This window comes from Glycine max, chromosome 9 (genome assembly GCF_000004515.6).
Source record: "Glycine max cultivar Williams 82 chromosome 9, Glycine_max_v4.0, whole genome shotgun sequence".
NCBI lineage: Eukaryota > Viridiplantae > Streptophyta > Magnoliopsida > Fabales > Fabaceae > Glycine > Glycine max.
Genome location: NC_038245.2, coordinates 32725561 through 32797649, shown reverse-complemented (window position 1 = coordinate 32797649; position 72089 = coordinate 32725561). Strand labels below are relative to the sequence as shown.

At 41.4% G+C, this 72089-nt stretch overlaps 1 protein-coding gene and 1 long non-coding RNA gene across 3 annotated transcripts; both read left to right on the top strand.

The window, feature by feature from the left end:
• Nucleotides 1-45355: 45355 nt before the first annotated feature.
• On the top strand, nt 45356-48788 carry LOC121172742 (uncharacterized). Its single transcript, XR_005886272.1, has 3 exons — nt 45356-46661; nt 46759-47529; nt 47617-48788. It is a non-coding gene; the product is annotated as an uncharacterized lncRNA (long non-coding RNA).
• A 1539-nt stretch (nt 48789-50327) lies between these two features.
• On the top strand, nt 50328-54356 carry LOC100780728 (adenine phosphoribosyltransferase 1, chloroplastic). Of its 2 annotated transcripts, XR_005886271.1 has the most exons (6): nt 50328-50537; nt 51542-51654; nt 52408-52544; nt 52710-52768; nt 53043-53115; nt 54083-54356. XR_005886271.1 is itself a non-coding variant. In XM_014762114.3 (4 exons), exons 1-4 carry the CDS (start codon nt 52392-52394, stop codon nt 54116-54118), a joined length of 321 nt encoding a protein of 106 aa, XP_014617600.1. In that variant the 5' UTR covers nt 52288-52391; the 3' UTR covers nt 54119-54356. The 2 variants fall into 2 exon arrangements, 1 of the variants encoding a protein (XP_014617600.1); XM_014762114.3 differs by lacking the exons at nt 50328-50537; nt 51542-51654 and having other exon boundaries at nt 52288-52544.
• The last annotated feature ends 17733 nt before the right edge of the window (nt 54357-72089 follow it).

Below are 72089 nucleotides of genomic sequence, written 5' to 3'. Positions count from 1 at the left end.
CCTTAGGGTAGATCAGGCATCCAATATTTACTTTAAAGATACAACAATAATAACTACTGGGAATTTAAAGGATACTAGGCTGCCTCCCAGCGGCGCTTTCCGTTTGTCCAGAGATGGGCAAGGGACGAAGATCTATCAGTCGTGACCCTAGCCTCTACTCGCGTCCGTCCCTAAGTACCTGAAAGTAGGAAACAACATCGCGCAGCAAACTGTGGCTGCGTTACCGTTTTACCTTGATCGGTTTCTGCCTTTAGCCCCATCCCGACATTTGACCACTGCCTAGGACGATTCTGCTCCTGTCATAAGATAACAAAATATGCATGTGTATGCGTATGCATGAACTTTTTTCAAATGCAACAATCTTTTTAGTGAATGCTGGTCAGGTTCAGTTTTAATTAAGCGCTAGGGGCACCCCATGAACTGAGCGAAAAGGCTCAGGTTATCAGAAACTGCACATGGTTTAAAACACAAAGTGAGGACTAAAGCCTCAATCCCATGTTCTCTTCTTTTAAAGAACTGTGACGAGAAAATTACAGCGGACAGGAATCCCTAGGGGAAACAAAAATGAACACACAAAAATAAAAGAACATGCAGCGATTTCCTTAATTGCCCCAGATCCTAAGCGTAGTATCGCTTGACAACATCGGAGTTCACGGGTGAGGGTAGCTCCTTGCCATCCATGTTGGTGAGCACCAGAGCCCCTCCGGAAAAAGCCCTTTTCACAACGAAAGGCCCTTCGTAGTTCGGGGCCCACTTCCCTCGATTATCTTTAACAGCGTGGGATATCTTTTTCAGCACAAGGTCCCCCTCGTTGAACTTGCGCGGGCGCACCTTCTTGTCAAACGCGTTCTTTATCCTTTGTTGATACAAGCGCCCATGGCTCATGGCCGTCAAACGCTTACCTTCAATAAGGTTGAGTTGGTCGTAGCGTGTTTGAGCCCACTCTGATTCTGTTAGGCCCAATTCTGCTAGTATCCTCTGGGAAGGGACCTCTACCTCAAATGGGAGGATTGCTTCCATCCCATAAACCAAGGAGTATGGTGTTGCCTCAGTAGAAGTTTGTACCGAGGTTCGGTACCCATGCAAGGCAAAAGGCAACATCTCATGCTAATCTTTGTACGACACTGTCATTTTCTGAATAATTTTCTTAATATTTTTGTTTGCAGCCTCCACAGCCCCGTTCATCTTCAGCCGATAGGGGGTGGAGTTATGATGTTGGATTTTGAAATCCTCGCACATTTCCTGTATCATTTTGTTATTCAGATTGGTGCCATTGTCAGTAATGATCTTCCTAGGGAGTCCATACCGACAAACCAGCTCCCTCTTTATGAATCTGACCACCACGCTCCTCGTGACATTGGTGTAGGACGCCGCTTCGACCCATTTGGTGAAATAATCTATCGCAACGAGAATAAAGCGATGACTGTTCGAAGCCTTGGGTTCGATGGCCCCTATGACATCTATCCCCCACATGGAAAAAGGCCAAGGGGTGGACATGACATTCAGAGGATGTGGCGGAGCATTGACATTGTCTGCAAACGCTTGACACTTATGGCATTTCCTTACATAGGTGCAGCAATCGCTTTCCATGGTGAGCCAGTAATAACCTGCTCTAAGGATCTTCTTGGCCATAGCATGCCCATTGGCATGTGATGCAATCCTACTCCCCAAGGGTATTGGATAGAAGACTCCAAGAGGCTTGGGCTAGAGCTACTAAAGAAGGCCCTAGGGTTCTCATGAACCTTAGGGTAGATTTTTGAGCCCATGGGTCAAGGTTGGATCCACTCTTCTTTGTAAATATTAGAATAGGTTTTTCCTTCTTTTGGGCCTTGTATTTTGGCCATTCTAGTAGTATAGGGTTTTAGCCTTGTATTTCAGGACATTTTGAGTAGTCTTTGTAGTAGGGACTTTTTTTTTGTATTTTCATGTATTTTGTCAAGGAGGTGAGGTTAGTTTTTAGATGGCTGTGTGTAGCTAAGCTCTAGCTTCTCAAGGAACTTTTCTCAAAGAAGCTTCTCAAGGAAGTTTTCTTAAGAAAGCTTCTCAAGGAAGTTTTCTTAAGAAAGCTTCTCAAGGAAGCTACCTAGTCTATAAATAGAAGCATGTGTAACACTTGTTGTAACTTTGATGAATGAGAGTCTTGTGAGACACAACTCAAAGTTCAACTTCTCTCTCTTTTTCTTCCTTCAATTTCATGCTCCCTCCTCTCTCTTTCTCTCTCTCATTCTTTTCCTCCATTGAAGCATCATCTCCAAGCTTCTTATCCAAGGCTCATCTTGGGGGTGAAGCTCCTTCTTCCATGGCTTATTCCTTAATGGATGACGCCTCCTCTCACCTCTTTTCCTTTGTCTTCCGCTGCATCTCCATGATGGAAAATCACCATTAAAGGACCCCATTGAAGCTCAAAAATCCAGCCTCCATAGAAGCCCCACAAGCAAGCTTCCATCAAGTGGTAATCAGAGCACAAGAGCTTCAAGTAGGTGCTCCTTAAACCTCCATTAATTTTTTGTTTTACCTTCTCTTCCATTGTTGTTTCTTCATTTTTTCTCCATGTACCTCCTCAAATGTCTTGTGCTAAATGTTTTTAACATGATTCTTTAGAGTTTCCACCGATTAAACTTGCTATAGAAGCTAGATTTGATCTTCTATGGTTCAAATTTCTTGTTCTTGTTCTTGAACCATGAATTGTGTTGAGTTTAGGTTCCTTTGAGTTTTGTCTTGTTATTTTTTGTGGCTGAAAAATAAATCATAAAATTCTTACAAAAATATTAAAGTAGAAGAAAACCTCAAAAATCTAGAGTGACTTGTTCACTTATTGTAGTTTTGTCATAGAAGTCATGTCTAGTCATGAAACTTGTCACATAAGATTTCTTATGTTGTGCTGAATTTTATTTTCTTGTTTCTTTGTCTAACTCATTTGTTCATGAGTGTATGAAATTCTTTTAGCCTATTATTTGATTTGAGTCAAATCTTTCATGTTAATTAGTCCTTAACATGTTCATGCAAAATTCTTAGAGAGTCTTTGATTGTGAACCTTTTCTTGAACTTTTAGGTTTCCTTATGATTGTGTCTATTGTGAATTTGAGTTTTGGTGATTGAATTGCTGGCTGAAATGTTGATCCTAAGTGAATATTGAACTCCTAAAACTGTGGTAAACAATACTAGTGAGTTCAACATACATAGGAAGGTTGAAAGTAAGCCCAAGGCAATCAATATACCATGCTTAAAAAAAAATCGCTGGTGCTGGCAGCTTAGACATACAAACTTGTAAAAATTACTGAGAATTGGTTACTTCGAATTTGGAGCTGAAATTTTTAATGAATTTTCTAGACATCTGGAAAAAAGTTAGAAAAAAAGAAACAAGTGATTTGGATAAAAGGAAAAAATACGAAAAATCACACAAGTTGGCAGGAAAATCAGTATCCAGAAAAAAAAGGTGAAAGGGAAGTGTGCTTGTTGTTTTGGCTCAAAATTTATTCTATAATTGGAAATTTCAATTGAAAATTAGTGTGAAGACAAGTGCCAAAGCTAGAGGTTTGTTGAGTCTTTTTTTTATAGTTTTTTTACTCTACTCTAGAGTCATTCTAAGTTTCTCTTTGAGTCCTAGCTTGCTTCTATGTCCTTTTCATTGCTTTAATTGTTGAGTAATCCTTGAAAAATTATCTTGTTAAAATTCCATTGGTTTAGCTTTCATTTCATTTTTTTTGGTCTTTGGTTATTGCTTGTCTCTTTGTTTCCTTGTTTGTGGGTTGCCATATAGGGAATTGGAAGGAGGATTGGTGCCATCCCTTGAAGAATTTGAGTCAAGAAGAAAGGGGCCAACCACCTTAAGAGCTATTGGACTAAGAAGCACTCCAAATTGAGTGAATCACCAAAGAGAGAACAACCACCAAAATTGAGGACCGTTTTGTAATTTTGTAATTTGCAATTTACTTACCTTCATTGCTTTCAAGTTTTGTAACAAAAAGGCCTTTCATTGGAAGTGTGCTGGGAGCCTCCAATAGGTTACCAAACTTCCATTTGTGTGTAATAATTTTAGGCAATTTTTCCTTAGGATAGTGAGTGTTTTGTTGGGAACCTTGAATGTGGTCATCCAAACACTCTTAGGATTAACCTAGTTTACTTTTCTTGCTTGCTTTCATAGCTTATTTCCTTTACCTTCCATTGTCAAACCACCTAGATAGCTTGCATTTTACCAATTAGTTTTTTCCCTTATCTTTCACACCTCTTTTAGTGTTTATTTTGGCTAGTTTCAGCCATAGTTTCTTATACCTTTTTTTTTTCAAACCTCTAACAAAGAAAGAACCACAACTTAGGAACCAACATGAGTCATCATTCATCTAGTGTTAATAGCGAGGGTACTAGTCATAAAGACCCTTTATCTAGAATCTTAGATGAGTTGAGTTCCCTCAAGTTAAGGAAAGAAAAACAAGAGAGAAAAGAAAAAGGAAGAAAAAGAGTGGAAGAAATAAGTCAAGATGAAAGAAAGAAAATAAGAGAGGAAGAAAGAAGAAAAATAATGAAAGAAATGAAAAGAGAAAAACATGCCTCCTATAGTAGTCATAACTCTTGCAAGAGCCTAAGTGAAGAACTTCGTGACTATTATGAAGGAAGGCATAGGTCACATCTTAGACCTCACTCCCATAGAATAGAAAAGGAAAGAAAGCCTCAAGAGGCTAACATTAACCTCCCATACTTCCATGGGAAGGACAATGTAGAGGCTAACTTAGTTTGGGAAATACGGGTAGAGCAACAACTTAAAAAGAAGTCTACACCAAAATTTTATGGCTCCCACTCTTATCCAAAGAAAGACCAAGGTCAAGGAATCTTAGGGGTGACACCTTCTAAGCCCAAAGATGATAAGGGGAAGACAATAGAAAAGCAAGCCCCTAAGGCTAGTATGCAAGAGAAGACTAGCTCTATAAAGTGCTTTAAATGTCTTGGAAGAGGACACATTAATTCTCAATGCCCCACCACAAAAACCATGATTATGAGGAGCCAAGACATTTATAGTAGCCAAGATGAGGCTACTACGTCACCTTCCTCTAGTGAAAGTGAAGAAGCAAAAGGGGAAGAATCTAGTGAAGAAATCTATCCCCAAGAAGAAGGACAACCTTTAATGGTTAAGGAAGAGTGTAAGGAGGTAAGTGTCTCCTCCAAGAGGTTAGTTAAGAAGGAAAATCATTTCGAAATAAAGACAAATATTAAAGAAACTTCCCCTCTTAGACAACCTCCACATCTTCTCCTTTGTAAAAAGACACTTGTTAGCACTGCCACACCTCTTGGGCTTGAGGTTATTCCTCAAGTAAAGGAGTTGTTGGATGAGGGTTTGGTTCGTAAGAGCTTAAATCCTTGTGCTTTGTTGGTGCCCAAAATAGGTATTATTAGGCACCAAATCCCTACAATAAGTGATATGATGAATTTGTTGAGTGTTGCAACCCTCTTTTGTAAAATCAGTTATGCACCCAACGTCTTCATGATTCATGTACATAGGGACTCATTAGGCAGGTTTGTTCTTATTTTTGGTTTTAATACAAACTTTGGTGCTCACATGGGACACCTTAGGTTTGTCGTATTTTTTTATAGGAATAATCAACATAAAAATACAGAAAAAGGTACGCTTTATTGCATTACATTCCTTAATTTTTTAAATAGTGATCAAGGGGTTCCCACGGACCCTAAGAGAATAAAGGTCATTCCTGATTGGCCCACTCCACCAAGTATAAGGGAAATCTGGGGCTGCCATGACTTAACAAACTTTTACAAAAGGTTTGTCCCATATTTTTCTATACTTGTCGCACCACTCATTGAGTTGGTGAGGAACCATGTTCCCTCATGGGAAGATGTACATGAAAGGAGTTTTCAGACCTTACCCTACTCTAACATACCCAACACCACTAATACATATGTTTTTATTCTTTTTAGGGGTGTCGAGGGAAGGAGACTAGAGTATGAAGAACCTCGGGATTTGAGGTCAAATCCTTTCCAAGGTGGAGGGGATGATGCAATCCTACCCCCCAAGGGTATTGGATAGAAGACTCCAAGAGGCTTGGGCTAGAGCTACTAAAGAAGGCCCTAGGGTTCTCATGAACCTTAGGGTAGATTTTTGAGCCCATGGTTCAAGGTTGGATCTGCTCTTCTTTGTAAATATTAGAATAGGATTTTCCTTCTTTTGGGCCTTGTATTTTGGCCATTCTAGTAGTATAGGGTTTTAGCCTTGTATTTCAGGGCATTTTGAGTAGTCTTTGTAGTAGGGACTTTTTTTTTTGTATTTTCATGTATTTTGTCAAGGAGGTGAGCTTAGTTTTTATATGGGTGTGTGTAGCTAAGCTCTAGCTTCTCAAGGAAGTTTTCTCAAAGAAGCTTCTCAAGGAAGTTTTCTTAAGAAAGCTTCTCAAGGAAGCTACCTAGTCTATAAATAGAAGCATGTGTAACACTTGTTGTAATTTTGATGAATGAGAGTCTTGTGAGACACAATTCAAAGTTCAACTTCTCTCTCTCTTTCTTCCTTCAATTTCGTGCTCCCCCCTCTCTCTTTCTCTCTCTCATTCTTTTCCTCCATTGAAGCATCCTCTCCAAGCTTCTTATCCAAGGCTCATCTTGGTGGTGAAGCTCCTTCTTCCATGGCTTATTCCTTAATGGATGGCGCCTCCTCTCACCTCTTTTCCTTTGTCTTCCGTTGCATCTCCATGGTGGAAAATCACCATTAAAGGACTCCATTGAAGCTCAAAAATCCAGCCTCCATAGAAGCCCCACAAGCAAGCTTCCATCAACATGTGTCCCAAACGAACCCTCATGGACTTCCTCGATCATGTGGTTTGCCTCTTTGGCATCTACGCATCACATGAGGGTCATGTCATGGTTTCATTTGCACAGGGCGGTACCACTCACAAAGAAACCAGTAGCCAATCTCCTTAACATTCTCTTGTCATTGTCGGAAATCCCTGGTGGATATTCTTTGTTCTCGACATACTGTTTGATGTCAAAATACCACAGTTTCCCATCTTGCTCTTCCTCTATCGCACAACAATGTGCCGGCTTGCCCCGAGATCTGAATTCAATTTACGGCAGATCCCCATGTGGGGCAAGTTGAAACATGGATGCCAAGGTGGCCAATGCATCGGCCATTTGGTTCTCTTCCCAAGGTATGTGGTGGAAAGAAATGTCGTCAAAGAATTTGGCTAACTTTAAGATATAAGTTTGATAGAGTATCAATTTTTGATCCCTAGTTTCCCATTCCCCTCTCAACTGACGTATTACCAAAGCCGAGTCTCCATACACTTTGAGTAGCTTCACGTCAAAATCAATGGCAGCTTGAATCCCAAGGGCGCACGCTTCATATTCGGCCATATTGTTGGTACAATCGAAACCCAGCCTGGCCGTGAAAGGGATACATTGATCATCTGGGGATACAAGGACTGCCCCTATTCCATGGCCCAAAGCATTAGATGCCCCATCAAAACAAACAATCCATTTGTCTATATCCTTGTGCGTCCGCTTCTCTTCGAATAGAGCCATGATGTCTTCATCCGGGAACTCAGGGTGCATTGGCCGATAATTTTAGAGAGGTTGTTGGGCCAAATAATCTGCGAAGGCGCTTCCCTTTATCGCCTTTTGGGTGACATACACAATATCGAATTCAGATAGTAGTACCTGCCACCTAGCAATTCGTCCCATGAGGGCTGGTTTCTCAAAGATGTATTTCACAGGATCCATTTTGGAAATAAGCCAGGTGGTATGACTGAGCATGTACTACCTAAGATGATGTGATGCCCATACCAAGGCGCAACACGTCCTTTCTAACATTGAGTAATTCATCTCACAGGCGGTAAACTTCTTGCTTAAACAGTAAATTGCTTGTTCCCTCTTCCCAGAGTCATCGTGCTGACCCAACATGCACCCCATAGACTCATCTAACATAGTCATGTACAGGAAAAGAGGTCTTCCTGTAACAGGCGGCATGACCACCGGGGGATTCGCGAGGCTTTGTTTGATTTTTTACGCAAGAGTTTGAAGATGGGCTCGCAGGTAGGGGTGAGTTGCGAGATAAATCTTGCGATGTAATTCAACCTGCCCAGGAAACCTCGAACTTGCTTCTCCGTGCGAGGCTCTGGCATTTCAAGAATGACCTTCACTTTCTCGGGATCTATCTCTATCCCTTTCTGGCTCACGATAAAACCCAATAACTTCCCCGACTTTACCCCGAAGGTGCACTTGGCAGGGTTTAGTTTCAGTTGGTATTTCCGCAGCCTTCCAAACAGCTTACACAGATTGATGAGGTGTTCGTCCTCGGTCCGAGATTTGGCAATCATGTCATCTATATAGACTTCTATCTCTTTATGCATCATGTCGTGGAATAAAGCTACCATGGCACGTTGATAGGTTGCCCCAGCATTTTTTGGCCCGAAGGCCATCACTTTGTAGCAGAATGTTCCCCATAGGGTGACGAAAGTGGTCTTCTCCACATCTTCGGGTGCCATTTTTATCTGGTTATACCCTGAGAAACCACCCATAAATGAGAAAAGGGCGAACTTAGCTGTATTATCTACTAGTATATCAATGTGTGGTAAAGGGAAATTGTCTTTAGGACTGGCTCGGTTTAAATCCCGATAGTCTATGCACATTCACACTTTGCCATCCTTTTTTGGGACGGGGACAATGTTGGCTACCCATTCAGGGTATCGAGCCACAACCAAGAAACCCACATCAAACTACTTTCTCACTTCTTCTTTAATTTTCAAAGACATTTCGGGTCTCATCCTTCGTAATTTTTGCTTAACCGGGGAACACCCAGGATTCAATGGCAACCTATGCTGCACAATGTCGAGGTCCAGACCTGGCATGTCTTGGTACGACCATGCAAAGATGTCTTGATATTCTTCAAGAAGGGTTATCAAACCTTGGTGGATAGGTGTCGGTCCCTACTTTCACTTCTTTCTTTCCCTCTCCGGTCTCTAAGTCTATCAGTTCGGTTTCCTCTTGGTGAGGCTTCATTTCACGTTCTTCCTGAGCGATCAACCTCTCCAACTCCGGTGAAAAGACACCCTCTCCCTCTTCTTCGTTTATTGTTTGACTTACTTCTCGGTCAAAATCGATTATCAAGCCCTCGTTGTTAGGATCCTCCAAGGATCGACCCTCACATCTATACCATTCAAGACAAAACAAAAACATGAAAAATGACATGAGAAAAGGTGGAATCACAAGAACAGATGAAACAAGATCTCTTTGTTATTTAATAAGGTAGGTTTCACAAAACAAAAGAGAAAGGAAACTATAGCCTCCAATTACATTGAATAAGCGGTATAGACTTTCGACTGGCTCGTCACATGCCAATTCCCCAGTTGGAAATTGGGATGGCACGGTCGCACGAAACTCAGCGGATCATGTGGAGCTTCTCCTCCTATTGCCGCCACCTCTTCCTCGAACATTATCCCGGCACTTGTGAAACACTGGCTAACATGACCGGGCCATGCCCTATCAGCCTGGAGTCTTGATGGTGTATTCTTTCTCCCAGGTTTCCCGGGCTTATACCCCAACCCATATTTGTGCGGGTTACCCCTAATGTCAACCACATCGGCATTCCCGTGGCTGTCCTTGCCCAGACCCATTCCGGGCTCATAACCATGCCTGAGCATTACTCGCGCCACCATTAATGCCGCATTAGAGAAACAAGGTAGCAATGGACTTGTTTCCACAGAGGCACAACTTACCACCTCGAAGGATTGGAAAGTTGTTTCCAATGATTCCTCCGCTGCCTCTACATATGGTGCTGAGGAGGGGCAGCTTACTAACATATCCTCTTCGCCCGACACTATCACCAAGAGTCCACCAACTGCGAATTTCAGTTTCTGGTGAAGCGTCGAGGGGACCACTCCTAGCGCGTGGATCCATGGCCTCCCCAAAAGGCAGCTGTAGGCGGGATTTATGTCCATCACTTGGAAAACCACATTGCAAGTGTGGGGGCCTATCTGAATGGGGATGTCAATTTCCCCCATTACCTCTCGCCGACTACCGTCGAAAGCTCGTACTACCATCGAACTCGGTTTTAGATGTGACGCATTAAAAGGAAGCTTCTCCAAGGTGGTCTTTGGCATCACATTTAAACTTGAACCATTATTGATGAGTACCTTAGCGATGACATGGTCCTTGCATTTGACAGACACGTGTAGAGCTTTGTTGTGCCCTCTCCCCTCAACTGGAATCTCCTCTTCCGTGAATGCGAGGTAGTTATTGGTAGTTATGTGATTAACAATGTCTTCAAAACCCTCGACTGAGATGTCGTGTGCTACGTGGGCTTCGTTGAGGACCTTTATTAATAGTGCACGATGAGGCTCGGAGCTTATGAGCAGTTCGAGCAAGGAGATCCTTGCTGGAGTTTTATTCAATTGCTCAACCACTTTAAAATCACTTTGTTGGATGAGACGAAGGAACTCATGAGCCTCTTCCAAGGTCACCGCCCTTCCTTGGAGATCTTCTTTCTTTTCAGCTACCTTTACTACCGGGGGATCCACTTCTTTTGAGGGGGTGGCCGCGCCTGCGGACTCTTGGGTCATGGGTGTTTTCCCCTTGGAGGGCAATTCCGCCGAGTGAGGGGGAGCAAACACCCGGCCACTGCGGGTTACGCCACTAAGGCCGGTAATGTTGGTCACCTTGGCTGATAAGGAGTCAACCTCGGTTGCAGCCCCTTCTCCAAAAGCGGGAGGGGTATATTTCCATGGGACGACCTTATTGCTTTGATAGGAAAATGGCGTCGGCTTGGGCACTGCCGGGAGGTACTCGGGCCTGTGGCTGGTCACATTCCTAGTGAAACATATCACTAGAGCTTTGGGGGTTGGGGGAGCCTTCCTTTTTGTCGATTGCGTACAAATCTACGGCTCTTCCCTACCTCTCTCAGACACTTCGAGCTGCCCCCAGTCCATGAGCCGTTGAAGTAGCTCTTCCACTGCGGGGCATGTTTCCATGTCGTTTAATTCCCCGAGATGAAACAGACATTCGTCGCTTTTTGCCTCCGCCACGAGAGACTATGCATGCTGCCTGCAACGACTGGTAGATGAATCTTCTGGATGTGGCCACATCTTTTAATCTCTTTGACCCTGACGGCCTATCCTTTTCGATGGCATTTATGCTAGCTCCTCCATGACTGGCTAGCGGATTGGTCTTAACATTGGGGCCCTCTTCTTGAAATGATAGGCAGTCGGCATTTATTAGGTGTTGCACCTTATACTTGAATGGCAGGCAAGAATCAATGTTGTGTCCGGGGGCTCCACTATGGTATGCGCATGTGGCATTTGAGTTCTACCACTTGGGGTATGGTGGCTGGAAGACCTTTCCCGGTATGGCCACCACCAAATGGTTTTCCAACAATGAGGGCCATAACTCAGAATACGCCATGGGAATAGGAGAGAACGGGTCTCTCGGGGGGCATCGCGGATTGTCATAGCTCGTGCCAGGAGTCGTATTATTGGCTGGTCGGGGTGTGGCTGGAGCCGCGTGTTATGCAAGTGCTTTTTCTGTCGTGGCAGACCCTTCTACTTGAGTTAGGAGGGAACTTCCGGCTCGGATCAAGAAGTTCGGGTGGTTGTGTTGGTATGAGTTTTGAGCATTTTGGGGCATTTTCATCCACGTTGGGGCGGTGGTGACCACGTGGGTATCCCCTTCCTTTTTTCGTGTGCCCACCATTGGGGCTCTTCTATTGCTGTTGGGGCCAGCGTTGGAGGCGTATTCAAACTTGCCTTTCCTCAGTCCGGACTCGATTCTTTCTCCGGCGAAGACAAGGTCTGCAAAGTTGGCCAGCATATATCCTATCAGCTTCTCGTAGTATAACATAGGCATCGTATCTACCACGATCGTGATCATCTCCCTCTCAGTCATAGGTGGGATGACTTGGGCTGCTAGGTCTCACCACTTTTGAGCATATTCCTTGATGGACTCATGTTCCCGTTTGCTTATGCTCTGAAGTTGGTTCTGATCGGGAGCCATATCTGTGTTGTATTAGTACTGCCTAATGAAGGCAGTTGCCAAGTCTTTCCACGACCGGACCTGAGAGGCTTCCAGATTTATGTACCACGCCACTGCTGCTCTGGCTAAGCTGTCTTGAAAGAAGTGCATTAAAAGCTTTTCATCCATGGAATACACCCCCATCCTTCGGCAATACATCCGAAGATGACTCTTTGGAGATGTCGTCCCTCTGTACTTGTTGAAATCTGGTACCTTAAACTTGGGAGGAATGATGATGTTAGGTACCAGACAGAAATCGGCTAAATCCGAGAAATGACAGTTGCCGAGGCCTTCCACCGCTCTCAACCTATCTTCAAGCAGATCGATCTTTCCCTTGTCTTTTGAAATGGGAACGGGTTCCTTAACGGGTGCGGATTGAGACGAGGCATGGCAGATTATGTTTGGCTGGGGTAACTCATGGGGGGCCGGTTCCCTTGGGGGAAGTAGAGGGCCTAAATGGGCATCTCCTTCATCATCTTCCTGCAGAGGATAGTCGGCATGAGGAGGGAGTTGCCGCTCGAAGGTAGGGGCTTAGCTTAAATCGTCTGGAGCGGTACGGGGAGTGAAGTCTAGAGGCAAGCCATAAGGGTAGGCTTGAGGACTATACCTCTGATTGAAACCCGTCGTGCTTCTGTCCCGGCCCGAGTTCATTGCGGGTTATAGCACCGGTTTCGCTTCCCTAGTTGTGTTGGAAGCGGCCGTCGTAGCATTGTCTTCTATTGATTTTTGAATTTTTAGCATGGCTTCCGTCATAGAAGCCATCTGATCTTTTAAAGCCGACATGTCGGCCTTCATCTGTTCATGCACTCCCTCTTCGTTACCCATCTTACTTTTGGATCAGGTGTTATAGGGGTGCCTTTGCGCATTTTTAGTTATGATGAGTTTCCTAAAGAAACAAACAGTGGTGAGCATGCCACCAAATCATGAATATGTTATGCTAATGAATGATCAGAGCACTTAGATCCACCTCAAGACCTTTTTAGACAACGTGATGAGTTTCAGAACTTCTCTTTTTATAAAAATGGAACAAAAGCTTTCATCTAGCCAAGATTTCACAAGAGTGTTACAACAGACCCTAACGGTTTCTAATTATATGGCCCATCAAATCTATCATGTGTTGACAGTAATTGATTAGCTCGTGAATTTCCTCTGGGGCTGAACACACTTCGGCCATGGCCCTTGCTTTGGCTAGTAGTCGCGGGAGGTCTTGACTTCCATTTAAGGTCAAGGCAAACCTATCCATCCACATGGTCGCTTCTTGATGCAATGCATCAATCACCCTCCCTCTTGCCTCCTTCTCGGGCCCTTTTGGTTTCTTGTTCAAGGGCTTTTGCAGTGGCCGCGTTTTCCTTTTGTAACTCGGTGCATTCCTTCCGGATGTGTGTAGCAGCTGACTTGAACTTCTCCTTGGCGAGTCTTGCCTTCCCTAACTCTAGTTTTAGAGCTCAGACTTCTTCATCTTCCCCCGGAGCTTTGAAGTCCTCCTCATCGATAACTTTCAACTTGGAGAGCCAATCTAACCCCCGCGTGTGAATTCTTAGCCATCCATGATAACCTCTGATGACGCCATTACGGATACCCCTAAGCTCCTTGTCTTTCCTCAACGGACTTCTCCACGCCTTGTGGACTCTTTGTATCGCCTTGAGACTTTGTGCGCCTAGATTCCTCACAAGGAAAGGCAAGAGACTTTCTTCGGTTGGCGCTCCCCTCATGGGGTACCCTAGTTGTCTTATGGCGAGTGCGGGATTATAATTAATACACCCCCTAGTCCCTATCAATGGAATATTAGGGTAGTCCCCACATGAGAAAAGAACTCCTTCCTTGCCTTCCTTCCAACGAGAAAACCAATTGATCGCGCTGCCCCCTATCCCAGCCAAATGTTGGTCCCAATCGACTCTTCCTTTTTCGGCGCATGAGAGATATCTTTGAAGCGGACACGGGTGTCTCATGTCTTGTTGGAATAGGTGTGAAATCAACCACACACACAGAGCGGGTAAACAACAGACAATCCGTGCACTGTTTTTCTCACACCTCCGATCAAAGGTGTCGCACAAATCTGCCAAGATAGCCACCACTGGACTTTCCTTGCTATGGTGATATGCGAGGAAAGCATCAATGGCGGCTAAGTCTACCAAACCGTCGACGTTCGGGAAGAGGACAACCCCAAAAATCAACAAAGCTAAAATATCTACAAACGGGCCCCACTTCTCTTGGCTCGCCATATCCCTTGCCTTACCTTCCAAGTATTTCCGAGGCAGGCCCACTGCGCCGTTCCGAGTTTGCTTCGTGCGATCCAACTCTTTTGCTGAATCACCAACCACAGCTGCAATCTTGCTCAAGGAAGGAAGAAAGCCGGAGAAAAGATACGGTTTTCTCCCCCCAAGAGGGAATCCTAATATTTCCTCAAACTCTTCAATAGTTGGTACCATTTGGAAGTCCCCAAACGTGAAACACCTCAACGACTAGTCATAGTATTGGGCGAAGGATACGACAGCTTCCGTAAATACCTCCGCTGCGGCCAAATCTAGAATCTTCCCGTACACTTTGCGGAAGGCTTGCCTTTGGAGAGGTCCCATCAATCGTCCCAATTCCTTGAGGCTAGTGACATCTAGACTTTTAACCTTGACTTGATAAAACCTTTTGCCGTTTTGATTTGTCCCCATCATTTACCTAAAAAAGGGGTGGATCAAGACTCCGACATGAATGATGCGATGCGTATGCATGAAACGGAAAGAAAACAAGACAAAGGGATAATTTATACATACGAGACCGCAGAGACCCAATTTTAATGCTACGTTTTGGGCATGATGGCACCTCAACGTAGCATTAAAAAGGTTTACGTATTACTCTAAAGAAACCAAACATTACTAGCAAAAACTATAAACCAAAAAATGCATGAGAAAGAATCGCACAGGAGCGTGTTTGCTCTTTGCCCCTATTTGGGAACCTATAGGACAATATCTAGGGGTCTCTAATAACTACCCCCCAACAATTCATAACTCACACGGCTTTTTTCTAGAGGTATCATCACTCAAGATAATAATATTGTGGCGGTGTGGAATACCAGCGACAACACATTATAAAGAGAGAAAGCTCTAGACGAGGTTTCACTATTATCAAGCAAGTCGGAGACCTAGCATGATGATAGATTCACCTCCACTCCTTAAATTCCCATGAACCCGGGTGTAGGGCTTTTTTTACTCAAACTCGTGGGTGCTTAGAATGCAGTGTAAAGAATGCGAAATAGACAACAATTATTTACATTTTACACAGTTCAATAAATGCACACACGAAGTTTCACAAATCCACAATTCTTTTAAAATAGGCCTAACTCACAAAAATGATCCCCAGTGGAGTCGCCAACTGTCGCAACGTGCCCTTCACAGGCGAGCGAAGGCGAGGCTCACGGGTGCGCTTTCCAAAGGAGGAAAGATGCGCGGAGTCGCCACCAACGTTTATTTGTGGAAAACGTCAGAAAAACCGAAGGAAACTGGTCAAAATGAAAATTCTAAGTTCGGGAGTTGTATTTACGCTTGAGGAAGGTATTAGCACCTCTCACGTTTATCTCAAAGGACAACAGCCTATTTTTTAGAATTGTGGAAATTGTGTTACCTTGACTTTATTTCTTTTTTTTTTTTTGAGGTCGACAAAAGCGGGGCTCTTGCTCCTACGTACCCTCCATCGAAGAGGAAATCAGACCTACGTAGTTCTTTCTTATGCGTGAATCAAGTGATTCTTTTACTTGAAGGGTGATCATTTTAAGGCGTTGGACCTTAAAAGTGATCCATTTTACTTAGTAAGAAACTGAAATGATAAACTTTCAAAAACCTATTTTTGTGGACGAGCTTGACTAGGCGAGTTTGATTTTAGCCTTAGTTTCACTTTAGTTATTAGTCAATTCAATTAAGGATGAGAAGTCCCAAAGAGAAAACGTCCGATTGATTTTTCGCTTTACTTTACTAAAAGGTATTTTTTTATTATTATATTATTATTTTACCTCTTTTTTGATTTCCAACGTGGTTACGGCACGACCGAACGGTCGGAATTCATTTTAACAGAAATTAACGGATGATACAATTCAAACGATCGGTGGAAATTTATTTTATTTTTATATTAAGCGAGAAATGACTTAAATAAATGGCTTAAGCACGTCAAAAGGTGGTATAAAAAGTGAATGAAAACGAGAATAAAAATACATGAAACAAAATGTGGACCACCACGGGTACATAGAATGAATTGAAAAGCTCGGTTTGAGGTACTTACCCGTTGAAGACTGATGAAAACGAAGAACGAACGATGAATCTTGAAGAACGGTCGAGAATCCTCGCGTAATTACTCACGGAAACGTTACGTAAACGTTACGGAAGCACCTTGGCTTCAATTTTCTTCACGAAAATAATTTTCCTCAGCAATTTCGAGAAAGAGAGAAGTGCCAAGAAGGCTGAACCCTTTTCTTCTTCACTCCTCCCCCTATTTATAGCAAAATAGGGGAGGAGCTTGCCACCCAGCTTGCCCAGGCGAGCAAGGTTGCTTCCTCCAGAAGCAACAGCCTTCTGGAGGAAAGATCTGGAAGGCCCAAGTGGGCCAGATTTCTATTTGTACCCCCCTTTTTTACTAAATGCACCCCCCTTCTATTTTTTTGGTAATTCTTTTTCCGTAACGTTACGAAACTTGACGAATTTCGTAGCGATACCTATTTCTCTTCCGCAAGGTTACGAATCCTTATGGATTATGTATTTACTCTTTTTTAGCTTTCGAAGAAGTTACGGAAACTTACGGATTGCGCAAAAACACCTCTTTTCGATTTCCGCCACATTACGGAATTTCACGGATTGCGCAAGCCTGCCTCCTTTTGATTTCTGACACGTCTCGGGACTTCATTCATTGTGCAACAAAGGACGCCAAGTGTCTCGAAGCAGCCAATCAAAGGTTGTATATCATCAAATAATAATTCCCAGACGAAATTAGGGTATGACACATCCATAATGGACTTTAAGCTTTATCAAATGGATGTTAAAAGTGCTTTTCTAAATGGCTTAATTCAAGAAGAAGTATATGTTGAACAACCCCCAGGTTTTGAAATCCCGGATAAACCAAATCATGTTTATAAATTGCAGAAGGCTCTTTATGGTTTGAAACAAGCCCCTAGGGCATGGTATGAACGTTTAAGCAATTTTCTCCTAGAAAAAGAATTTTCTAGAGGAAAAGTGGATACCACATTGTTCATAAAGAGAAAGCATAATGATATTTTGTTGGTTCAAATATATGTTGATGATATAATTTTTGGATCCACTAATGATTCATTGTGCAAGGAGTTTTCCCTTGATATGCAAAGTGAATTTGAAATGTCAATGATGGGAGAACTAAAGTACTTCCTGGGATTACAAATCAAGCAAACTCAAGGAGGTATATTCATCAACCAAGCCAAGTACTGCAAGGAATTGATCAAAAGATTTGGGATGGAAAGTGCAAAACACATGGCTACACCGATGAGCACTAGCTGTTACTTAGATAAAGATGAATATGGTTAGTCTATAGACATTAAACAGTATCGAGGTATGATCAGATCTCTTCTCTATTTATCTGCTAGTAGACCTGATATTATGTTTAGTGTATGCATGTGTGCTAGGTTTCAATCCAACCCCAAACAATCACATTTGAGTGCAGTAAAGAGAATCATGAGATATTTGTTAGGTACAATCAATTTAGGATTATGGTATCCTAAGAACTCAACATGTAACTTAATAGGATATTCTGATTCTGACTTTGCCGGATCTAAAACTGATAGAAAAAGCACAAGTGGAACTTGTCAATTTATTGGATTTGCTCTTGTCTCATGGCATAGTAAGAAACAAAACAGTGTTGCTTTATCCACTACTGAAGCGGAATATATTTCTGGTGGCAATTGTTGTGCACAGATTTTATGGATGAAGCAACAATTATCTGACTATGGTATCCTTCTTGATCGCATACCTATTAGGTGTGATAATACTAGTGCCATAAATATATCCAAAAACCCTGTACAACATTCTAGAACGAAACATATAAAAATTAGGCACCATTTTCTAAGAGACCGTGTTCTAAAGGGAGATTGTTTACTAGAGTTTGTTGATACAAAGAATCAGCTTGCTGATATCTTTACAAAACCTCTCCCAAAGGATATATTCTTTTCAATAAGAAGAGAACTATGCCTTTTAGACCTTAGTGATTTGGATAGGTAAAGTTTATGATTGATTGATTGTGTTTTGATTAAGTATGACGCTTGTTTCTGTTTGATTTATTTTACTTTTCTTGTTGGTATAATTAACTCTTAAGATTGTATAAGTTTTAGACTTAGAAGTAAGTTTTGTTTAGGAAAAGGCTATTGTTTTGTTCTGGTAATTGATTACATGAATACTGTAATCGATTACACTAGAACAGATGGCCTGTAATCGATTACAGTCTTCATGTAATCGATTACCAGTAGGCTACCTCCACCTGTAATCGATTACCATGCGTCCTGGTCTATAAATAGCACGTTTTCCAGAAACCCCTGCGCAACCCCTTCCTCCTTGCGACGTCCCTCCATTCCCAAACCTTCAAACCTTCCTATCTTACTCATTTCTTCATCAAATCGACTCCCGTAACTTGCAATCTTCTTCTTTCTCATTTTTCGTTTGATTTCACCGATTGAAATCTGTAAAAACTCTATCATATGGCAGAATCGTCAAAGAAACGTAAGGGTTCATCCGCCTCCGCTTCGGCTTCAAGAGCTCATCATTCCGGAGCCACCAACGCATCCACAGCACCAATTCCACCCTCCATATCCTCTTCCACATTGTTTTCTTCCGAAGAACAGCAGAAACGGTACTCAAAACTTTTCTCATCTCGTACCATTATCGACCCTAAGTTCATAGATATGGAATTCTTTTCTGCTGAAAGTTTTGATTGCATTCAGGCATTTCAGAATTTAGGTCTCATACCTTTCATGTCATTACAATTGCTTGTTTATCCTGAATTGGTTAAAGCTTTTTATTGTAACCTTGAAATTCAAGACAACACTTTGATTTCTGAGGTTTATGGGATAAAAATGGTCATTGACCAATCCCTTTTCCATGACTTAACCCAATTGTCCAGTGACGGTGTACCATTTGAAGGTACACTGAATGACAATTGGAAATTTGATTTCTCTACACATGATGCCCGCCAGTTGGTTTGCACCAACCATGCAGATATAACCGGACGCCTTCTTGCCGGTTTATTGGCTTTTGAAAGCCGCATCCTTCATTATCTTATTGTGCGGATTTTGCTTCCACGATCTTCCAACCTTGCCCAGGTTTCTGAGGAAGATCTTGTTATCATGTGGGCCTTTCATACCGGGCGTCAACTTGACTGGGCACACTTAGTCAGATATCGCATGCATAAGGCATTGCGATTAAATGCTCCTTTGCCATATCCACACCTTGTCACTCTCTTTTTTCGCCATTTTCAAATTCCTCTTGATTCAGAACCTTATGTTCCAATCAAGAGATCTTTTTTAATTGGTGCTGCTGTGATTGCTTCTTTTGGTTACCGCAAAGAGCATGATGGCTCCTGGGTCAAAAAGGGTGCTCAACCCGCTGATGATGAAGGCAACCTACCAGTTGAAGATAATTCCTCTCTTCTTCGAAAGCTTTTGGACAAGTTCGATGGTCTTTAGACTTTTGTTGGTGACAAGTTTGATGCCATGGAATTGCAAGTCGACATGCGGTTCGATGCCATGGAATCAAGGATCACCAAGGTTGAAGAAGATGTCTCCTTCATCCGTACTTGCTTTGATCCACCACCACCGCCTCCATCATCCTCTTAGCTTATTTGTTATTATTATGATTAAGTATTATTAGTACTTAGTTTTATCGCCGTGTATTTGGCTTTTTGTTGCTTAGTTATCGTAATCTTACACTTCTATTATATTTCTTGACTTTGCTTTGGTTGGTTATGACAATGTCTGGACTTATTTTGGTTTTAATGTTTGGCTCTGTTTGGATATTGATTGTGTTGCTTAGTTTTTTTTGATGTTGCCAAAGGGGGAGAGAACTTGGGTTAGAAATCAATTAGAAATTTATCATTATGTAAAGTTTAGGCATACATGCCAAAAGATAGGGGGAGTAAGGGTTGTGTGAACGTGCTATCATCTTGTATATAGCTTGTCTTGATTTCAGGTATTGTCATCATCAAAAAGGGGGAGATTGTAGACAAAGGATCAAGCTGAATGTTTTGATGATGCCAAAGGATCACATGTTTCTCAAAGCTTTATTCAAGACAAAGAAATCAAAGATATTCAAGATGGAGGATCAAGACAGTCTCTAGAGTCTTAGGAAGAGTATATTAAATAGGAAGGGAATTCCAATTGAAGTAGCAAAAGGTTTGGCCAAGAAATTTAAGTTAAAAAAATCCTTTTCAAGAGATTTACTCTCTGGTAATCGATTACCAGAGGATGTAATCGATTACCAGTGGCCAAAACTGATTTACAACAGCTATTAAAATTTGAATTCAAAATTTGCACTGTGTAATCGATTACACATATATGGTAATCGATTACCAGCAGTTCTTGAACGTTTTAATTCAAATTTTAAAGCTTGTAATCGATTACACAAATACTGTAATCGATTACCAGAGCAGATTTTCAGAAAATATTCTCATCAGTCACATCTTTTTATTTGGTTCTTGAATGGCCATCAAAGGCTTATATATATGTGACTTGAGACACGAATTTGCTAAGAGATTTTCAGAACAAAAAGGTCTTATCCTCTTAAAAAGCAAAATCGTTTCATCCTCTTAAAAATTCCTTGGCCAAAACACTTGTGATTCAATAAGGAATTATTTGAGTGCTCAAATTGTTCAATCTATCTCTTTCAAGAGAGATTACTTCTTCTCTTCTTCTTTATTCTGAAAAAGAATTAAGAGACCGAGGGTCTCTTGTTGTAAAGAAATCTGAACACAAAGGAAGGGTTGTCCTTGTGTGGTTCAGATCTTGTAATAGGCTTTTACAAGATAGTGGAACTCTCTAGCGGGTTGCTTGGGGACTGGACGTAGGCATAAGGGTATGACCGAACCAGTATAAATCTGAGTTTGCAATCTCTCTTCCCTTAAACTCCTTTATTTATTATTGTTTTATATTCATATTCAAATTGCTCTATTTGAATCAATATTTAAGAAGTTCATTTTTAAGGGAATTTATAACTTAAATAGAAAGTGAAATAAAATTTTAATTGGGGAAATAGTTTGTGATATCTTAATTCAACCCCCCCTTCTTAAGATATCTGAGGCCACTTGTCTAACATCACCTACATTTCATCTTCTCAAAACCAAATAGGGCTTATTTTTCGTGAGGTGTGGAGAACACGAAACCCCGCTAAGGAGGTGATGGTAGAACGCTGGGATAGGAGGAAGAGAGAAAGAGTGAGCCATTGACCGGAAATAGAGAGCGCGAAAAGAGGAAGAAGGAGAGAACGACAACGTGATGGCGAGAACAATGGAAGAGAGAATGAAAATAGAGAGTGCGAGAAGAGGAAGAAGGAGAGAAGGCGAGAAACAATGATGGAGAGATGACGGCAGCGCGACAATGCAAGGATGGCAGTGAAAGAGTGAGAAGTAGATAAGGCAAGAACGAGAGGAAGAGAGAAAGATCAAAATTAGCGTGAGAAGAAAAAGAGTCTGGATATTTAATTTAACAAACACAACATTGGTTTTTGGGAAAAACGGATGTTAACATCAGTTGGTTAATGTTGGTTTTTGGGAAAACCGATGCTAACGTAATTTGGTTAACATCGGTTTTTTCAAAAATTGACGTTAACCAACTCATTTTATTTATGAATATGCCACCGTGTTTTTGTTAACATCGGTTCTCTAAAAAACTGATGTTAACATAATGATGTTATATCTATTCTTTCTACTAGTGTCATGCGTAAAGGTTACATTTATGTTCTTAAATTTGATGAAATTTCTGTACAATGAATTTCTCATTGTTCTCTGAGTGCATACTTGATTGTCGTAGAATTAATCTCATCGCTTTCATGTCATGTACTTGGAGATCAATGTGAAATGCTACCAAAATTTCGTCAAATTTAAGAAAAGAGACTTAACCTTGATGTATGAATGTACTATAGAAAATGTCTTCCTAAATGGGATAGGGCCACACCTTTAATGAAAAAGTGAGATTTTTACGCATTGAAAAACTTTGTGAGTATCACAAAGTTATTAATTAGATGGATCGAAGTTGGATGAATGCAAGTCGCATGAGCCCTGTGTATGAGGAAGACATGGAATAGTTCTTAGAATTCGCCTCTGAAAGAAGTCGACCAGATGAGGATGGAAAATATTTCTATCCCTGTATAAACTATTTGAATGGGAGACAACAACTATTTGACGATATACGGAAACATCTACTGTGTGATGGGATTAAGAAGAATTATACAACATGGATATGGCATGATGAATTGACAAACATGTAGAGGGAGTCCGAATCTGAACCAATTTATGTACAAATAGGAGATCGCTTAGAGAAAATGATTCATGATCTTGGACAATAATATTTTCAGCAAGCACATGCCCCTATGTATGATACATTGCAAAGTGATTTGAAAAAAGCCTTTGTATCTGGGGTGCAAGAAGTCTATGACATTTTTGTCAGCAGTGTTAAGTCTAGATAATGTCAAGGTCAGATATGGGTGGAGTGACAAAAGTTTCACTTTAGTACTTCAGGTGGTGCAGGATATGCTTCCAGAGGAAAACACATTGTCAAAAAGTTACTATCAGGCAAACAAGATACTATGTTCGATGGATATGGAGTACTAGAAGATTAATGCATGCCCTAATGATTGCATACTATACAAAAATGAGTTTGAAAAAATGCACAACTGCCCCATGTGTGGGGTATCACGGTACAAAAGTGAAGGATGATGACGAGTGTAGCAATGATGAAAGCATCAAGAAAGGCCCCCTAGCAAAGGTGTTATGGTATCTTCCGATCATTCCAAGGTTCAAGCATCTGTTGCTAGTGCAGATGACACAAAAAACCTTACATGGCATGCAGATGGGAAAAATTATGACAAAATGCTCTACCATCTGACTTATTCCTCTCATTGGAAGAAAATTAATAGCATATATCTAGAATTTGGCAAAGAGGTATGAAATCTTAGGCTTGGACTTGCCAGTGATGGAATGAGTCTGTATGACAATTTAAGCACTCAGCACAGTTCGTGGCCTGTTTTACTAGTAATTTACAACTTGCCTCCTTGGTTGTGCATGAAGCGAAAATACATGATGTTGTCTATGATGATATCAGGCCCAAGACAACCAAGAAATGACATTGATGTTTATCTCAATCCCTTGATTGAAGACTTGACAAAGTTGTGTGACGAGGAGGTTGTTGTGTTTGATGGGTATTGAAATGAGACATTCTAGTTGCGTGCAATGCTATTTTATAACATTAATGACTTTTTAGCATACGAGAATTTGAGTGGATATTGTGTTAAGGGCCATCGTGCTTGCCAAATCTATGAAGAAGAAATAAGCTACGTACAACTGAAACATAGAAGAAAAACAATATACACTCGGCATTGTTAGTTGTTATTCATAAGTTAGTTTGGTAATGAATATTTGCAAGGAAATAACATTGTGCCTCCAATTTATGGTTCTTTTTGTAGAAATTGTACATATTTTCTTTATTGTGTGATTTTATAGGGTAGAAACTCCATTTTTGTGACCTAATGTTGAATCCAACTCAGTTTCAGGCCAAAGAAGAGAAGGTTAAAGTTGTTGATGCCTCGCTTAACGAGCCAGATCCGCTCAGCGAGATGCATCTGCTTAGCGAGGCATCCAGCTCGCTTAGCAGATGGGAAACCCTAGAAGAGGAAGTCAGAGATCTGCACGCCCAGCACGCAATCGGCCCGCTCAATGAGGACATTGTCTCTTCTCGCACTTAGCGCGCCCATGCTCGCTTAGCGGAATTTCACTTACTCTCGCTCAATGAGACATGCTCATTGAGCGAGCCTTCGGAAGCCGAAGAGTCCAAGAGCCTTTAAAACATTGAAGTTGGCAAAATTTCAAAGGAGAGTTGGTAGAGAATGTGTTTTGAGTAGCAAAGAGAGCTTAGCTTCAGAAAAAACAGAGAGATTTAGGGTTTAGAGGTTGAAGAAGACATTCTCCACCATCTTCTTCCAATTTCTTTCACCAAAAATAGTTTCTTTCTTGTAGTTTTGAAGCTTTGCTTGTAATGGAAGGCTAAGCCTCTTTGTTGGGGAGTTACTACTGAACCTCTTAATGTAATACTCTTACTATCTATTTAATGTTATCTCTTTGTGTTCATTGTTTCTATCTTTGCTTATTTTACATGCTTGTGGCTTGATCACCCATTTGTATGTGTAGTTAGGCTTTTTAGTATTGGAAAATACTTTAAAACCTTAGAACTTGATAGTGCAAGCTAGAAATCTGTATGTCTAGGAATGGAAAGCAGTGATCTAGTTCATTTTACACTGTAGGCTTAATGCAACTCTTTTAGAAAAAGTTTGTTGAGGAACTAATAATAAAGGCAAAAGAGAGCTACGCTCATTCATGTAAGGAATCAAGGTTTGAGTAATTTCTCAGTGTAAGAACACAAGGAAACGTTAAATAGAGAAAAAAACACATTTTATACACCAAGAGAAATTCAATAGGACACTCCCTGACGCTTTTAACTTGATAGTTGCCACTTTTTATAGCTTTAATTATTCTATTTATGTTCAAATAGATTAGTAGTACAAAACTCAACATTTGCTTTATTTCAAGCCTCATAAGTGTTTACATACTGAATATACCTGGTCTAGGTGAAACAAATTCCTTGAGGATACGATACTCGGTCTTACCGTTTTATATACTACTTGTGAAAATCGGTACCCTTGTCAACAAACAAACATGCATCAACGTTTTCTGAAAGCTTATCACCCTTATCGGTAATTGAAAAAATCTTTTAATGGAAGTCAAGAGCATGATAGTGCGCTAATACCATTAACTGGTCAACAGGTTCTTGAGTGAGTTGACAACATTAATATTGTATTTGGAAAGACCCAAAAGAAGGAAAAAAGTAAAACTTCCATATGTGTCGCAACCTACCCTTCGGCGGGAGGGCGACGCGTGACTCGTGGGATGCGTGTTCAACGAAAGGAATACGCGCGGAGTCGCCACCAACGTTTATTTGAGGAAAACGTCGGAAAAATCGGAAAAGACGCGATCTACGAACTTTTAAGTGAAAGGTTTGGGAGTTGTATTTACGCACGGGGAAGGTGTTAGCACCCCACACGTCCGTCACAAGGGACGGCAGCCTTTAATTGAATGTGCAAACATGACTTTGATTTTTACATTCCCTTTACGTTCTTATATCTTTTATGCCCTTTTTATATTTTTCTCTTTTCGTGGTCAACAAGGGTGTTTCCCTTTGCTCCTACGTATTCCTCAATTGCAATGAGGAAATCAGACCTACGTAGTTCTTTCTTATGCGTGAATCAAGTGATTCTTTTTTACTTGAAAGGTGATCATTTTAAGGCGTTGGACCTTAAAAATGATCCATTTTACTTAGTAAGAAACCGAAATGATAAACTTTCAAAAAAACCTATTTTTGTGGACGAGCTTGACTAGGCGAGTTGATTTTAGCCTAAGTTTCACTTTAGTTATTAGTCAATTCAATTAAAAATGAGAAATTCCAAAGAGAAAACGTCCGATTGATTTTTTCGCTTTACTTTACTAAAAGATATTTTTTATTATTATTATTTTATTATTTTACCTCTTTTTTTATTTCCAACGTGGTTACGGCACGACCGAACGGTCGGAATTCATTTTAACCGAAATTAACGGATGATAGAATTCAAACGATTGGTGGAAATTTATTTTATTTTTAGATTAAGCGAGAAATGACTTAAATAAATGGCTTAAGCATGTCAAAAGGGGGTATAAAAAGTAAATGAAAACGAGAATAAAAATACATGAAACAAAATGTGGACCACCACGGGTACATAGAATGAATTGAAAAGCTTGGTTTGAGGTACTTACCCGTTGAAGGCTGAAGATCGATGTAGAACGAATGAAGAATGTCGAAGAACGGTTGAAAACCTTCGCGAAATCACTCACGAAAACGTTACGGAAACGTTACGGAAGCGCCTCGGCATGGATTTTCTTCACAAAAATAATTTTCCTAAGCAAATTCGAAAGAGAGAGAAGTGCCTAAGGGGCTGAACCCTTTTCTACTTCACTTCTCCCCCTATTTATAGAAAATTGGGGGAGAAGCTTGCCACCCAGCTCGCCCAGGCGAGCAGGGTTGCTTCCTCCAGAAGCAACAGCCTTTTGGAGGAATCTTCTGGAGGGCCCAAGTGGGTCTGGTTGCTATTTGCACCCCCATTTTTACTAAATACACCCCCCTGCCTTTTTTTGTTGATTCTTTTTTCGTAAAGTTACGGAAACTTACGAATTTCGTAACGATACTTGTTTTCTTTCCGTAATGTTACGGAGCCTTGCGGATCACACAATCATCCCCTTTTTGACTTACGGAATGTTACAGAACCTCACTAATTGTGCAACGATGCTTCCATTTGATCTCCGGTGTGTCACGGAACCTTACGGATTGTGCATCAATATTTTCTTTTGATTTCCGGCATGTCCCAGAACTTCACAAATTACCTAATGATGGGTGCCAAGCACCTCACAAGGACCAAACAAAAGTTGCATGTCATCAAGCAAAGGTCCCCGGACGAAATTAGGGTATGACAGTTGCCCCTCTTTACTTGTCTTTTATTGGAGATAAAAGGGAAGTAAAGATAAGACACTAATTTTGTTCCTCTCGGTTGACGAGAGTCGCGGGTGACCATAAAATACCTCCGCATGAAAATGACTTGATGTCCCCGGGGGAACAAAAGGTGCAGAAGATGATGTCAGTCTCTGCATGCTATCAAGCGTTCTGTCTTACAGATAGCAAAAGAATGTTTATACGGATAACCACTCGGGTATTTCCGCCCGTCAGCGTGACTCAAATGTCAGTATGACAGATCTTGTGAGCGCGGAAGATGACGTAAATTTCCGCGTGTCAACGGGCTTGTCGGCCGCGATTGACTAAGGGCGCAGAATGACCATAATTTGTCTCTGCATGCCATCGGACACAACTGTGTCTAAATGGCAAAAAGGTGTGCGGGATGACCATAATTTGTTTCCGCATGTCATCGGGCCCGCCGCCTCTGGATGACAAAAGGGCGCAGAATGACCATAATTTGTCTCTGCGTGCCACCGGACACAACTGTGTCTGAATGGCAAAAAGGTGTGCGGAAGAACCATAATTTGTCTCCGCATGTCATCAGGCCCGCCGCCTCTGGATGACAAAAGGGCACAGAATGACCATAATTTGTCTCTGCGTGCCACCGGACACAACTGTGTCTGAATGGCAAAAAGGTGTGCGGAATGACCATAATTTGTCTCCGCATGTCATCGGGCCTGCCGCCTCTGGATGACAAAAGGGCGCAGAATGACCATAATTTGTCTCTGCGTGCCACCGGACACAACTGTGTCTGAATGGCAAAAAGGTGTGCGGAATGACCATAATTTGTCTCCGCATGTCATCGGGCCCGCCGCCTCTGGATGACAAAAGGGCGCAGAATGACCATAATTTGTCTCTGCGTGCCACCGGACACAACTGTGTCTGAATGGCAAAAAGGTGTGCGGAATGACCATAATTTATCTCCGCATGTCATCAGGCCCGCCGCCTCTGGATGACAAAAGGGCGCAGAATGACCATAATTTGTCTCTGCGTGCCACCGGACACAACTGTGTCTGAATGGCAAAAGGGTGTGCGGAATGACCATAATTTGTCTCCGCATGTCACATGACCTCAGGGTCAGTATGACAGAGATTGTGGGGCGGCTGACAAAAGCAAGGCTCTTGCTCCTACGTATCCTCAATGAGGAACCCAGACCTACGTAGTTCTAGATAACTTGTGAGACTTGAAAAAGTCTCCACCGGAAAATGCTGACACCTCCGGAAAGGGCGCAGATGACCACATTGGCCTCCGCTCATCAATCACACTTGGGGTCACTGAATGACGAGGTGCGGATAACCGTAAGGTGTCTCCGCGGGCTACCAGCTTTTGGGTCATGGTAACAAAAAGCGGTGCGGTCGACAAAAGCGAGGCTCCTGCTCCTACGTATCCTCCAATGAGGAACTCAGACCTACGTAGTTCTGGATAACTTGTGAGACTAGAAATAGTCTCGATGTTTTCTTCACTAAAATGCGAACGCGCTTTAGTAAAGAGATAAAACTTCCAACTAATCAGATCAACATATGCTTTTCGGACAAAAAACAATGTGTCTACCGGGGAAGGAGAATCTGCTGATGAAATTTTCTCATAACCACAAATGAGATTTTGGATGTTTAGCATTTCGTTTCTAAATGACCATTTAGAGGAAACACCGGGTTCGACAAAAATAGAAGAAGATCACTCAAAGTGTATCAATCTCGCACAGGTAAGTGTTTCATCCTAATTCCGAACCATAGATATGTCATGACTTGACTTTGCAAATTATTTCCTATCAAATCAAAAATTACATGCGTGATCATGGATCAATAGGACTTCCCTTGGGAATGGGTTCTTTTGGTGGGTTTTTTGGCTTTTGTGTGTTTTTGGCCTTTTCCTTTTCTATTTTTGTTTTGCGCGAGGCAAACAAGTCACCGACGCACAGGATTTTGGTTGGTAATCAAAGGGAGAAGACCACTTTCAGGTCGTGGTTTCCTTTCCTATTTTGTTTATTTGGTGACAATTCTGTACTGTTCAGATATTGTCTGGTCCAAAGACCTTTCTGCACATTTCTTCTGATTTCTTTCGATCCTTGATCAGGAGCTTTCTTTCCTTCCTTTTACTTTCTCCCATTATTTGGTTGGGAATTTTCTTTCTTTTCTTTTCGCTTTCTCCCACTCTTTGATTGGAATTTCCTTTCCTCTTTTTTTTTCTTTGATTGGAAATTTTCCTTCTCTTCTTTTTTGCTTCCGAGGGTAAGGATTGACATTCTCACCCCGGGTCAAGGTTTATGGTGAGTTAGGATTTTGGCTCAAGGCTCATTGAATGGCTAGACATGATACATGTCAGGGTTTGGTTTGGTTCAAGGATAAAAAGGGATGCCCCACATTATTTCCATGACACAAATGCAAAAATGATGATTTGGAAACTTTATGCAAAACTGGTCATGTATGCACCTATGTGGACACTCAAGTGTCAAATTTTTATGGTCATGTGATGCTAGGGCTCAGGATTCATTTCCTCTATTTTAAACCAACCCAATGTTTCCAAAATATGTTCTTTTATCAATTTGTGCATTCATTCGAGTCCATTTTGGGTACTCGGGAAAATTTCACAGCATTCACCCTTCAAGTGTACACATTTTTTCAAAAACTAGTTATGATCAGTGAATTTTTTCAAAGAAAAGTTGGAAATCATCTCTTTCAAAAACATGTTGGTTCTTTATCTTCTATTTTCCTTCTTTTTCTCCTTACTTGCTCTCTCTTTCCTCCTTTTTTTATTATTTTTATCATGATTTTTGTTTGTTTTATTTTTTGGACGATGTTCCTAAACGAAAAACTCTACACGGTTCCAGAATTTCAAACATCATTGATAATAATAATATAAACACTAACGCAACAATCCAAACAAAAATGCATGCGCTGTACAAATGACAATCGAAACAACAAAAACAAACATTAGTCTCTCAAGTCAAAAAAAAAACATAACATAAAAATGATAAAAGAAATATGAAAGAAAACATGAATCTGGGGATCTCCCAGTCATGTAGCTCCACTTCCTCCCAAGAAGTCAAGCAAATCGGTCATCTCCTCGTCCTCGTGGGCCTCCTCTCCATCGCCGGGAGCCTCTGGGGGCGCCTCTCCTGCTTGGGCCTCGGGCCAATCCCCGGGCCATGCGACCTCTGCCCTGAACTGGTCTGGAGTAGGGCATGAAAAAGAAGCGAAGCCCTGACTCTGCATGCTGAGGCTCAACTGGTAAAGACAATCATGGGTCTGTACATGTGCCCGGTGATTGGCCGCCTGCTAGCGAACCAAATGCCGTAAATACTGCTCCATGTCAAATGACCCAGCCGGGCCAGCCTAATGAGGTAGTGGTGGCGCTCCTGCGGCCTATGGAGCATCACCCTGGGCCTGTCTCTGGGTGCAGTACTTCTCAATAAAAGCCCGGGTGATGGGCGACCGAATCACCTTGGTAGGTGCCACGGGGACTCCGAACGACTGGAAGAGTCCTGTGATCAGTGCGGGAAATCCCAGGGCCCTGTTGGACTTATCCGGGTCCAAAGGGTGCCTGGTAGGCGCCATACCTGCAAAAATATAGATGGCATCAGCGATTAACTGAGCCACATGGATGCTCATCCGCGTCAGGATGGCGTACACCAGCTGACACTTCGGCAGGGGGAGGTCGGAATTATGATCGGTGGGCAGGATGTTGCTGAGCAGCAAAGTCATCCATATCTGAGTCAGGGTGGTCATGTTGGTGCGCATGATCCGCACCCGTCTTCCGGCAGCAGTCCGGGCAAAATCTTGCCCCGGTATACATAGCAACTGGGCGATGGCCTCCTCATCGAACCCATCAGACCGGTTCCTCCTCTGGCCATACTCGCACTCCTGGCCCTCTTCCAGCACTAACGGATATCCCAGGAGTTGGCAGATAGCATCTGCATCAAACGGGATCCACTGACCCCTCACCCAGGACCTCATGTCATGCATGCCCTCCTCTGTTGGCCAAGCATTGGCATAAAATTCGAGGACTATTTCTGGATCGAACTTGGCCATGGGGGTAACCAGTGATGCCCACCGTCGGCGACCTATTTCTTCCTGGAAATCGGTATACTCATCGTCCCTGAGCTGGACGCGTCACTCCCGGAGAAATGACCATCCCTTGATGGCCTCGAATTGCTGCTGGTGTACAGCGCTCCTAAAGCGGTGACTGTCATACTCAGGAGCGGAACTAGTTCCTTCGGCCGCCTTATCCTTCCTAGACCTCTTTGAGGCGAGCTTCCTCGGGGCCATTTCCTGCGAAGGCAAACATTTGGAAAGTTAGTTTTACCAAGAAATGCTACTCTTAAAACAAAAATGGCATACAACCTCCTCCAATAAACACAAACATCAATGTAAATTTAGAGCAAACTCATGCACATACTTCCTTACGAACATTCACTCGCACAAGATATTCTTCTAACTAAGAAAAATGCACCCATGCACAATCAAGGCACCTTCGTTACCTAGATCACTTATATGTACTTCCAAGGCGTATTTGCTACCTACATCACATGCATTTCCTTTGCTAAATTTACATACATGCATACTCAAAGCACTTTGGCTATCAAAAATTGCATACGTGCACATTCTGGTATTTCTAATACCTATACATACACAAACTTAATGATGAATCTTGGCTACCTACACAATAAGGTGCTACATTTCATGCTTTATTCAAGTGTTTTTGCTACCTAAAGCCGCATGCAAATTCAAGTATATTTTCTTTTGTTGACTAAAATGGCATTCAAATTAAAAAGTATCTATGTAAGGTATTTTCTTCACATAAAAATGCAACATATATATATTTTTTGTGAGACATTTTGACTACCAAAAATTACATGTACATACATCCAAGTATTTTGCTACCACGCCCCAAAGTGTAAATTGCCAAAGGTATTTTGCTACCTATTCTAAACCTACACATTTATGATGAACAAAATTCCTAAACATCTAGGCGTGGGGAAATTATTGTAGCGTGGCTCATAGCTGATTGCTGGCCAAAAAGGGTAACTTTACCCAATATGCACCCACTCTTGTGTTCTCTTGCACAAAAAACTTTGGTTCCTAGGCCTAGTATATATGGGGGGCAATTACTCTAGCCCTTACGAAACCGAATACATGCCCCCAAAAAATAGATAACATGTGCAGACCTAATTGTCCCATAGGTTGTTTCCCTACAAAAATCACGCGCTAATGCCATTGAGGCATTTCACCGAACACTTGGCGGGCGCGCATTTAGGCATCAATAGCAAGAGAACAGGGACAATGTGGCATGTCCCATTGCTTCAAAATGCATTATAGGCCTAGGGCCATCTCATACAAACCCCCAATTCAACCCAATCAAGCAAGAAAACAAACCAAAATTGCCCCACATATTTGAGCACATTCTCACAATTTTGAGCACCAAATTGAGATAAAAAATACACCAATGAAAAGCTAGAAAGCTTAGGGATGGAATACTTACTTGTTGGTGATGAATAAAAGCGCAAAACGGAATCGAAAAATGCGAAAAGTAGAGATCCTAGGGCTGCAAACTCGTAAATTCCGTGGGTATGGCTTTTGAATGGGGGGAAAAGAATTTTTTGAATGCAAAAACTTCCCCCTTTCTTCGTTTTTTATATTTTGGTGCAGGGGTTGCTCGCCCAGGCGAGCTCAGCTCGCCTAGGCGAGCTAACCTGAACTTTTTTTTTTTGAGAGGAACATTAACCATGTCCTCTCCTTCCTTATGGGTTAGCGTTTTACCTATTTGAGCCTACTTAAGTTAGAATTAGGCGTTAATTACTTTAAAAAAACAAACAATGGTAGTAAAATACTGCGAATTCAAAGGATACTGGGCTGCCTTGCGCGACGTTCTCTGCTTGTTTAGCGCAGAGAAGGGGCAATGATCGGTCAGTCGTGACCCCATCCCCACTTGCATCCGTCCCTATGTACCTGCAAGTAAGAAACAACAAGGTGTGGCAAATCTTGACCGCGTCGTTGTCTTACCTTGATTGGTTTCTGCTGTTCTAGCTTTGTCTCTACCCCAGAAGGTAGCTCAAGATGATCTTGCCCCTGTTTTACCACAACAATATGCATGCGTATGCGTATGTATGAATGTTTTCACACGTAGCAAATTTTAGTGAAAGTTGGTTTAGGTTCAATTTGAATTAAGCGCTTGGGGCATCCCATGAACTGAGCGGAAGGGCTCAGGTGATCACAAATTAACGCAAGGTTTGAAACCAACGTGAGGACTAAAACCTTGAATCCACATTCATTTCTTTAAAAGATTGAAACGAGAGATACAGTAGACGGGGAATCCCTGGGGGAAATCCAGAAAACACATAAAGATAAAGAACATGCAATGACATCCTTAATTGCCCCAGATTCTAAGCATAATATCGCTTGACGACATCAGAATTCACGGGTGAAGGTAGCTCTTCGCCATCCATGTTGGTAAGCACCAGGGCTCCTCCGGAAAAAGCCTTCTTCACAACAAAAGGCCCTTCGTAGTTTGGGGCCCATTTTCCTCGATTGTCCTTGACAGCATGGGACATTTTCTTTAACACAAGGTCTCCCTCATGGAACTTGCGCAAGCGTACCTTCTTGTCGAATGCACTCTTCATTCTTTGCTGGTACAAGCGCCCGTGACTCATGGCCGTTAAGCGCTTACCCTCAATGAGGTTGAGCTGGTCATAGCCCGTTTGAGCCCACTCTGATTCCTTTAATCCGGATTCTGCCAAGATCCTTAATGACGGGACTTCTACCTCAAACGGTAACACAGCCTCCATCCCATATACCAATGAGAACGGCGTTGCCCCAGTTGACGTTCGCACTGAAGTTCGGTAACCGTGTAACGCGAATGGGAGCATCTCGTGCCAATCTCTGTACGACACGGTCATCTTTTGGATAATCTTTTTGATATTCTTATTGGCCGCTTCCACGGCTCCATTCATCTTTGGCCGGTAGGGCGTGGAATTGTGATGCTGGATTTTAAACTCCTCGCACATTTCCCCCATCATCTTGTTATTCAGGTTGGTTCCGTTATCCGTGATAATCTTCCTTGGCAAACCATATCGGCAGATGATCTCTTTCTTAATGAACCTGACCACCACACCCCTCGTGACATTGGTGTAGGAGGCCGCCTCGACCCACTTGGTAAAATAATCTATCGCTACGAGGATGAAGCGATGACCATTCGAGGCCTTGGGCTCAATGGCCCCGATGACATCTATCCCCCACATGGAGAAAGGCCAAGGGGTGGACATGACATTCAGAGGATGCGGTGGAGCATTGACATTGTCTGTGAACGCTTGACATTTGTGGCATTTCCTTACATGGACACAACAATCACTTTCCATGGTAAGCCAGTAATAACCTGCTCTTAGGATCTTCCTGGCCATAGCATGCCCGTTGGCGTGCGTTCCAAACGAGCCCTCATGGACTTCCTCGATCATGTGATTCGCCTCCCTGGCATCCACGCATCGCAGGAGTGTCATGTCGTGGTTTCTCTTATACAGTATGCTTCCGCTCATGAAGAAGCCGGCCGCCAACCTTCTCAATGTCCTCTTATCATTGTCGGCAATCTCTGGCGGGTATTCTTTGCTTACGACATATCGCTTGATGTCGAAATACCAAGGCTTACCGTCCCGTTCCTCTTCTACTTGGCAACAATGCGCGGGTTTGCCACGACACCAAAATTCAATGTATGGTAGATCCCCATGCGGCGTTAGCTGGAACATAGACGCCAAAGTAGCAAGCGCATCCGCCATTTGATTTTCCTCGCGGGGAACATGATGGAAGGAAATCTCATCAAAGGTCTTAGCCAATTCCTTGATATAGGCTTTGTAGGGTATCAGCTTGGGATCTCTAGTTTCCCATTCCCCTCTCAGCTGATGGATTACCAACGCTGAGTCGCCGTACACCTTGAGTAGTTTGACATTGGAGTCAATCGCTGCCTGGACGGCCAGGGTGCATGCTTCATATTCGGCCATGTTGTTGGTGCAGTCGAATCCTAGCCTGGCTGTGAAAGGTACACATTGATTGTCCGGAGAGACCAATACTGCTCCAACGCCATGGCCTAGATTGTTTGACGCTCCGTCAAACCATACGGTCCATTTGTCCCGATCTTCGTCCAATTTTTCCTCAAACAAGGCCATGATGTCCTCATACGGGAATTCAGGATGCATGGGCTGATAGTCGTTAAGAGGCTGTTGAGCCAAATAATCTGCTAAGGCGCTTCCTTTTATCACCTTTTAGGTGACGTAAATTATATCAAACTCGGATAGCAGGACTTGCCACCGGGCGATTCGTCCCGTGAGAGCTGGTTTTTCAAAGATGTACTTAACCGGGTCCATCTTGGATATCAACCAGGTAGTATGGCTCAGCATGTACTGCCTTAGGCGATGGGATGCCCATACTAAAGCACAACACGTTCTTTCGAGCAAGGAGTAATTCATTTCACAGGTCGTGAACTTCTTACTTAGGTAGTAAATAGCGCGCTCTTTCTTTCCGGATTCGTCATGTTGCCCCAGCATACACCCCATTGACTCGTCCAAGATTGTCATGTACAAGATGAGAGGCCTTCCAGGTACTGGTTGCATAAGCACAGGGGGATTCATTAGACACTTCTTGATCCTTCCAAAAGCCTCTTGGCAACCCTCATTCCAGTGATCAGTTTGGTTTTTGCGTAAGAGCTTGAACAACGACTCACAAATGGTGGTGAGCTGCGATATGAATATGGCAATATAATTCAAGCGTCCCAGGAAACCTCGGATTTGCCTCTCAGTACGGGGTTCCGGCATCTCAAGGATGGCCTTCACCTTTTCGGGGTCTACCTCTATCCCTTTCTGGCTTACGATGAAACCAAGCAATTTCCCTGATTTGACCCCAAAGGTACACTTGGCGGGGTTCAACCTTAATTGATATTTCTTAAGCCTTTCGAACAACTTCCGCAGGTTGACAAGGTGTTCTTCTTCAGATTTAGATTTAGCAATTATGTCGTCCATGTAGACCTCGATCTCTTGATGCATCATATCATGGAACAAAGCTACCATGGCCCGTTGATAAGTTGCCCCGGCATTCTTGAGTCCAAAGGACATCACCTTGTAACAGAATGTCCCCCACAGGGTGACGAAGGTAGTCTTTTCCATATCCTCTGGCGCCATCTTTATCTGATTGTAACCGGAGAAACCGTCCATGAAGGAAAATAAAGCGAAATTGGTCGTATTATCTATGAGGATATCGATGTGTGGCAAAGGAAAATTGTCCTTGGGACTGGCCCGATTCAGGTCCCGATAATCCACACACATTCGTACTTTCCCATCCTTCTTAAGGACCGGTACAATGTTGGCAACCCATTCTGGGTACCGAGCGACGGCCAGAAAACCAGCGTCAAATTGCTTCTTCACTTCTTCTTTTATCTTCAAGGATGTTTCGGGCTTCATCCTTCTCAGTTTCTGCTTTACCGGGGAACACTCGGGATTTAGAGGTAATCGGTGCTGTACAATGTTAGAACTCAAACCGGGCATATCTTGGTATGACCAAGCAAAGATGTCTTGGTACTCTCTTAGCAGGATTATTAATTCTTCACGGATAGGTGCGGTAATACCTGTGCCTATCTTTACTTCCCTTTTTCTACTGCCAACTCCCAAGTCTACTAGTTCTGTTTCTTCTTGATGAGGCCCCATTTCTTGGTCCTCATGGGCGACTATCCTTTCTAATTCTGGGGGAAGTCTCACATCTTCGTTCCCTTCACCTTCCGTTTGATTCGCTTCTTGCTCGAAGTTGATAGGTGCGTCCCAGGTATTAGTACCTTCGGGGGACTCGTCATCGGATCTGTCGTTTTAGAAATAAAGAAGTAAACATGCAAATGGATGAGAATGGGTAGAGACGTAGGAATAGATGAAGAAAGATCCTTGTATTATAAATTCAAAAACAAAAGACACAAAGCCTTAACAAAAGAAAAACTCTAAAGCCTAGGCCCAACTATAGAGCTTTAAAAACCGTAAAGGTTTACATTATGCTCGTTGCGTAAATGTCGGGGCGTTCCTCCACTCGCCAATTTCCCAGCTAGAAATCAGGAGGGCATGGTCGTACCAAATCCAATGTACTCGGAACATCATCTTCGTACATCGCGACCACTTGACCTTCGTCCCCCAGACCCGCGCTTATAAAGCTTCTACTTATGTGGCAGGGCGGGCTTCCTTCACCTTCTTGTCTCAACCGCGAGCTTTGACTACCATTCTTCCTTCCCGTGATGCTTCTCTTTATATCTGCCTGAGTGGGCTTATAGCCTAACCCATACTTCCCACGATTTCCTTTGGCATTTATCAGGCTAGTTATGCCGTCGTTGTCTTTGCCTAAACCCATTCCGGGTTCGTAACCGTTCCCCAACATAACTCGGGCCATCATTACTGCTGCATCGGACAGGCAAGCTTGCCCAGAGAAGGAGTCCACGAAGGAAATGCTTACCACCTCAAAAGACTGGAAAGTGGTTTCTAATGACTCCTCTGCGGCCTCCACATAAGGCATAGAGGATGGGTAGCTCACCAAGATGTCTTCCTCGCCTGATACGATGACCAGATGCCCTTCCACTACGAATTTCAACTTTTGGTGGAGTGTAGAGGGAACAACTCCCACTGAGTGGATCCACGCCCGCCCCAGCAGACAGCTGTAGGGGGGGTTAATATCCATTATTTGGAAGGTAACTTGACAGGTGTGAGGGCCTATCTGTACCGGGAGATCGATCTCCCCCCTAACCTCTCAGCGGGTGCCGTCGAAGGCACGAACCACCATTGAACTCGGCTTTAGGTGGGAAGCATTGAATGGTAATTTCTCCAAAGTGCTCTTAGGCATCACGTTTAAACTGGAACCATTATCGATGAGCACTTTGGCTATGATATGGTCCATACACTTGACTGATACGTGCAAAGCTTTATTATGCCCTCTCCCCTCGGCGGGGATTTCTTCTTCGGCGAAGGCAAGATAGTTGTTGGCAGTGATATTATTGACCAGCCCTCCGAAACCTTCTACCGAGATGTCTTGGGCCACGTGGGCCTCGTTCAGAACTTTTACTAGCAGAGCACGATGAGGCTCGGAGCTCATGAGTAACTCCAACAGCGAGACCCTGGCCGGGGTTTTGTTGAGCTGTTCGATAACCTTGAATTCGCTCTGCTGAATTATATGGAGGAACTCGCTGGCTTCCTTTAGCGACACCTCCTTTTTACCATCTTTTTTCTCCGGAAGACCTTTCGCCGGAATATCTTTATTCGAAGCGTGGGGTGCTTCGCCATCATGTTCCTCCACCACTTTTCCTTTCCCCTTGACGTTCACGGGTTGGACTGGTAGGTCCGGAGGCGCAAACACACGACCGCTACGGGTCACACCACTCAGTCCCGTGATATTTGTTACCTTAGCCGACAACGAGCTGACGTCGGTGGCTTCTTCTTGCTTCCCCCTCGGAGGTGTATATCTCCATGGGACTGCGTGGCTATTTTGGTATGGGAAAGGAACAGGTTTAGCTGCTAAGGGGTGTCCGGGCTTTTGCGAAGCTGTGCCCTTGGTGAAGTATATCACCAAGGGTTTGGGCTTCGCAACACTACTCCTATCCGTGGACTGCATGCATATATGTTGCTCCTCTCTTCCTTCACTGCTAACTTCCAGTCGACCTTGATCTATCATTCGCTGTAACAATTCCTCTACTCCCAAACACGTTTCCATGTCATGCCGCTCACCGGAATGCAGCAAACAAAAATCCTCCTTACGCCCACTATGAGGAATCACACCTCCCCTTTGTAGGGCCTCAAAGATAAACCTCCTAGGGGTTGCCACATCCCTTAAAGGTTTAGACCTGCGCGGCCTATCGGACTCAACGGCGTTAACCGCTCCCCCTCCATGATTGGCGAGCGGGTTGGTTTTCACATTGGGCCGATCCTCTTGGAAAGTCAGCCATCCAGCATCTATCAAATGTTGGACCTTGTATTTAAAGGCCAAGCATTTTTCAATGGAATGCCCCGGGACACCCCCATGGTACTTGCAAGTTGCGTTAGGGTCATACCACTTTGGGAAAGGGGGTTGGAGGACCTTTCCGGGAGTTACCACGGCCAAATGGTTGGCGATGAGGGACGGCAAGAGGTCTTCGTACGTCATTGGGAGTGGGGTGAATTCTTGAAATGGCCTCGGAGGGAAGTTCCTTGTTGCGTTGGAATTGCCGGCCGGGCGAGTTGTGTTCAGAGTTGGAACTTGGGGAGCTTCCCTCTGGGTGGGTGCCTTAGGCTGTACAGGTGCTGAACTAGAGGCGTTCCCGGTATGAGCCAAGAAGCTCGGGTGATGTTGCGCGTACTGATGGGTACCATGAGGTGTCTACGGGGGTTTGACCCATGCGGGCGTTGAAGAGACGGCATGGGCATCTCCTTCCTTCCTTTTTGCCCCCGTTGTCCCGATTCTTTTGGCATTCGCACTCGTGGAGGAAACGTAATCGAACTTTCCTCTTTTCAACCCTACCTCGATTCTTTCCCCGGCGAACACTAGGTCCGCGAAGCTGGACGGCATGTAACCTATTAGCTTCTCATAGTAGAACACTGGCAGAGTGTCTACCATCATGGTGATCATCTGTCTCTCAACCATGGGAGGAGCCACTTGTGCCGCCAGGTCTCTCCATCGCTGTGCGTATTCTTTAAAGGTTTTGCCCTCTTTCTTGAACATATTCTGCAGCTGAGTGCGATCGGGAGCCATATCGGAATTATACTGATATTGCCTTAGGAAGGCAGTAATCAGATCCTTCCAAGTACGGATACGGGAAGCTTCCAAATTAGTGTACCAAACTACCGCGGCTCCGGCCAAGCTATCTTGAAAAAAGTGTATTAATAGCTTCTCATCCTTAGAGTGTGCGCCCATCTTGCGACAGTACATCTTGAGATGGTTCTTGGGACAAGTAGTCCCTTTATACTTGTCGAAGTCCGGTACTTTGAACTTCGGGGGGATAACAACATCGGGTACTAAGCAAAGATCCATCATGTCTGCGAACAGATAGTCCCCAAATCCTTCCATGGCTCTCAATCTCTCCTCGAGGAGATCGAGCTTCCTCCTTTCTTCAGTTGCCGGAGGCGGTCCTTCCATGGACAAAACTATTGGTTGTGACGTGATGTTGGGCTGAGGCAACGTGCTGGGTGCCGGCCCTTCGGGGATCGGGGGATAGAACTCGACATCCCTTCGAGCATAGTCTTGAGGGTCTTCGTGGACCTCGTCGGGCTGTTGAGGAGGCTCTCTTTCAAGGACGGGAGAAGCAATATGGCCCGCATCATCTTGCAAGACGGGTGGTGAGTAGTTGGGCGGCAATCCATAAGGGTAAGCCGCTCGGTTGTATCCCAGATGAGGGTTGCCGTCGTGCCCCAGCGTGTCCGTCCTACTATGTTTGAGGGAGGATGGCGCGCGGTTGCCAAGATAGTTGGGTCTGCTTCGGCAGCCGAACTGACAGCGGCAGCGGTGGCCACGTTTTTCTCCATGAGCTGCCTCATTCCTAACATGGCCTCCATCATGGAAGCCATCTGTTTTTTCAGAGCCGACATGTCGGCTTTCATCTGTTCCTGTGTCTCCTCTTGATCACCCATCGTTCTAGATTTGGATCTGGTGCGATAGGGATGCCTTGTGGCACGTTTAGTTATGGTGTTTTTCCCTAAAAAACCAAACGTGAGGAGTGGGTAAAGAAAGAAAGAATGAATGCTAGAGATAAAATGCAGGAGTGATTTGACTCGCACAAGCTTTTTGGAGTAGAAACATGGGACCAACTCATTTTATTTCAGAAAGTCGTATCTAGTCAAGGTCTGAGAGACCATACAAGTTTTCTAGCGATTTCTAATTATGTGGGCCATTAAGTCTATCATATGCTGACAGTAGCCGAGAAGCCCATGAATTTCTTCGGGGGCGGAGTAGGTGTCCACCATTTCCTTGGCCTTGGCTAACAATCGGGAAAGTTCTTGACTCCCGTTCAAGGTAAGAGCAAACCGATCCATCCACATGGTTGCCTCTTGGTGTAAAGAGTCGATCACCCTTCCTCTAGCCTTTTTTTCCGCGTATACTTGGGCATACTCGTCTGCGACCCTATGCTCGTGGGCCGTGGCTAGACCTAACTCTTCTTGGTACTTGGCGATGATAGCTAGCATGTTGGTCTCCGTCTCGCATAAACGCTGAGACAAGCTCCTTTTGGACCTTGAACAAGCAACCAACTCCTCTTTCAAGACCATGCTATGTGCTCGTGACTGGTCCCTCTCTTCCCTTCACAGCTTGAGTTCACTGTTGCTAACCCACAGAGCTTCGTGAAATTTGTTACGGCCATACTCTTCCTTGCGAGCCCTCTTGGCCTCTTGTTCAAGGGCTCTTGCGGTAGTTGCATTCTCTTCCCGTAATCCGGCACACTTCTTTCGGATGTGTGTAGCGGCCAACTTGAACTTCTCCTCGGCAAGTTTCGCCTTTCCTAACTCGCTTTTGAGAGCTTGGACTTCTTCGTCCTCTTCCGGTGCTTCGAAACTCTCTTCGCTGACGACTTTTAACTTGGCGAGCCAATCTAAACCTCGTATATGAACTTTCAGCCATTCATGGTAACCACCAATGATGCCATTACGAATGCCCCTAAGTTCTTGATCTTTCCTTAACGGGGTTTCCCATGCCTTATGGATTCTTTGTATAGCCTTGAAATTTTGCGCGCCGAAATCCCTCACAAGGAAAGGAGACATGCTTTCTTCCATCGGTGCTCCCCTCATGGGGTACCCTAGTTGTCTTATAGCGAGCGCGGGATTGTAGTTAATACAACCCCTCGTTCCTATCAGCGGAATGTTTGGGTACCCTCCACATGAGAAAAGGACTCCCTCCTTTCCTTCCTTCCATCGGGGGAACCAATTGATTGTTCTACCTCCTATCCCAGCCAAAAGCTGGTCCCAATCTATTCTTCTCTTTTCAGTACACGAGCGATGGCTTTGGAGCGGACATGGATGCCTCGTGTCTTGCTGGAATAGGTGTGAAACCAACCGAACACAGAGAGCGGGCAAGCAATAGATGATCCGTGCGCTACTCTTTTCGCACCTTCGGTCAAATGTGTCAAATAAATTTGCCAAGACAGCTACCACCGGACTTTCCTTGCTATGGTGGTATGCAAGGAACGCGTCGATTGCGGCTAGGTCCACCAAACCATCTATGTTTGGAAAGAGGACGACCCCAAAGATTAGCAATGCTAACACATCCATAAACGGGACCCAATCTTCTTGATTTGCCATATCCCTCGCCTTGTCTTCTAGGTACTTCCGTGGTAGGCCCGCTATGCCGTTTCGAGTTTGTTTTACGCGGTCCAAACCTCTTGCTGAATCCTTGACCACAGTTGTAATTCTGCTCAAAGAGGGGAGACAACCGGAGAAAAGATATGGTTTTCTTCCCCCGAGAGGACATCCTAGAATCTCCTCAAATTCTTCAATGGTCGGTACCAATTGGAAGTCTCCGAATGTGAAGCATCTCAAAGGCTGGTCGTAGTATTGGGTGAGTGATGCAATGGCTTCTATGGATACCTCTGCTATGGTCAACTCTAAGATCTTTCCGTAAGTCTTGCAGAAGGCTTGCATTTGGAGAGGTTCCATCAACCGCCCTAATTCCTTGATGCTGGAGGTATCTAGGCCTTTAACCTTGACTTGGTAAAACCTCTTGCTGGTTTGATTTGTCCCCATGCTTACTAAAGTGAGACAAAAAGCTGGTGCAAATCAAAACTCCGATATCTCATGGGCGGAATGGATGAATGCATGAAGGAATGCATATGACACAGATGTAATTTAAGAATGCGGGCGCCCGGGACATTGTCTCCTTCTTAGACACAATGTCTAGGGGTAGCAAAGTGCCCCAACGTATGTATTTAAAACGGTGACCTGGACCCTCCGTTGATTTGTCTATAGAGGGGATCAAGACAGAACCCGTATGCGATGCATATGCAAAAGGCGCATAGTATGACAATATTCACTGAACATAAGCAAAAAGGTATATGATACTTATGCATGGCAGTGTGAAAAATGGCACACAGCGTGTTTGCTCCGTGCCCCTATTTAAGGGACCTATAAGGGAGAGAGCTAACTAGGCATTTAGTGATAACCCCCAAGGTAGTCATATCTCTCTTGATGGTTTCTAGAGGTATTATCCCCTTCGAAGAACATACAGCAGCAGTAGGGACTACTAGCAACAATATGTTTTCAAAGAGAAAAACTCTAGATGAGGGTTCACTATAATCAAGCAAGTCGGAGACCTAGCATGATCACAGATTCACCTCCACCCCTTATGTTCCTATGAACCCGGGTATAGGGCCCTTTTTCAACTCACAGTGTGTGCAAATAGTGTTGGTATTTGTGTGCATCAAATAAATAAATATTTACCTCATGCATACATTTTAAAACGCACTAAAAGCAACAAAGAGTTTATATACACAAGAACATAAGACAAATAAAGGGAAACCAACAAAGGAGAAAGTCACGATAAAACATTGCACAAGATTTAAATGGCCTAACTCTCTAAAAACTAGTCCCCAGCGGAGTCGCCAACTGTCGCAACCTACCCTTCAGCGGGAGGGCGACGCGTGACTCGCGGGATGCGTGTTCAACGAAAGGAATACGCGCGGAGTTGCCACCAACGTTTATTTGAGGAAAACGTCGGAAAAACCGGAAAAGACGCGATCTACGAACTTTTAAGTGAAAGGTTCGGGAGTTGTATTTACGCACGGGGAAGGTGTTAGCACCCCACACGTCCGTCACAAGGGACAGCAGCCTTTAATCGAATGTGCAAACATGACTTTGATTTTTACATTCCCTTTACGTTCTTATATCTTTTATGCCCTTTTTATATTTTTCTCTTTTCGTGGTCGACAAGGGTGTTTCCCTTTGCTCCTACGTATTCCTCAATTGCAATGAGGAAATCAGACCTACATAGTTCTTTCTTATGCGTGAATCAAGTGATTCTTTTTTACTTGAAAGGTGATCATTTTAAGGCGTTGGACCTTAAAAATGATCCATTTTACTTAGTAAGAAACCAAAATGATAAACTTTCAAAAAAGCCTATTTTTGTGGACGAGCTTGACTAGGCGAGTTGATTTTAGCCTTAGTTTCACTTTAGTTATTAGTCAATTCAATTAAGAATGAGAAATTCCAAAGAGAAAACGTCCGATTGATTTTTTCGCTTTACTTTACTAAAAGATATTTTTTTTATTATTATATTATTATTTTACCTCTTTTTTGATTTCCAACGTGGTTACGGCACGACCGAACGGTCGGAATTCATGTTAACCGAAATTAACGGATGATACAATTCAAACGATCGGTGGAAATTTATTTTATTTTTAGATTAAGCGAGAAATGACTTAAATAAATGGCTTAAGCACATCAAAAGGGGGTATAAAAAGTAAATGAAAACGAGAATAAAAATACATGAAACAAAATGTGGACCACCACGGGTACATAGAATGAATTGAAAAGCTTGGTTTGAGGTACTTACCCGTTGAAGGCTGAAGATCGATGTAGAACGAATGAAGAACGTCGAAAACCTTCGCGAAATCACTCACGAAAACGTTACGGAAACGTTACGGAAGTGCCTCGGCTTGGATTTTCTTCACGGAAACAATTTTCCTAAGCAAATTCAAAAGAGAGAGAAGTGCCTAAGGGGCTGAACCCTTTTCTACTTCACTTCTCCCCCTATTTATAGAAAATTGGGGGAGAAGCTTGCCACCCAGCTCGCCCAGGCGAGCAGGGTTGCTTCCTCAACAAGCAACAGCCTTCTGGAGGAATCTTCTGGAGGGCCCAAGTGGGCCTGGTTGCTATTTGCACCCCCATTTTTACTAAATACACCCCCTGCCTTTTTTTGGTGATTATTTTTTCGTAAAGTTATTGAAACTTACGAATTTCGTAACGATACTTGTTTTCTTTCCGTAATGTTACGGAACCTTGCGGATCACATAATCATCCCCTTTTTGACTTACGGAATGTTACGGAACCTCACTAATTGTGCAACGATGCTTCCATTTGATCTCCGGTGTGTCACGGAACCTTACGGATTGTGCATCAATATTTTCTTTTGATTTCCGGCATGTCCCGGAACTTCACAAATTGCCTAATGATGGGTGCCAAGCACCTCACAAGGACCAAACAAAAGTTGCATGTCATCAAGCAAAGGTCCCCGGACGAAATTAGGGTATGACAATATGGAAGAAGAGGTAGATATTGTTTGACCTTCCGTACTGGTCTGATCTAGATGTCACACATTGTATTGATGTTATGCATGTCAAGAAAAATGTCTGTGATAGTGTCATCGGCACGTTTCTTAACATTCAAGGCAAGACAAAGGATGGTTTGAATACTCACAAAGATCTAGTTGAGATGGGTATACGAGACCAGTTACATCCAAGGTTTGATGGTAAGAAAATATACTTGCCTCCAGCTTGTCATATATTTTCCAGAAAGAAAAAGATAATTTTTTTTCAGTGTCTGTGCGGTGTCAAAGTGCCACAGCAATACTCTTCAAATATTAAGAGGCTTGGGTAGTTGAAGGATCTAAATTTACTTGGCTTTAAGTCTCATGATAGTCTTGATGCAATAATTGTTAGTTGTGGCGATAAGAGACATTTTTTCTAAGAAAGTCAGGCATGCCGTAACTTGCCTGTGTTTTTTCTTCAATGCCATATGTAGCAAAGTCATTAATCCTCTTAAGTTAAATGAGCTGGAAAATGAGACTACTATTATCTTGTGTCAGTTGGAGATGTATTTTCCTCCTTCATTTTTCGACATCACGGTTCACTTAATTGTTCATTTGGTGAGGGAAATTAAATGTTGTGGTCCCATTTATTTGCGGTGGATGTACCCGGTTGAGCGATACATGAAGATCTTAAAAGGGTATACAAAGAATCTACACCGTCCTGAAGCATTTATTGTTGAAAAGTACATTGCGAAAGAAGCTACTGAGTTTTGTTTCGAGTACATGGAAAAGATAAAACTTGTTGTGGTTTCGGAGTCTCGGCATAACGAGACAGTGAGAGATAAGGGATCAAGAGGACTGCATGTTATCACTCTAAGTCTAGAAGAATTGCAACAAGCTTATTTGTATATACTAAATAACAGTAATGAAGTTCTACCATACATACTTTGCCATGAAGCTTTAGTCAAGGAAAGGAACCCAAAAATGACCAATAATAGGGTGTTGAAAGAGCATAACAAGACTTTCCTTAATTGATTTAAAGACATAATTTTTGGTGACCATAATGAATTTGAAACGTTAAGGAAGTTAGCAGATGGGCCTAAAAGAAGTGTTATAACTTGGTAAGGATACGATATCAACAAGTATTCGTTCTACACGAAATCAAAAGACAACAAGAGTATAATGCAAAACAATGGTGTAAGTCTAAGTGCTGAATCTCAACACTTTGCTACTATACATGATGACAATCCTCATGTAGCTTCAATGCCTTACTTTGGAGTCATTTAAGAAATCTGGGAGGTTAATTATGTAAAATTCAATGTCTGTGTTTTCAAATGTAAGTTAGTAGATAGCAATATCGGTGTGTAAACCGATGATTTTGGATTTACTTTGGTTGATCTGAAGAAGCTCACTTATCAGAATGAGTCTTTCATCATGGCTAAACAAGCTAAACAGGTATTTTATGTTCAAGATCATTGTGATGAAATATGGTCAGTGGTTCTACACAAAAACAATTGGTGTTAATATTGAAGATGATGATTGCATCCTTGAAACTTGTCTCACTTCTTTCTCCACACAAATGTCGAGTAACATCAATGGAAAAGAAGAAGTTGACAACACCCTCATAAATCGTAATGATCATGATGAAGGAGAATTAATTAACATCGTATAATGTAATTTATTTTATATTTACTTGCTTTCTTAATTTTAGTTACACAACTTAATATAGTTTTCATATGTTGTTTAATTAATGTTGTTGTTTTTTGACAGGCACATGGCTACACCACCTAGCTCATTTCCTCCTCCTCCTCCTGAGTTAGTAGCACCTTCTTCACTGTCTACGTCAAAGAAGACTAGAAAAGCAACATGACTCAGATTGTTGGCTACTAGACCAGCTAGGGTGAAGAGACCAGTGCTTCATTTTGATCTTGTCACTGGGAAAGCCGAAGGTCCCCACAAAAATAAATTATGAACATATTTAGGGATTATCACTCGCGATAAGGTGGATGTTACATATGATAATTGGAAACAAGTCCATGTTGCTCAAAAGAATATGATCTGGGAAGATATTCAAGTATTTAAATTAAATGTTGAATGTTTGTTGTAATATGTTGTACTAAAAATCCTACTTTGTAATTTACTAACTACAAAATGTATTTATTGTATCGCAGGCCGAATTTGATATCCATGAATCATCCAATTTGAGGACAAAGAAAAAAACTCCATATTTAGGTATTATTGTCAACTATAATAAGTTATCATTATGTGTTATTGTCACAGGATGTTCGAAAGAAGGCACAGGCCATTCAGAAACAAACTACTACCCCTCACGTGTTGTCTCGAGTGGGTTATGATTTTCCATCTCCCATAAGATGACACGTGAAGGGGAAACGATTGGAGGAAGCAGCCCAATCTAGGAGCACTGACATAGTCGTTGATCCTCAATCTCCCATTAGACGACATGTGAAGTGGAAGATGGCCCACATGAAGAAAAATGGTCAAATGACGTCTGAAGCTGCAAAGGAAATCGTAGACAAGAGTGTAAGTCACTTTTCATTTGTCAGTGATTATTTTTTGTAATAATTGTTGGATGAGTAAACCAATTTTGTTTTTTTTTGTTGACTATAGGATTCCTTGGAGGAGCAAGCCTCACAGGGAAGCTTTGTCGCCCATGAACATTAGGATGTACTGGCAATTGCCATTTGTTGACCAGAGACCAATGGGAGGAGTCAATCACACAAAAAAGTGACTCAACAATTAATAATGTCCTTCAATCAGATGTAATCGTAGATGCAAAGGAAAGTTGTGTCAATCCCTTGGGGCAGGACACAGAAACGGGAGACTCAAACAAATGTGATTTGTATGTCAATGACACTCCTCCCCGACTGGTTGCTCTTGGAAGAGTTTATGAGGGGTCAACGACTGTCCACAATGTTCCTTTGGGCAATGATCAAGTGATGGTTAGTGTTGAGGAAGTCTGAGATGTTAATGCTCGCATTCCTGTACCTACTCGATAGGTTCAGTTAGTGGGACAAACACTTAACACCTTTATTGCTTGGCCTACACATTTTGTAAAGCCTTTTTCAGAACATGTAGGATAAACATGTTGTTGAGGGACTGACGAAACCTATAGATATGCTAGATCCTGACATCGATCCCTTGTACCTCATGACATTGACCATTCTGCAACTTTTCCTCAAGCCATTGCAGGTTCCGTGGGATGCTAGTGTGTTTGAAGTGTATAATGATAACTTCCCATTTTACATAAAACATGAAGATCTTTCAGAAATAGCTCATGATGGTCAATGTCTGAGCATCTCTGTTATACAATTGTGGATTCTATAAATCACTTTACCTTATTGTATATTACTTAACTAATTGTTTTATATTCATACAACTGAGACAACTATCGAGCAAGGAATGTCGATATGTATGGGTTCCTCGAGCCATAATCTATACAAAGATTTAGGCAAACACAATTTGAATTAGAAGATTATATTTAGAAATGGATGGAGAATTCATAGAGAGATGTATACCTAGGAGCCTACTTGAATGGGTAAGCTAAACTCAACAAATCAATTTAAATCATGCATGCTTTATAATAACTTAAAGTTCTCCAATGTCGTGCACATTGGCAAATAGTTGTCATTTTGCCTAAGGACAATGTTGTCATCTGGTTTTGTTCCTTGCACAATATGTTTGACAACTACTTGAAAGAAATTATTAACTGGTCAATTGCATTTTGTAATACATTTACTTTATGATTAAAATTTGACATCAATATTTTTATTGTATAATACACATGCATGTTTCTCTTAATCAGTGCTTTGAAGGGATTCAATGACAGTCAAGGAAGTAAATCCAAGGCTACTGCTACATGGATTGTAGTTAAAGTAAGTCATTTAAATATTGTTTCATGCCTTAAAAATTAAATTTTATTACGTTTCAGTTAACTTTGAATATCTAAATATCCTATTCAATTTAGTGTAATAAGCAAAAAGGAAGCATCGAGTGCGGGTACTACATGATGCATTGGATGTCAACAATAGTCCTAGGAGGTTTCAAGGATAACTGGGAAATGGTAATTGTTTACTTCAAAACTAATTCAATTTCTTACAATTGTTATTATTTTGACTCATTTATTAACTTATGTTTTATTATATCATGCAATATTTTTGTTGATCAAAGATAATTAGAACCAGAGAGAATGATGGCAATTCTCATTCAGTGGGTAAGATATTATTTGAAAGTTAAAAATCAAACACTAGGAGTTTATGTAATTTTATAATTGTATAGTAGTTATTATGTTAATTTAGATTAGGTTACAAATGATTTTATGCATTGACTTTCATTTTTCTTATAATTCATTGTAAATATTCCATTATATATTGTGGAAAAAATTTAAATTGCCTACGTCCAGTCCTCAAGCAACCCACTTGAGATTTCCACTAACTTTGTAAAAATTCTTTTTACAACTTCTGAACACCTGAGGGATCCCTTTCTCTTGTGTTCAGGAAACTCATAATTCATGAGACAAACAACCTCTTGATCTCAATAAGTCATTAAAGAAAGTACAAATGTTTTTCTCGTTTAGAGAAGAAGATACAAGATGAAGTTATTAGAAGAATCCTTAATTGATTTGCAAGTGTTTTGCCAATGATTTGTTTTTGAGAGGATAAGACAATAAGGTTCTGAAAAACTCTCAAAACTTTCATAGATAAGTCACATATTTATAGGCCCTTGGTGACTTTTCACAAACTTATGAAGGGATGTGACTTTTCATAATAACTTTTTAATTTTTTTGCTAAAACTGTCTTAGAATGGTTGTCATTATAAGACGGTTTTCATAAAATCGTCTTAGAAGTTTGTGTTTTTAATTTTTATTCCTCCCTCTCCTCTCTCATTTCTCACTCTCTGCTACTTCTTCTCCACCGCCGTCGTCTCCGAGGGCTACAACATCAAAATGCTTGTAACAACAACAACAATGATGTTCAGAAGCATCCTTTCGTTCACTCTTTATGATCTTTCATAAACCCTAACATTTTTTCCCTTTCTTTTTCTGGCCAATCATGAACCAAGAAACGACCACCATCAATCGCCTCCTCTCCATGTCCACAACAAAACCCCTCTAATTTTAGTCTCTGCCGCTGTGAGGTGATTTTTTGGCCACTATGAGCTGCCATCATCCACCGCCGTCAATATTTCTTCTTCTTTTGTTCCTCTTTCATTTTTTGTTTATAAATTCTAAAATTTCAATCAAAGTGCCTCTTTTTTTTGTTCAAAAATTCTAAATTTTTGTTCCTCTTATGTTCTTCTTTTTTGGTGTCGATGCAGCGGCCAGGGCAGAGGAGATCAAGAGGCTCCTCGTTCTTGTTGAGGAGGAGTCTATTAGGGCTGAGACAGAGTCGGAGGTTTCATGTATTAATTATCTTTGTCTGTTACTCTGACTTTGAAAGTAGTGGCTGATTGTGTAGGAGAGTGTACATTTCACATTGATTCAATTTGCTAAAGAATGGATCCTTCCGGGAGGACACTTCAGAGGATTTCAGGTGGTCAAAATTTTTATATAAATCATGTTACTTGGATTTTGCATTACCTTTCCCTTTTTCAATATTTCTTAGCATATTACAATTATTTAAATCTGATCTTGAACCAGTTAAGCTGTGTGAAATTGTCACGGTTGAGACAGTTGAACTTCTCCAATTTTCTCTACATTAAAACCATTGTTTTATTAGTGATTACTTGTTCACAATTTAGGACCAAACGTGACATTCCCCTTCTTAATTTGTCCAGTTTTTGATATTTAGGAACTTGTAATGCTTTAAGAGTTTGGCTATTATTATATAACAATAAGGTATTACCACTTCCCCTTTCACTTGTTCAATGTAGGCCTAATGCATGTTAGAAATTCTAGTATTAGTGCAATATATACTTTTAGCATACTTGTTAACGTGATAAATCAAATTAAGTGAAAGGAGGATTTTATTATCTACATTTAACATATCTATACGATTTGGTCTTGATATGTGTAAGGTTGAACCTTAAAACTTGTTTTAATCATTCTTTGTTGGTTCAGTTCTGAAAATATTGCGTAGTTTACTCCTGAAAAGTTGTGACTTTTTTAGGTGTGTATATGCTTCCACAGATTATGTAAAGGATGACCAAATATGATTTTTTTTAGTATAAATTATGTCTACGGATTATGATGGTCATGATGCAGGAAGAAAAAGAAAATGTATCATTACTGGCCCCCTTCACAATTTTTCCTTATGGATGATTTTGTGTGCAATAATCCACACTAGTTAGCCTGTTTTAATTGTGAAAATGCTTGCCAGTAATCAATGAAGCTCGTTGTCTTTGTGGACAAGGATGGGGTGTGACATCAGACTGAAATCATTAAGCTCTTTTTGTGTCCATGCAGGGAATATATATCAGAAGAGTGTTATTTTAATTTTGTCCTTTTTCTATAATATTGTTTGGAATATTTTGTTGTCTTTCTTGCTGCAAATTAAAAAAAGGTTCCATCACTATTTACTAAGTTTCTCTTTTGTAGATGATGAAACCCTGTCCTCGATCTGCATCTACCTGCTTAGGTTTGGCTTCCAAAAGAGCTTACTTCTATCCTGTGCATGCTGATCAATATTGCATGAATTACAGTTGCATGAGGTAGGGATAAATGTGTCTTTTTCAGCATCTTTCTTCCATATTTATTTTTATCCTACTAATTAGTAGAGGCCCAAATTGGATAAAGGGTATGCTTTATAGTAGGAATTTTACAACAATTCATCTTGAGGTGCTTGTTCAAAATTAGAATTGTTCATTTTCAACTAATTTTAAGTAATAAATTAAAGCACATGCATCTGACTAGAGTTATTTGTGATGATTAGTTAGTGATCATTAGTTAGTGTCGTGGTGTGTTTAAATTGCCTAGTAAATGCAAACAACATGAAATGCGAGTTGAAAATCAGTTATCAGAACTAGGTAATAATTATTGTCATGGTGTGTTTAAATTGCCTTGTAAATGCACACTGAATGAGTAGTTAAAGCCTAACAGTTTTTTTGAGAGAGAAAGTGAAAGCCTAACTTCAAACCTATAAGATTCTCATTTTGTAACAATTTCATAATTCATATTGGTTCATCCAAATTAAATTAACTTTATACTCATCTGTTTCGTGTGAATGGAATCAAATCAAACTTACCTATAAATCAGATTTCAATCCAAGTCCCCTTCCCCTTATACTTACTGGCACATTATAAATGCTTAATCACACCCTAAATGGCTTTTAGCTGGAGAAAGAAAACCTTACTTTTAATTTCAAATGAATTTTTTTATTATATAATTTTGGACCTTTACTTCAGCCTTTTGTTGGGCCTTCCACATTTTTTCCTAAATTAACCCTGATATGGTTTTATGTTTAGGTGAAGTAATTTCACAAAAATATGCTCTAGAATATGGAACTGCTTGCTTGGAGTTGCATGTTGGTTCTGTCCAACCCGGTGAACGGGCCATAATCATTGATGACTTGGTGGCCACAGATGGAACTCTGTCAGCAAGAGTAAAACTTCTAGCTGATTTTATTTTTATTTTTCAGCCTCTTTTTGGGGTGGGGGTGTTACTTTTTGTCTATATTATTTCCTTCTTTTATTTCACTTGTGATTGTTCAATGAATGTGTTCGCAACTTTGCTATACATATTTGGTTTCTTGCAACTTGTTTTGTAGAACGTGTTGGTGCTGAAGTGGTGGAATGTGCTTGTGTCATTGGTGTGCCTGATGTCAAGGTAATAATCACTTATTAGCTTTTTTAAGTTAGCTTGTTTTGCTACTTAGTCTCTCAGAAATTTCTATGTTGTTCAAGGTAAAATCCAAAAGTTAAAAATATTTATATAATTATTATATAAACTGGTCACTGGTCACTCGTGATCATAAACTAATCCCAAAATTTAGATGATCTCTAATAACAATATTTATAAAATAATTTCTCCCCTTTCGTTAATTTTTTTTTTTACTTTCTTGAAATTATGTAAATTAAATTAAGCCTTCTATTCATTTTAGGGGTAGTGCAGGTGTATTGGAAAGCCACTTTATGTTCTTATTGAGCCGCGTAAAGCGGATAAATGTTACTGAGGTACGCCAATCCAACGCTAATTCCTTAAATGGAAATTTTTTCTGATAAATACACTTGTAAAAATCGTTTTGTTTGGGCAAATAACTCTATTCGTTTTGATTCGTGGTCTCACGATATTGTGAACATATTTCAAACATCTTTAGTTTTTTCTTAACGACTTTGGACTCTTGCTGGCACCTTTTATAGTATTGTCATAAAGTGGCTCGACAGTTAGCGAGTGATTGAGCCCTCTAAAATGAGATTACACTTTTAGGGTTAAGCATGAAGTTACAATTATTTTTTTGAAATAAAACAAAATGAGATTATAATAAAACATATATGTATATAACAAATTATAAATTGATTAAAATTCAACACTTTTTTTTAGTTTATTTGTTTTAAAAAAATCATTTTTTCCCTTAAAATAAGTGTTACTAGACATGCACCATGTATTCTAAAAAAAAAATCACTTTTATTCAGTTTTTTTTACTTAATGTTTTCATTCTCTTCAAACAGAATAATGTTTATTTTTAGTTCTTAAAAAATAAATAACTATATTTTAGTCTTTTATTTATGAAATTATGTTAGTTGTGATCTTTGTTCTTCACAAAAAAAAAATGTCTGATTTTGGTCACTTGTGATTATGAAATAAAGATCACGGGACACGTTTTCATAAATATAAATATGGGACCCAAAGACAATTTACTTTCAAGAGACTAAAAAGGCACATTGTTCTATTTGTGAGGACTAGAAACAAATTTAACTAGTTCGGTCATGTGGCATCAATAAATTTTCTTCATTGTAATATAATTAGCACAATTGAATTTCCATATTAGACATGTAATGTATCTGGAGCTTTCATCTTACTGAGGTTCAACTTAAGAATTTGTTTTTATAACATATTCTTGTATTTATTGAATGTATACATTTGTTATCAAAAAAAGTTATCAGCTTATTTCTCATTGCTAAGTGTTTTGTTCTTAAACAGCTGAGATTGTCATACACAAAATATTTTACTACATGAATAGATCAGGAAATGGCCGACTTACACTGAGTTAATTGAAACGTGGGAACCTAATTGATGCAATACTACACGTAGATGAGGAAGAGGATATTAACAAAGTACTGAGGTAAAGGCTTTTTAGCTGAAAATCACTAGATTTTCTATTGAAAGCATGCCCTTGTTGTCTTGGAAATTTCCTTCTGTTGTTTGTTCGCATGAACTCCTATACAGTATAGAATAATGCTCTTGCCTTGAGAAAGTGATGATCTTGCTCCATGCCATTATTGAATTCAATGAATTGTTTTTTTCCTACCATTGTATTGTGAAAGGTTAGCCAAAATTTTTTTGAACAAATTAAATTTAAGGGTCTGTTTACTTTAAGAAAATATTTTTTTTTTCATTTCTTGTTTTTACTTTTAATTAGATAAAAAGAGAAGTTTGGAAGAGTTAGAGAGAGAAAATATAGAAACATTTCAGGTTGAAGAACAAGCTTATGCCTCAAATCTCAATTTATACCAACTGCTAAAGGAATAACTCGTGAATATTTGGTCATCCTAATAGAATCACTTGTGTTTGGCTTATGCTTCTATATATATGAACAGCTGGGTGAATAATACAAGAATGTTTAATCATCCTAATTAGAAATCGATCTCTCCCAGAATCCATCACCCAAATTATTTTCCTTAATATAGGGTTCAAAACATTCTTAAAACCTCTTCGACAAGCAAAACACCGGTTAGAAATCAAGAACCTAGCTTGATAGAATTCAAGGTCAGAAAAGAAGGCTGGGAGAAAATGGGGATTCCCTGAATTCTGAATCCGATTGGTATTGTTTTTCTCTATTAGCTAGATCTGAATATATCAGCAAAAAGAGATTAAGCAGACAAATAGGAAGTAAGAATCCATGATGAAATAATATATAGTAAGATCAAGAGTTAAAAGGAAAATATAATATCAAAGGAAAACTGTAAAACAAATAAAAAAGAAAGCAACATAAAAGAAACTGAAGCGGCGGCAGAGCCTCACAGGATCGGTAAGGGGAGGGAAGAGAAGAAACCGAAATGGCGGCAGAGTTGCACAAGATCAGTCAAGAGGGAGAAGAGATATGAGAATAAAACTTTGAGTTTATTAAAATGGAAAGAAAAGCTTACAAAGATTGTTTCCTAGCTAAGCTTCTCTCTAAAAACCAAAATCTGACTCTTTTCGTTGAGCTTTGGTATCAGAGCCTGATGGGGAAGTTGGAGTATTGTCCGTAAGGATGTATGTTAACTGATTTCATGGATCTGAAGCTGTGTACAGTAACTATTTTTGTTCACGTATAGTGCTCTTAATTTAAATAATACGTGTTTGAATATTATTCTTGGAAATACAACAGTCTAATATTTTAGTTGAATAGTACGGTAGCAGTAAGACCCGTGAATGATGAAGGGCAGTAAGGCTAAGGTGTATCGTTCAAATAAAATATTGAGACATAATACATTGGTGGCTATAGGGGTAATGTTCAAACCGTACTGATAAAAAAAGAGTTAAAAATTTTAATTTTCAGATCCAAGAAACTTAGTAACATATAACCTTATGGAAACATTTCTATGGAACCAAATGAAGGCGAAGATACTAGAGGATGAATCTATTATGTCATGTCTTTTATGTTCTTTTTCCTATATTTCCTTTCGCTCTAATTCATCTTCATCATCCTCAAATAGTTCTTCTAGACACTTAAATTTGCTCAATGAGCAAGAAAACCAGACCCACGAGGTTGCCCCAAAACACAATCTCTTCGATGAGGAGGTCTGATTCGAAGAAATAAATCAAAATATGGATGATTGGAGTATTCCAGAAATCCCTCAAGACACACTGTATGTTCCTGAGATAATCAAAGGCAAAAATAATTTTGATTATATAATTAAAATCGTAGAAATAATATTCCTCTAGGTCAAGACATAGGGGAAGAATTTCATCTACTTTCAAAAGACTCAATTTATGAACACAGTCGAAAATACAAGTACCTACACATAGGATGTGTACAAGTAGCTATCAAACCTTTAATTGATATGGGCATAGATGTCGCAATATTAATGTGTCTTAAAGATATTAGGCACAACAAATTCGAAGATTCCTTAATAGGAATGGTAGAAACAAGCTTAGGACAAGGTCTAGTCTATTTCAATTATTACCCAAACAAAAAAGTGAATATGATGGATAGAAACATTCTTGACTCTCTGTTCCTAAACATCCACTTTCATGGACTTGACATGAAAGAAGGATCAATCCCAGCAACATTAATATATAGGATTCAGTACAAGGTCATGAACACTTATGCATCACGAGTCCTTCTAAAACCACAAAGAGGAGAGACGACTTTGTTTATCACTGATATGACAAAGGCCAATGTTTCTCTCCCAAGAACCATGAAATAGGATGAGGATACTCTTCCTGAAAAATGGGTCATGTACAAGGCCACACCGTCAATCCCTTAACCCGCTCCAACTATAGAACATATTAAGAAAGATAACTCCGGTAAGGTAGAAATAACCTTTAATAGGAGAAAATTTTTCATCAAGATCCGAATATGAATTGGCAAGAAGGTCCTTTTCGGTGAGAACCCGATCAATCCCAGTAGGATTAACTAGATCTGTGTCACAAAACTAGTTTACTAGTATAAACCTCCAAGGATTAGATACAACTTCTAGTATACCTAGAACTACATACAACCAAGAACAAGAGGATGACCAAAAGTCGATCCAATCTCCAACATACTCTTCTATGCATGAACCTTATGATGTTATCTGAAAAATTTAGCATTGATAAGGATACCCTTAGGAAAAATTTTTATTCTCCAGAAAATGAACCTCAAAGGAGATGGTTTTTCCAACATTTTAAGGGTTCAAATAGAAAACAAATCCAAGACAAGTTTTATGACTTTGTCGAAAGAGTTAAGATCAACATCCTTTTCTTTGATTGGTTCCATGCCTATACCATCAGAGAAAACATAGAATACCCATGTGTCATACCCTAATTTCGTTCGGGACCATCCGTTGTTGGGATGCGACCCTCGTTTGACCACTTCGAGGTATTTGGCACCCATCGTTAGGCAATTTGTGAAGTTCCGAGACATGTCGGAAGCCAAAAGAAAAGCGTTGTAGCACAATCCGTGAAGTTCCGTGACATGCCGGAAATTAAAAGGAAGTGTTAGTGCGCAATCCGTAAAGTTCCGTAACGTTCCGGAAGGCAAAAAAAAGGGATGATTACGTAATCCATAAAGTTCCGCAACATTACGGAAAGAAAACAAGTATCGTTACGAAATTCGTAAGTTTTCGTAACTTTACGGAAAAAGAATCACCAAAAAAAGGCAGGGGTGTATTTAGTAAAATTAGGGGTTCAAATAGCAACCAGACCCACTTGGGCCTTCCAGGATGTTCCTCCAGAAGGCGGTTGCTTCTGGAGGAAGCAACCTAGCTCGCCTGGGCGAGCTGGGTGGCAAGCATCTCCTTCCTTTTCCTATAAATAGGGGAAGGAGGGAAGAACAAAAATGTTCAACCCTCCCGGTATCTGGGATTCACTTAAAATTAGTGAGAAAAATTGTTTCCGTGAAGAAAATCCAAGCTGAGGCGCTTTCGTAACGTTTCCGTGGGTGATTTCGCGAAGATTTTCAATCGTTCTTCGACGTTCTTCATTCGTTCTTCGTCGTTCTTCGGTCTTCAACCGGTAAGTTCCCGAAATCGAACTTTTCAATTCATTCTATGTACCCTTAGTGGTCCCCACTTGTTTCGCGTGCTTTTATTTTCATTTCATTTACTTTCCGTACCCTCCCCCCTTTTGACGTGCTTTAGTCATTTACTTAAGTCATTTTCTCGCCTAATCAAAAAATAAAATAAATTTCCACCGATCATTTGAATTGTAACATCCGTTAATTTCTGTTAAAACGAAATCCGACCGTTCGGTCATGCTGTAACCACGTTGGAAACCAAAAAGAAGTAAAATAATAATATAATAATAAAAAATATCTTTTAGTAAAATAAATCAAAAAAATCAATCAGACGTTTTTCTTTGGGATTTCTCTTTCTTAAATCGAATCGACTAATAACCAAAGTGAAACTAAGGCTAAAATCAATTCATAAACCAAACTTTTGTCATCGCCTAAAAAAGCCATTTTCAAAGGTCCAATGCCTTGAAATGGTATTTTCTGCTTTTATTGGTTAAGTGTAGATTTCTAAAAAGCCTAAAATCAATATGTAACTTTGTTACCTCTTTCAAAAATAAAGAAATCATTAATGGTTCAATGCCTTAATGTTTTCTCACTTTTCAAAAGAATCGAAAGATTGTCTAATGGTCCAACGCCTTAAATGACCTTTCATTCAATAAAAACATATCTTGCAAAAAAGGATAAAAAATAACTTAACCAAAATGCTTTGTTCACAAAAGAACTACGTATGTCTGATTTTCTCATCACAATTGTGGAATACGTAGGAGCAAAGGAAAACGCCATTGTCGATCACAAAAAGATAAAAACATAAAAAGGCATAAAAAGACATAAAAACGTAAAAGGGAAAAGAATATAAATTGAAGTCATATTTGCACATTTGATTAAAGGCTGTCGTCTCTTGTGACAGACGTGTGGGGTGCTAATACCTTCCCCGTACGTAAATACAACTCCCAAACCTTTCACTTAAAGTTCGTAGACCACGTCTTTTCCGGTTTTTCTGATGTTTTCCTCAAATAAACGTTGGTGGCGACTCCGCACATTTTCCTTTCTTGGAAGACGCACCCGTGAGTCACGGGTCGCCCTCCCGCCAAAGGGTAGGTTGCGATAGTTGGCTACTCCACTGGGGACTATTTTTTGAGAGTTAGGCCATTTAATCTTGTGCAATGTTTTATCATAACATCCTCCTTTGTTGCTTTCCCTCTATTTTCCTTATGTTCTTGTGTATATAACTCTTTGATGCTTTTAGTGTGTTTTAAAATGTATGCATGAGGTAAATATTTTCATTTGATGCACACAAACACCAATACTATTTGCACACACGGTGATTTGAAAAAGGGCCCTATACCCGGGTTCGTGGGAACATAAAGAGTGGAGGTGAATCTGTGATCATGCTAGGTCTCCGACTTGCTTGATTACAGTGAACCCTCATCTAGAGTTTTTCTCTTTGATAACATATTGTTGCTAGTAGTCCCTACTGCTGCAATATGTTCTTCAAAGAGGATGATACCTCTAGAGACCATCAAGAGAAATATGACCACCTTGGGGATTATCACTAAAAACCTTTTTAGCTCTCTCCCATATAGGTCCCTTGAATAGGGGCACGAAGCGGATACGCTGCGTGCCATTTTTTCACACTGCCATGCATAAGTGTCATGTACCTTTTTGCTTATATTTTGTGAATATTGTCATACTGTACACTCTCGTGTTGCGCCTTTCGCATATGCATCACGCACGGATTCTGTTTTGATCCCCTCTCTTTGGCAAACCAACGGAGGGTCCGTGCCACCTTCTTAAATACAGAGACAATTTCCCGGGCTCCCGTATTCATAAATTGCATCTGTGTCATGCATTTCTTCATGCATTCATCCATTCCACCCATGATAGATGTCGGAGTTTTGATTCGCACCGATTTTTGTTCACTTTAGTAAAACATGGGATCAAGTCAAATGCCTTCACTTAAAAAGAGGTTCTATCAAGTCAAGGTCAAGAGCCTAGGGATCACCAGTCTAAAAGAGTTAGAGCAGTTGATGGGTCAGCCCCAGCGGCAAGCTTTTCGCAAAGCTTACGGTAAAATCTGGGACCTAGCCATGGTAGAAGTCTCCACAGAGGCCACTGCCTCCCTCACCTAGTATTATGATCAGCCGTTGAGGTGCCTCACCTTTGGGGACTTCCAGCTATCACCCATGGTAGAAGAATTTGAAGAGATCCTAGGATGTCCTCTAGGGGGAAGGAGACCATACCTCTTCTCAGGGTCCTATCCCTCATTAGCTAGAATTTCTAAGATAGTCCAAATCTCGGCGCAGGAATTAGACCACAGAAAGCAAGTTGAAAATGGGATGGTTGGAATACCGAGAAAATATTTGGAGGCAAAAGAAAGAATCTTGGCAGATAAAGGCGAGTGGGCCCCGTTCATAGATATTGTCGCACTGTTGATTTTTGGAGGAGTCCTCTTTCCGAATGTGGATGGGTTGGTGGACCTGGCAGCGATCGACGCTTTTCTTGCCTATCATAACCACAAGGAAAGCCCGGTTGTCGCTATGCTAGCCGACTTATATGACACCTACGACCGAAGATGTGAAAAGAGAAATACAAGGATTGTTTGCTGTACTCCAGCTCTTTATGTATGGTTAGTTTCGCACCTTTTTCGCCAAGAGGTGAGACATGCTTGCCCGCTAGAAAGCCACTGTTCATGCACAAAGAAAGGAGGGGAAAATTGGGACCAACTCTTAGCGAGCAAAGAAGGAGCATCTGTCAACTGGTTCCCTCAATGGAAGGAAGGAAGAACCGGAGTTCTTATTTCATGTGGAGGATTTCCAAATGTTCCCTTGATGGGGACGAGGGGTTGCATCAGCTACAATCCCGTTCTTGCTATAAGACAACTTGGCTACCCTATGAGAGGGGCACCACTAGAGGATGAGCTCGCACCTATCATTTCACGAGGCTTCAATAAGACCAACGTGGAGACACTTCAGAAGGTCCGCAAGGCATGAGAGGTGTTGCAAAAGAAGGACAAGGAACTCAGGGGCAATAACAATGGGCCCGTCGGTGGCTATCGTAAGTGGTTAAAAGCCCACGTGCAAGGTTTGGATTGGCTTCCAAGTTTGAGAACCGCTAAAAGAGAGGAAGTTGAGGCACTTGAGGAAGGCGAAGAAGTGCAGGCCCTCAGGGCGGAACTTGAGCAAGCCCAAACAGTTAAAGAAAGGTTCAAATCAGTAGCTCTGAAAATCCGAAAAGAGAATACCGAATTGAGAGATGTAAATGTGGCTACCACCACGGCCTTGGAACAAGAGACCAAGAGGGCTCGTAGGGAAGAGCACGGCCGGAACAAGTTCCGAGGGGCTCTGTGGGGCAGCAACAGCGAGCTTAAGCTACGGAGAGAGGAAAGGGACCGATCACGAGTAGACAGTTTGATCTTGAAAGATGAGTTGAAAGTTTGCTCATGGTCAAAAAGAAACTTGTCTCAGCGGTTATGCGAGACAGAGACCAACATGTTAGCTATCGTCAGCAAATACCAAGAAGAGCTGAATCTGGCCACGGCCCACGGGCATAAAATGGCGGACGAGTATGCCCAAGTGTACGCGGAAAAGAAGGCTAGAGGAAGGGTGATCGACTCGTTACATCAAGAGGTAACAATGTGGATGGACCGATTTGCTCTTACCTTGAACGGGAGTCAAGAACTTCCCCGATTGCTAGGCAAGGCCAAAGCGATGGCGGACACCTACTCCGCCCCCGAGGAGATCCACAGACTTCTCAGCTATTGTCAGTATATGATAGACTTAATGGCCCGTATAATTAGAAACTGCTAGGAAGCTTGTATTGTCACTCAGATCTTGACTAGTTATAACTTTTTGAATAAAATGAGTTTATCCCGCGTTTTTACTCCAAAGATCAGTGCGAATCAAAACACTCCCGCATTTTATCTCTAGCATGCATTCATATCATGCATTGCATAAGCATCTCTTCATGGCATCATAATGAACATATCATTCCTGCATTTGTCCGTTATCATATTCCAACATCACATTTTGCATGAGTCATTGCATCATCATGCATATGCGTTCAACATACTTCTTGATCTACAAACTGCATACCTTTTGTTTTCATGTTCGATCATGTGTGATCCTTGCATTTTCCTCTACAAAACAAAAACAAAAAGGGAAGCATGAAAATTCATGATGCATTCTTAGTTGCATATATTCGGTACCATGAGCCAACCATGTTGGGATCATAAACCTGTTTCACTTAAAAACAAAATGAGTGAACATGGTACCTAATGCATGGTTAACTAGGAAATAATGTTTCTTTGTGCATCTCAATTTCATAATTACATTTTCCATGCATGGCTTAAAGTATGCCCGAGTCATTCATCCATATGAAAGGTCGTTGAAGTATTGGCGATCAGAATTGCCATTCCTTGGATTATAGGGTTGAACTAAGCTCATGCTTTTTCGAAAAAAGTTCATCAAGTCAAGTTGAAGTATGGAAGTAACCATCTTGCAAAAATTGGGGCCACAGATGAATCGAGTTACATCACTGCTTCATCTACTGCCAAACACATTTAGGACTGTTGATGTCCTTGTTACTTCCAGTTTCACCTTGACCAAGATGTCATGGACCATGTTGAAAAATCTAAATTGATTCAACCCCATGTCCTGCGTAAAAATTCGCAATACTTCAACTGTGTATCATTCACATACATCCATGCTTTTCATGGGTTGCATTGCTCATTGCATTCTTTCCTTGAAAAAAATAAAATAATAAATAAAAATTAAAATAAAATAAAATAAAAATGAACTTAATCATTGTTATCAAAAAGAAAAGAGCACGCTTTATGCCCTTACCGAACCTGTGCTAGAGCTAGAGTAATGGGTGAAGTAAAGGAGGCGCATGAGCAGATGAAGGCCGACATGGAGGCCATGAAAGAGCAAATAGCCACAATGGTGGAGGCCATGATGAGCATGAAGAAGATAATGGAAGCCAATACGGTTGCAGTTGCCGCTACCAGCGCTGTTGCTAAGGTGAACCCGATGCCCCCATCTGATCTCAAACCAAATGAATCATCCAACCTCAGATATGGTGGGCAAAGATTTGGGAAGTACGGACGGCCCCATGATGTGCAAATTCAAAATAAGTACACCTTCCCGCCATATAGCTTGCCTCCCTAGAAGGATGTCAATAACTCCGCTCCCATACTCATTGAAAGCCAACAACCTCAATCTGACCATGCACATGTCTCTCAACCCATGCGGGAAACACATGGAATGCCCCACCACAATCTAGCCGACTTCGAGCCTTGCCTCGGATATGCCACTGAAGGGTAAGCAGTTGGTAGGTGTACTCCTGCAAAACATTTTGGAGGGCCCTCAGTATCACCCACAACCACACCCCTTGCATTCTACACCGGGTTAAAACCCTCATGCTATGGCAGAAATGGGAAAGTTGGATCATCTAGTGGAAAGGCTCAGGTCCATTGAAAGAGGCGAAGATTATGCCTTTGCTAGCCTAGAAGAGTTGTTCCTAGTACCCAAACATGGTCATTCCCAAGTTCAAGGTGTCGGACTTTGACAAGTACAAGGGGACTACTTGCCCTAAGAACCATCTAAAGATGTGTTGTCGAAAGATGGGGGCATACGCAAAAGATGAGAAGCTGCTGATACATTTTTCCCAAGAAAGTCTTACTGGGACAACTGTCACCTGGTATACTAACTTAGGAACCTTCCTGATTCCATTCTTGGAAGGACCTAATGGTTGCCTTCGTTAGGCAGTGTTAGTACAATTCTGATATGGCTCCGGATAGGATGCAACTATAGAACATGTGCAAAAAGTGGCACGAATCTTTCAAAGAACACGCCCAAAGATGGAGAGACCTGGCAGCTCAAGTAGCGCCCCCAATAACAGAGAAAGAGATTATCACAATGATAGTAGACACGTAACCGGTGCTCTACTATGAAAAATGGTGGGTTACACATCTTTAAGTTTTACAGATTTGGTCTTTGCCAGCGAAAGGATCGAAGTGGGTCTGAAAAGAGGAAAATTTAATCATCCTGCTTGGACGAATGAGAAAAATGGGGCAAATAAAGAGGGTGAGAATGAAGAAGAAACCCATGTTGTGACTGCCATTCCTACATGGCCAGGTTTCCCACTGTCATACCCTAATTTCGTCTGGGGATTATTATTTGATGATATACAACCTTTGATTGGCCGCTTCGAGATACTTGGCACCCTTTGTTGCACAATATGTGAAGTCCCGAGATGTGCCGAAAATCAAAAGGAAGCAGGCTTACGTCATCCGTGAAAATTTCGTAATGTGACTGAAATCGAAAGGAGGTGTTTTTTCGCAATCCGTGAGTTTTCGTAACTTCTTCAAAAGCTAAAAAAGAGTAAATACATAATCTGTAAGGATTCATAACCTTGCGGAAGGAAAATAAGTATTGTTACGAAATTCGTAAAGTTTCGTAACGTTACGGAAAAAGAATTACCAAAAAAGGTAAAGTGGGTGCATTTAGTAAAAAGGGGGGTACAAATAGCAATCAGGCCCACTTGGGCCTTTCAGATTCATCCTCTAGAAGGATGTTGCTTCTGGAGGAATCAACCTTGCTCGCTTGGGCGAGCTGGGTGGCAAGCTCCTCCCCTATTTTGCTATAAATAGGGGCAGCAGTGAAGGGAGAAGGGGTTCAGCCTTCTTGGCACTTCGTATTCTCTTAAATTTGCTGAGGAAAATTGTTTCCAACAAGAAAATCCAAGCCGAGGCGCTTCCATAATGTTTCCGTGAGTAATTACGCGAAGATTCTCGACCGTTCTTCAACATTCATCGTTCGTTCTTCGTTTTCTTCAGTCTTCAATGGGTAAGTACCTCAAAACCAAGCTTTTCAATTCATTCTATGTACTTGTGGTGGTCCACATTTTGTTTCATGTATTTTTATTCTCGTTTTCATTTACTTTCCGTACCCCTTTTGACGTGCTTCAGTCATTTATTTAAGTCGTTTCTCGCTTAATCTAAAAATAAAATAAATTCCCACCGATCATTTGAATTGTATCATCCGTTAATTTCTGTTAAAATGAATTCCGACCGTTCGGTCGTGCCGTAACCACGTTGGAAATAAAAAAAAAGGTAAAATAATAATATAATAATCAAAAAATACCTTTTTAGTAAAATAAAGCGAAAAATCAATCGGACGTTTTCTCTTTGGGATTTCTCATTCTTAATTGAATTGACTAATAACTAAAGTGAAACTAAGGCTAAAATCAACCCGCCTAGTCAAGCTCGTCCACAAAAAAGTCACTAAAATAGGGTTTTGAAAGTTTATCATTTCAGTTTCTTACCAAGTAAAATGGATCATTTTTAAGGTCCAACGCCTTAAAATGATCACCTTTCAAGTAAAAAGAATCGCTTGATTCACACTTAAGAAAGAACTACGTAGGTCTGATTTCCTCTTTGATGGAGGGTACGTAGGAGCAAAAGCCCCACTTTTGTCGACCTCAAAAAATAAAAAGAAATAAAAGTTAAGGTAATACAATTTCCACAATTCTAAAAAATAGGTTGTTGTCCTTTGAGACAAACGTGAGAGGTGCTAATACCTTCCTCAAACGTAAATACAACTCCCGAACTTAGAATTTTCATTTTGACCGGTTTCCTTTGGTTTTTCCGACGTTTCCCACAAATAAACGTTGGTGGCGACTCCGCGCATCTTTCCTCCTTTGGAAAGCGCACCCGTGAGCCTCGCCTCGCTCGCCCGCAAAAGGGCATGTTGCGACAGTTGGCGACTCCACTGGGGACTTTTTTTGAGTTAGGCCTATTTTAAGGAATTGTGGAATTATGAAACTTTGTGTGTGCATTTGTTGAACTGTGTAAAATGTAAATAACTGTTGTCTATTTCACATTCTTTACACTGCATTCTAAGCACCCACGGGTTTGAGTAAAAAAAGGGGCCCTATACCTGGGTTCATGGGAATCTAAGGAGTGGAGGTGAATCTATAATCATGCTAGGTCTCCGACTTGCTTGATAATAGTGAAACCTCGTCTAGAGCTTTCTCTCTTTATAATGTGTTGTCGCTGGTATTCCATACCGCCACAATATTATTATCTTGAGTGATGATACCTCTAGAAAATAGCCGTGTGAGTTATGAATCTTTGGGAGTAGTTATTAGAGACCCCTAGATATTATCCCATAGGTCCCCAAATAGGGGCACGGAGTAAACACGTTGCGTGCCATTTTAAACACTGCCATGCATGTAGTCCTAAATGTCATGTACACCTTTGTTTGTAATTATTTGTGGATATTGTCGTACTATGTGCATCCCCGTGTTATGCTTTTGTGCGTCTGCATCATGCTGTCACACATGCGTTGTATGTGGGTCTCATCTTTTGTCGTGGGAAGTCGGAAGATCCATATCATCTTCTTAACTGCACACATGGGGCACTGCGCCCCCAAATGCGCAAGTAAGGAGAGATGATTTTTGGGGCTCTCGTGTCCGTAAATGCATTCATATCATGCATCGCATAAACATCTCTTCAGCATCATAATGAACATATCGTTCCTACATTTGTTCGTTATCATATTCCAGCATCACATTTGGCATGAGTCATTGCATCATCATATGCGTTCAACATACTTTTTGTTCTACATGTTTGCTCATACATGATCCTTGTATTTTCCTCTACAATACAAAAACAAAAAAAACGGGGAAGCATGAAAATTCATGATGCATTCTTAGTTGCATGTGTTAGGTACCATGAGCCAACCATGTTGGGATCATAACCCCATTTCTAAAATTAAAAAAAAAAACACAAACAACAAAACAAAATGATTGAGCATGGTACCTAATGTGTGGTTAATTAAGAAAGGATGTCTCTTCGGGCATCTCAATCTCATAATTACATTTTTCGTGCACGGCATGCGTATTCTCGAGTCTTTCATCCCTATGAAATGTTGTTGAAGTATTGGCGATCAAAATTGCCATTCCCTGGGTTATGGGGTTGAACCAAGCTCGGGCTTTTACGAAAAGGTTCATCGAGTCAAGTTGAAGCATGAAAGTAACCATCTTGCAAAAATTGGGGCAAAAGATGGATCGTGTTACATCATTGCTTCGTCTACTGCCAAACACATTTAGGGTTGTCGATGTCCCTGTTACTTCCAGTTTCACCTTGACAGAGATGTCATGGACCATGTTGAAAATCTAAATTGATTCAACCCCATGTAAAAATTTGCAATACTTCAATTATGCATCATTCGCATACATCCATGCTTTTCATTGGTTGCATTGCTCATTACATTCTTTCCTTGAAAAATAAAATAAAAAAAAAGAGAACTTAATCATTGTTATAAAAAAAGAAAAAAAAAACATGCTTTACGGTGCCCTCACTGAACCTGTGCTAGAGCTAGAGTAATGGGTGAAGTAGAGGAGGTACAAGAGAAGATGATGGCCGACATGGAGGCCATGAAAGAGCAAATGGCCACAATGATGGAGGCCAAGATGATCATGAAGAAGATAATGGAAGCCAGTGCGGTTGCAGTTGTCACTACCAGCACTGTTGCTAAGGTGAACCCGATGCCTCCATCTGATCTCAACCAATGAATCATCCAACCTTAGATATGATAGGAAAAGATTTAGGAAGTACAGATGACCCCGTGATGTGCAAATTCAAAACGAGCATGCCTTCCCGCTACATGGCTTGCCTCGCAACTATACACCACCCAATGTGGCGTACACTCCCAATGAGGATGTCAATAAATGCTCATTGAGAGCCGACAACCTCATCATATACATGTCTCTCAACCCATGGGGGAGACACATGAAATTCCCCACCACAATCTACCCGACTTCGAGCCTTGCCTCGGATATGCCATTGAAGGGCAAGCAGTTGGTGGTATACCCCTACAAAACCCTTTGGAGGGCCCTCAGTATCACCCACAACTACACCTCTTGCATTCCACGACAAGTAAAAACCCTCATGCTATGGCAGAAATGGGAAAGCTGGATCATCTAGAGGAAAGGCTCAGGGCCATTGAAGGAGGTGAAGATTATGCCTTTGCTAACCTAGAAGAGTTGTTCCTAGTACCCAATATCATCACCCCTCCCGAGTTCAAGGTGCTGGACTTTGACAAGTACAAGGGGATTACTTGCCCCAAGAACCATCTAAAGATGTATTGTCGGAAGATGGGGGCATACACAAAAGATGAGGAATTGCTGATACATTCCTTCCAAGAAAGTCTTACTGGGGTAGTTGTTACCTGGTACACTAACTTGGAACCTTCCCAAGTCCATTCCTGGGAGGACCTAATGGTTGCCTTCGTTAGGCAGTGTCGGTATAATGGCTTCGGATAGGATGCAACTACAAAACATGTGCAAAAAGGGGGCACGAATCCTTCAAAAGAATACGCCCAAAGGTGGAGAGACCTGGCAGCTCAAGTGGCACCTCAATGACGGAGAAAAAAATGATGACAATAATAGTAGACACATTACCAGTATTCTACTATGAAAAGATGGTGGGCTACACACCTTCAAGCTTTGCGGATTTGGACTTCGCCGGCAGAAGGATCAAAGTGGGTCTAAAAAGAGGCAAATCTGATCATCATGCTTTGATAAATGCCAAAAAAACTAGGGCAAATGAAGAGGGTGAGAATGAGGGAGAAGCCCATGCTGTGACTGCCATTCCTATACAGCCAAGTTTCCCACCAACCCAACAATGTCATTACTCAGCCAATAACCAACCTTCTCCTTACCCACCGCCCAGTTATCCACAAAGGCCATCCCTAAAACAACCACAAAGTCTGTCTACCGCACTTCCAATGACGAACATCACCTTTAGCACAATCCAAAAACACCAACCAAGAAATAAATTTTGCAGCGAGAAAGCCTGTAGAATTCACCCCAATTTCGGTGTCCTATGATGACTTGCTCCCATATCTACTTGATAATTCAATGGTAGCCATAACCCCAACCAAGGTTCATCAACCTCCATTTCTCCGAGAATACGACTCGAACGCAACGTGTGCTTGTCATGGAAAAGCCCTGGGGCATTCCATTGTGCATTGTAGGGGCCTGAAGCGTAAGGTGCAAGGTCTAATTGATGCGGGCTGGCTGAAATTTGAGGAGAATCGCGTGTAAATCCTGACATTGACAAGAGATGCCACACATGGGGCAATTTTGAAAGCTGTTGTTAGATGTCTCTAATGACTCATCAGGATTTTCAACTTTCACCAGAATTGGGTGCAAGCCATTGGTCTATTTGCTCAAGCGACCTGTGCTCCTGAGTTTGGACTTCCAAGACCATTCAATCAGAGATTACTCGTCTTGCACGTTGGTGGGGGTGCCGTAAAACAACGATTAAAGTTCAAAACAAATAAGTTTCAAAATAAAAATAAAAAGGGAGTTCAAAAAGAAAAAAAAAAGCATTTGATTGACTGTGTTTTCAAGACGTTCATATGACCTCATTCCGGAAAGTTTGTCTTTTTAGAGAGAAGTGCGTTATCAAAAATAGGATGTTGGACAAATGGCCTCAGTTACCTTAAGAAAAAGGGGGGTTGAATTAAGATACGGATACTATTCCCCAATTAAGCTTTCACTCTCTCTTTTCGGATTAACAATGCACCCTTAACATGAATTACTCAAAAGACAATTCAAAATAAACTTCTTTAAAGAAAAAGATAAATAGCGATAAATAAAAGAAGTTTAAGGGAAGAGAGGAATGCAAACTTGATTTATACTGGTTCAGCCACTTCCCGTGCCTACGTCCAGTCCTCAAGCAACCCACTTGAGATTTTCCACTCTCTTTGTAAAACTCCTTTTACAAAGTCTGAACCACACAGGGACAACCCTTCCCTTGTGTTCAGGAATCCTCTACAATAAGAGACTCATGGTCTCTTAATCCCTTTTCAGAAATAAGAAGAAGAGAAGAAGAGATCTCTCTTAAAAGAGATATTGTACAATGAAGATCAATCAAAATTCCTTATTGAATATGCAAGTGGTTGACCAAGGAATCTTTTTAAGAGGATAAGACATTTCAGTTCAAAAAAAAACTCTTAATCTTTTGAGAGGATAAAACTTTTTGGCAACTCTCTTTAAATACGTGTTTCCAAGTCACATATAAATAGACCTTTGATGGCCATTCATAAACCATTTGAATAGATGTGACTCTTGGGAATTATATTCTGAAAATCCCTTCTGGTAATCAATTACAAGACTGGTGTAATCGATTACAGGTTTTAAAAATTTGAATTAAAACATTTTCAACTGCTGGTAATCGATTACCAGAGAGCAAATCTCAATTTGAAATGATAGAATTCTTTGGTCAAACCTTTTGTTTGTTTTCAATTTGGAAACTTCTTCCTAAAGATTCTAGAGATCAACTTGATCATATATCTTGATTTTCTTGGATTCTTGTCTTGAATAAAACTTAGAAGCACTTGATCCTTTAGCATCATCAAGACATCAAAACATCTTGCTTCTACATAGGAGTCATTAGACTTAATCCATCAACTGAAAAATCCTTCAACTATTTCTCGTCCTTGGAAAATTCTTTTTGCAAGAATCGACTGCTTCTTTCATTCTTCCTCACTACGAGGTTGTGAAGACAAGACAACAATTGGTACCTCAAAGCCTTACACTGGGGCAATCAAAGGTACCATGCAAAAACCTCAAGCAAGCCTAGGGGTAGATTAGAAGTTCTCACCCGATAGGTTCCCAGCTACAAGGTCATGACGAAAGATAACAATTGGTACCTCAAAGCCTTACACTGGGGCAATGAGGGGCATCGTGCATGAGCCTCAAGTGAATATAGGGGCAGATCAAAACTCCTCACCCGTCGATGTTTTTAAATAAAAAAAAGGGGGGGGGGGGGAGACAAACCCTAGAATTTCAAATAGATTGATTAAACGTCAAACGACTCCATTGTCGTCACTCCAAAATGGTCAAGTGACTAAATCAAACAGAATATACACTCTGAGGGAGTTCCTGGAGGGATTTGCAAAAAATAGGATAAGGTTGCATGAATTATCACCTTTTTCAAAAGGACAGTCAATCTGTGTTTTCCAAAAAAATTAAATCAAAATAAAAATCAAAAAATAGGGAAAGAATGTCATGAACATTGTACAACTTTCCATTGCATTGCATTGTTTCATATGAGGTCAGCATTACCAAATTTCACGACAAAGGTTGCATGCGTCTGCATCCCTAAAAATCATGTTAATTGCATAGATTTCCTACATCTCGTGTCCAATCTTGTTGGATGACCGGCCCTCTCGATGAGTCGATCTCTTGCTTTCTCATAAAGGTGGACCCTTGGGTACTAGTACCTATCACCTTTAGAGGACTATATGTCCTCGCCTGTAGAGGGCTGCACACCCTCGCCTTTAGAGGGCTACGCGTCATCATTTTTAGTGTGCTCCATATCCACACCTTAAGAGAATATAAGGTCCTTTTCCCTTAGATGCTTCACCGAGACTTGCGCTCCCGATTAAGGGGCCAGTAGTTTCCTTTTATCAGTTCTTGGGCCACCCCCTGATATTAGACGACGACCAACTGTGCGAGCACATCAAGAAAGGGAGGCTATCACACATCTACTATGCATACCGGGGCAAGATTTCACCCGTGCCGCTGCAAAAAGATGAGTGTGGATCATGCGCACCAACATGACTACTTTTACATGGATATGGATGACGTTGCTATTTAGTAACATTCTGCCCGGCGACCACAATGCCAATCTCCCCCTGTAGATGTATCGGTTGGTTTGTGCCGTCATGACATAGGTAAGTATGCACATGGTTCAATTGATTTCTGATGTCATCTATTATTTGCAGGGATCGCGCCCACAAGACGCCCAGTGGGCCTGAAGAAGTCCAACAGGGTCCTGGGGTTTTCAGTTCTGGTTACGGGCCTCTGTAGTCCTACAGGGTGCTCGTTCCCCCCGACAAGGTCACGTCATCATAGGTAAGTATGCACATCGCTCAACTGACTTCTGATTTCATCTATTGTTTGCAGGGATCGTGCCTGCAAGACACCTAGTGGACCCGAAGAAGTCCAACAGGGTCTTGGAGTTGTCAAGCTCTAATTACGGGTCTCTGTCAGTTCTACAGAGTACCTGTCACCCCCAGCAAGGGCATCAGGCCCCCTACTAATCGAGCTTTCATCAAGAAGTACTGCGTCTCCAGGCAGGCGCAGGGCGAAACACCACAGCAGCCTGGGGATGGCCAGCAGCGGGCAACAGACGCACCGCCATCACCTCTAGAGTTCACCTCAGCTAATCCACAAAAAGGTTAGAGCGTTGCTTATGACCCATGGCCGACCAAT

Coding starts and splice junctions, on each gene's coding strand:
- LOC100780728 (XM_014762114.3), top strand. CDS start 52,392: ATGGTTTTATGTTTAGGTGAAGTAATTTCACAAAAATATGCTCTAGAA. Junction 52,769..53,042: donor TTGGTGTGCCTGATGTCAAG/GTAATAATCACT, acceptor TATTCATTTTAG/GGGTAGTGCAGGTGTATTGG. Junction 53,116..54,082: donor AGCGGATAAATGTTACTGAG/GTACGCCAATCC, acceptor GTTCTTAAACAG/CTGAGATTGTCATACACAAA.